Here is a 72,089-nt window from a genome sequence, read left to right as displayed (position 1 = left end):
GTTTTGCTATAATTAAGGGAGAGAATACTATGCTTCATTTCAAATCTAAAGGTTTAGGTTGTGAAATGTTAATAACTTAGTCAAAGAAACATAGTGTGTTCTTAAAATTTCGATTATGATTACGGCATTCCTCTTCACAATTCGAATTTTGAGAACATAGCAAATAAAACATTATGCGTCGTGTCCCATACGCTTCGGGTATAGGATCGATTGCAAATGCTCTACTATTTGACCATTCTAAAATTTTCCAAATGTCTAGCGCATTTAGAGGAAAAAGGGACTAGAATCGGTTTTGACTAAAATAATTAAACAACTATCAAAGGACAATCCAAAGTTCGACGAGGATTGGTTGCTTGTGAGTAGTTGGAAGCATGGTATTAAATGGACCATATCGACATTATTATGAATAGAAAAGATTCTATTAAGAATGAGTTGTCATATGGAAAATATGGAAATGTTTCCATATTGGATGGACCATATCAACTTCATTACGAATAGATAAGATTCTATTAAGAATGAGTTGTCATATGGAAAATATGGAAGCGTGTCCATATTGGGAATTGAATATTGAAAATCTATGTCTAGATTAGAAACTTTTATGCAAAAGGATGTTCAAAGAATGTACTTTGAGTGAGAGACATCATATCTAAGGAATTGTCTTGTAACAATCTCCGTTAGAGGACTTTGTAATATCATTGGCAATAGTCTTTGTGACTTTGGTGTAGTGGATCATTGCATAGGATGTTAGAATCTAGCATATTTTATAAGTAAGAAGAATTTGATATTCTTACACTTATGAAAAAGGATTTGGAGTTGTGAAATGAGAATGATTGGAAATGTGTTCAATTTTATCTATTTCACAAAGTAAGAACCATAGATAAACATTGTGTGCATGCTAAGAGCATGGGACAAGTGTAATAATTCAAGTAAGAAGTTGATTACCCGAAACGACGAATAATGAGTAATCGATATGGTGATAAATAAAAGGAGTTTTATTTATACTCAAAGGTTTGAGGCCATATGGGATTAGTATTATTCTTGTGTTTCACTTTGCATGTTTTGACTTCCTGAATAATTTAATTGGTTAAGAACAGTCAAATTATTCAAACGGGCCACAGTCGTTCATATGTTGGAAGTAGATATGAATGAAGACTGTCGTGAATTGGTGTGTGGATTGTCTAAAAGAGTATTAGACATAAGCAAATGTTTGCTGCAACGTTCATGAGTGCTTATGAATATGATTTGAGCATTGGATTAAACCCACGCTCACTTAGATCACTCCATGGATTGTATCACGAGTGATTGGTGAGACGATAACATCTTATATTCTTGAAACCGAGATGTGTGAGTTGTATCTTGCAAATCGGTTGCACATTGATAATATGTAAACGCACTAGTAACTTGGTGTTATAAAACATATTGTTGTGTGTGGTTCGGTGAGTGAGTGCAAGCGAGCATTGAATCAAAGTTTATCCGTTCCTTTTATTCAAAGTAGGATAAAAGCGATATCTTTGGGCCCCTCGATGGTTTAGTGATGACAATCGTAAATGCTCGGCCGGGCTAGGGCTAATTTGATTTGTTCAATTAGTCAGTTGTCATAAATCGGAAATCGAGAAATAGTACAAAGAGAATGATTTGAAATCATATCTCATATGATATCTAGAATGGAGGAATATATGATCCCTTATCTAAAGACACGCGTATCTGATAGGATCAGAGTTGACAGCAGGCTTTGGAAAGCTATGATTGCAGATCAGGATCTGAAGTCATATGCATAATAGTTATTAGACTTATCCAAGTGGGAGACTGTTGGATTAGTGTCTAAGTCCATAACTATTTTGGTATGTGCTTGACCCGATGGTGCATGGTCCTTTTGGGTTGCCTTCACCAAAGCAACTTGATAGGATGAATAATGGAGAGAAAGGATTAAATATGATTTATTAATATATTATGGGAATAATATATTAAAGGAGAAATCATATTGTTTAATTAATATTAGTTAATAATTAATTGGTAATTAGTTTTGTGACTAAAAGAGATTAATTAAACTTAAGGGTCTGGAATTGTAATTATAAGATAATTGCAATTTGGGCCATGGATTGCCTTATATTATGGAGTGGACGAATTCTATGGGGAAACCCATGAGAAATCGTCCAAGCCCTTAAGGAAAAGGATCCATGGGTTGCTTAGGGCTTAAGCATCCAAATTAGGGTTTCCTTATTAGATAACCCTAATAGCCTCCTATATATAGATCCCTTAAGGACCAAAAACGTGGCTAAACTTTGTTCTAGGGTTTCACACGTTTTTGGGCAGCCTCCATCCTCTCTCCTCTTCATCCTCTTGCTTATGGTGTTTGTGAACCATTAGAGGAGTGACATTTGTGACTCTAAGCTTTCTAAAGTCAATACAAGGAGATTTGGGATTGTTATTGCTACATAACAATCAAGGTAACATCTTAAATCTATTCTCATGTTAATATGATTACTTGAATGCTAGAATTAGGATTTATCGTCTTGGATAACTTGCATGTACAATAGAGAAACCTAGATCCAAGCATTAGGGTTTGTATGAGCACATAGGATGTTCTTATGACCAAAACCCATCAGTTCCAACGAAGCATTATCAATGACATATTAGCTGCAACATATCACCAATAAAAGGTAATTACGGTAACTCTTGATACCTTCAAAGCGACATATGTCGCCCGTTATGACCTTAAATCTTGTAGTGAAAGCAAATATACTTTTTAAATCTTAAAAATTAAACCCTACACCCATATAAAATAATATAATAAAATTTATTAAGAAGTCATGAAATGGAGAACATAACAGTGTGATTTACCAAGGTAAAAGAATTCATTATGGGTAATGACTTGAAAAGGTAAGGAAGTTTCAATTTTGTTCGGATTTAATCATTGAACTTTTTTCATGCTTGATTTAGCCTTGAATTACAGGAAATTGATCATTGTAACACCCGGTTCCCGGTACATATTTTAAATTTAAATAATTGCATGTTTTACATTGGGACTCAACGAGTTGGAGGACCAACTCGTCGAGTATACTAGACTTTGGATGTGGGTTTTAAGTAACCTACTCGACGAGTCGGGAGCCTGACTCGACGAGTAGGTATGTATGGATGAAACCCTAATATTTATGGTTTGCACCCAATTTAAACGCCTTATCTTGTCCCCATCCAGTCTTCATCGTCTCTCATAGTCCAGAAAAGCCCTAGCTTGAAACCCTAAAGCATTTGGAGTGTTCTTGAGCCATTTTTATGTGTTTTTGGCGGTTTGAAGCTTGAAGAAAGAAATGGAAGCTTGGGGGTTCCAGAAGAAGCAAGTATATCCAGAGGTTTTGCTTCATAACCAGCTCATTCAAGGTAAAAAGCTTCAACCTTGACCATCTATCTCTTAGATCTCTAGTTGGGGTTCATTTCTACCTTTTCTAAGCTTTAGTAGAACCAACTTCGGGGTTTAGTGGTTCTAAAGGGGTAGAACTTCAGATCTGGAACCATTGAGGATTCCCATGGCATAAAGGTGCCAACTTTATGGCCATGGGAGTTTCATGCATCATATAACCTCATTTTAGGGCCATTTAAGCCAAATACCCCCATGCATGAACGTCAAGTTTGTAACTTTACATGTAATAGGGACCCTAGGAGGTCAAATCTATGTTCTGGATGCGTTGAGCCGGACTAAAATCGACTATATGGACATGGACTTTAGGGGGACTCAGCGAGTCGGGGTGTGGTTCCCCAAACTTTTTGGCTTCTGATCGAACTGGTTGATTCTAGAAGAGGACTCAACAAGATGGATGTGAATATGGATCAGAAGATAATGGAACTCGACGAGTTGAAGAACAGAACTCGACGAGTTCAAGGCTACGTCCTAACTGCATGAAGACGAACTCGATGAGTTCATGGAGAACTCGGCAAGTCCAGGACTAGATGTGTCATCTTGCATGATGAAGGACTCGATGAGTTCAAGGATGAACTCGGCGAGTCAGTTGTAGAAGGTCCCGACCTTTTTTAAAGGATAACTCGACGAACTCTTGAAAGACTCGACGAGTAGGGTCGAAATTTTAGCGTTCTAATGATTATGGAACCCGGCGAGTTGAGTCAACCAGATGTTGACTTTGACTAAGGTGTTGACTTTGACTTTGACTTTAACTTGAGTTGACCCTTGAAAGGGGTATGAGTATGAAATGGTGATTAAGGAAGGTTGTTATGTGTAGGAGTTTGAGGGGAGTCGGTTCCAACGCCGAGGACAGTTCAGTTACTATAGGACATTGAGGCGAGTTACCTTCCAGTAGAAGTGGGTCTAAGGTACCAAGGTCGACCCACTAGTAAGAGTTATAGTAGAGATAATTGTATTCATGATAATTATCTGATATGTTTGTCTCTATATGATTATGTGCTAGCATGATATGATGTTATGTGATAGCAGATAGTAAGGGGAATAGTCCTCGTGATACGGTCGTAAGGACCGAAGGGTAGGTCGAGCACCCTAGATATGTCTGACAATATGTTTATGCTATGTTATTATGTGGTAGTAGTAGGGGTGAAATAGTCCCCGTAGCCGGTTGAGATCAAACGAAGGGTAGGTCGGCGCCCCATAATTGCCAGACAGGGTAGGTCGGGCACCCCAGAATGGCCTGACAGGGTAGGTCAAGCACCCTAGAAATGCATGACATAGGTCGGGCACCCCAGAATTGTCATGGCAGTATGTGGTATAATGGGGGAACTCACTAAACTTTGTGCTTACAGTTTTCAGTTTTGTTTCAGGTACCTCTTCAGTGAAGGGGAAGGAACCGACGTGGTAGCAGCGTATCACACACACACATGACTTCCACATTATGATGTTCTTGGGGTTGTACTTTGACACTATTATTATTCCCGACATGTTTTATGACATTTGAATTATGGAATGTTATGATATCAATGATGTTTTTCAGAAAAAAAAAATTATAAGCTACTTAATTAAAAATGAAATTTTTGGTCTTAAAAATTGGGATGTTACAATATTTTACCCTTATAACCGGTTAAAATGTAAAAATTTCAAATAATTCAAGGTAATCAAGCACCAAAATAAATTCGCTAACTAAATATGAACAAAATTGAAAGTTTGTTACCTTGTCGAATCATTATCTCTAGAAATATTTGTTAACCAAAATAGAAAAATTAAAAGTTTGTTATTTTAAAGTGGATATCTTGAAAGAGAATATGATCGAATTTGATTATTATTATTATTATTATTATTATTATTATTATTATATATATATATATATATATATATATATATATATATATATATAAATTCTTCTACCTTAGCTCCAGTAACTTTGCTAAGAATTTGACAAAAATGGTCCTTCCTTTATATATACATGTTTTTTTTTTTATCAATTTTGTCCTTATTCTTTAGTCATTTTGATACCTTTTGTCCTTCCAATCAAAATTTTTATATTTTTTAGAAACCTTTTAACATTTTTAACATTCAACGTGTGGCCACAAAACTTTAAGGAATTGACAATTTTGGCCGCTTTTCTAAAAACTTTCTAATTTCAACCCTTTAAATTTTTAGTCATTTTGACATTTTTGGTCCTTACAGTCTAAACTTTTATATTTTTTCATAAAAAACACAAAAAGACGGCCCGGGGCAAAGTCCGGGTTTGTCCTCATATTTAACTTTTATTGTCTTTTCCTGTCCGTTGCACTTTCTGCCGGCTCTCATTTTGTTCTTTTGATATATTTTTTTATATATTGGTGTAACATCCCAAAATTCAAGACCAAAAATTTCTTTTTAATAAAACATTACTTTAAACAAAGACATCATTCCAAAACATAATCTGAGTATAATTTTTGAAAACACATGTTTATTATCAGAGTAAACATTCCCAGGCTGACTAATCTATGGTGTGTGCCATGCGATCACCCCGAGCTCCTCCATCCGCTACCGGAAGTACCTGAAAACAAAACTAAAAACCGTAAGCACAAAGCTTAGGAGTTCCCTACCTTACCACATACTATGCAAAACCACATACTGCACATACTGGGCCACGCCTGTTATCCTGGGCCTCGCCCCTACCCCGGGCCTCGCCCGATACAACGGCCCCGCCGCTCCAGGCCCCGCCTGGCTTCGAGCCCCGCTCGGATACATATCTGTTTCACTTAGGCCTCGCCTGTCACAGGGCCTCGCCCACTAACACATAATAGCACATAAACATATCACATAACATCACATAAACTAAACATATACTAACAACTCTTTCTCTAAGGCCTCGCCTATCTCTGGGCCCCGCCCGTGTCCTGCTACTGATGAGTCATGGAACCTCGTCCATACTCCTGCTGATAGTGAGATACAGGCCCAGGCCACCCTCACTCCTTTCCTAACTCGGGCCTCGCCCCTGCTCTGCTGTTACTGAGATGTGGAACACCATCCACACTCTGCTATTGGTGAGATACGGGACCTCGCCCAGACTCGCCTCCCTACCAGGCACATACAAGTATCACACAGACAACAAGTATAAACTACCACATAAACCGCTCCTTGGGCACCCGCCCTCTATCATTAGACCTCGTCCGAATATCATACTAGCATACTGTGCCTAGGGCTAACCCCCGGGTCTTCTACTCATAACTACATGGGCCGGCATTGTGGCCGTAGACCCATTCATACAAAGGGAAACTCACCTGATACTGCTGAACTGCTGCTGCTAACCCCTTTGACCGCTACCTGACCACTGACTCCGAACTGCTGCTCCGCTAGCTCCCCGAGCTACCAATATCAACATAACACTTAGTCTAACTGACTTTCAAAGGTCAACCAAGTCAACTCTGGTCAAAGTCAACATCCTGGTCAAAGTCAACCTTCCAGGTCAACCCTACTCGTCGAGTCACCCTACTGACTCGCCGAGTTCATAAGTCCATAGTCCTTCCACTCGCGACTCTACTCGTCGAGTCTACTGATTCCCGATTCCTGTCCTGTCCAACTCACCGAGTCCTGGCTCGACTCGCTGACTCGAGACTTAACTCGAAGGGTTTGGGACCATGCGACCTGACTCGCCGAGTCTAAGAACAGACTCGCCGAGCACACGACAATCTTCATCCAACTCGCCGAGTTGTTCATCCAACTCGCCGAGTTCATGCCTATCTTCATCCGACTCGACGAGCTGTTCATCCCACTCGTCGAGTTCCTCCTCGTCTTCAAGCTACTCGCCGAGTCCACTCGAAGGACTCGCCGAGTCCATTAAGATCCACTTACATGCAGAGGACTTCCGAGTCATGCATGAACTCCAAACTGTAGATCTACCCTTCCCAAGCCTATTCCCCACATAAAGTTGCAAACTTTACGTGTAGAAAGGGAGATCTAGGCAAAATGCATCAATAACTAGGGTTTAAGACCAAGAGGCTCTAAAATCCACCCAATGGCTGATACTTTACGGGATTCTAAACCAAAAAAAGCATGGATCTGAGGTAGCAACCTCAGATCTGGACCTCAAGCTCAAGATTGATCTTAGGCATGGCTTAAAAGCCCCAAAACTCCTAACCAAAGAAGATCTAAAGGAGGGAAACGAATTGATACCTTCCAATGCTCTGAAATGCTCCCCAAACTTCAGATCCAAAGCCACTCCTTGATGCTTCAAAGATTCCCACTTCTTCTTCTTCTTCTAAATCACTCAAAAATGGCCAAAAGAATAAATCATCACAATGGAGGCTTAGGGTGCGGCGTTCTGGGTGTGAGAGACAGTAAAGGAGCCCTAGGAAGAAGATTGAGACGTTTAAATAGGCTCCAAGCCCCGGATTTAGGGTTTTCCTCGCACAGACCAGACTCGCCGAGTCCACTTGGCCGACTCGCCAAGTTGGTCACTTACTCCTCGACCCGGATCCCGCTCCGACTCGCCGAGTCCTTCCTTGGACTCGTCGAGTCCCTCCTAAATTTAGGGTTTCCTTTACTTTCTTGGCTTTCAAAATCTTGGGTGTTACAATTGGTCCGCATATTTATTTTTTTGTTTTTTTCCCGCCTCTATCTATTCGTCTCCGTCTGTGAAAAATTAGGGGTCGAATTATCGCACCTGCATCTTTTAACAAAAACAACACTCAAATCAGCACACGGCCCATGCGGAGCATGGGCAACATATCTAGTTATTATTATTATTATTATTATTATTATTCCGCATGGGCAATATATCTAGTTATTATTATTATTATTATTATTATTATTATTATTATTATTATTATATTATTATTTTGCAATTAGCTAGGTTAAAGATACACTAAATGCATGTTCTTCAAAAGAAGAAAAAAGCAAAGACCTCACCTGATTGTCGCTCATGTGATGGCTTTGGTTAAACAATTCTCGTTTTTAAGATAAACTACAAAAGTAGAATCCTATCCCAAAGACTTTTGTTGTGGTGTAATGATTTCTTATTAGTTAATAGTTATTCAAGATTGGTAAAGTGATTTGTGTACCAAAACAGGTGAAGGGTGAGTGGATTTGGTAGGCTTATGAGTTTATCCTTTCAAACCTCACCAACTTTTCCTAATATTATCATTGTTTTGTGATTTGATTCTTCTTTCTCTCGTACTTCTTGACTTGATCATATGACCAACTTTGACCTCTTTCTAATGATATCCCACCTCTTAGGATACAAATATTGTACCATATGATGAAATAGTTGTACCCATATCAATTGTAATTTGTGATGGAACATAAAAATAAAAATGAAATAAAATATCAGTTACTATAATATACAAGCAAGGTAAAAAAATGCTCTTTTTTGTTGATGCATGAATAAATGATTCATTTATTTCTTACAAAAATATGAACCGAAAAGAGAAAATTCTAGCAAAACGAATATACTCGAAATTACATCGGTTGCAATAAAATTGTTATCATTTGAGAAATGAATAGTCAAACCGGAATTAGACCGAGGGTGTGGGAGGGAAGCTTCCCTCATTTTTTGTGGACCAACCCTCATTTCCCTTGTTTTTTTTCCCTCACCTAAAACCCAAAGAATTGGTGGGAAACCATTCCCTCACTTTTTTTTTATTAAATGAAATTAATTTTTTTTTTATGATTTATAATTTTTAAATTAATACTAAACATAAAATTTAATTAAAAATAAAAAGCATTTCATTAATTAAAATAAAACTTACATTAAACCTAAAATTTAAAAAACTAGAAAATTGAAAAAAAAAACTAACTAAAAATCAAACAAACCAACAACGACCTATGAAAAATATTTTTTCAGAATTTTTTTCCCTCTTATTCATCACGAGCTCGAGACCGGCCCCGAGAGATGATCGACCTTTTCCATCAAAAACTTCATATCCTCCATTTCTTGTCTCTCCGACCGCTCATTTTTCCTTGTTTCTTCTTTTTCTTTGTCGAAAGTCAAACGTTCGGAAAAATTAAGATTATATCGATCAAACGACGATGTTATTTTCCGCATTTCGTCAATGTCCCCGCTGAAATCGGATGTACCCGAAGAAGTCCCTTTTCCCTTTCTCTTCGCTTTGTCTCTACCCATTGGGCGGACAATTTCTTCTAGCTCAAGTTCGTCATCCTGATTTAAATCTAGACCGACCTGAGCATCGGAGGAGGTTGTGTAACCACTAGAGCCCGTTTTCGTTCGCTTTGATTGTTGGACTCCAAAAATAAAATCTTGCTCGTATTTTTTCCACCTAGGACTTCGAACAAAAATTTTCCAACAATCGTGCCACTTGAATGGTTTTCCGACTTCTTCAAGGTAAAACTGCAAAGCTTCTTGAAGTATTTGTTCGTCCCCTTGGCCGCTTTTCCGTTGGGTTTTTGGTTGTTGTACAACCCGTTTATTTTTAAAACCCCCTTTGCTATTTCTCGAAACTTCGAATTTAGTTGATGTTCCGTACGGTAGTCGTCACCTTTTTCTAGCTCATCTCGAAACCGTTCTAAAATGCGAAACCAAAAATAGTCTCCCGGTTGTGTGTTTCCTTGAATCGAATCTTCAGAAATGTTAGCCCAAGATTTAACCAAAACTAGCTCTTCGTATAGAAGCCATCCAGTCAACTTTTGTCTTCCCGGTTGTACGACACCCTCGCGTGCTTGTTTTTTCCCTTTACGTCTTTGTGGGGGTGGTGTGGGTTGAGTTTCGAGAACCATCTCTTCTTCTTCCGAGTCATCCAACTCGTCGACAAGTTGGCATTGTTGGTGGGTTTGGGTTTGGGTTTGAGTTTGAGTTTGAGGTTGAGGTTAATTTAGCGAGTGTTGATCCGGAAACACAACAAAGTTTGAAAACATTTGCGGTGAAACATTTGGAACTTGCATCGGGTAATATTGTCCAACATTTTGGTATTAAAATTATAGTGAAGATTGAATGAGAGCATCGAGTTGGGGGTGATAAACTCCTTGTGGTGATGAATCGATAACAAAAATGTTTCGAGAAGGGATGTTTATACTCAAACCATGGGTTTTTTTCCTTCGATCGGAAGGTGGGGTTTGATTGTCGGAATTTTTTTTTTTTTTTTTTTTTTTTTGAGAAGAAAGTGGAGAGAGTAGAGGAGTTGTGTGAATTTTGTTTGATGGTAAATAGTTGTGTATTTATAGGTGTGTAAAAAGGTTAAAAAAAAATGGGTTTAAATCCATTTAGCCGTTTCAGCCCAAAAAAAATAATTATTATTTTTTTTACCGTTGAATAACGGTTGAATTTATTAAAAAAAAATCATCGAATCACAGCAGGAGAGAGAACGCGAGAGAGGTTTCTCTCACCCATTCCCGCACCACCGTTCCCCACGCCGACGGTTCGGTGTTCCATCGGGTGGGAACCTCCCCGCGACAGTTTCCTGCTCCCACTCCGTCCGGCCTTATCGATATCAACTCGCTTGGACTCCTATATTTCAACTTTCCCCTAATTTGAATGATTTTTATGTTTACATTATTAACTTATTATATTGTCTTCATTGTTATTGGAGAAATATACGATAAGTATTTATAATTACAAATATTACAAAGAATAAGATAGCAAATGATTTTTCACTCTAGAAATTAAATATCCTCCAACATTTTATTTTCTATTTATCCTTTTACCATATGAAATTTTCTATTTATCCTTTTACCATATGAAATGTTGACATGTGTCACATTTAATAACATATTTAATGAAATTGATAATGTTTTAATCCATTTATCACCATTTAATGTGGGTAGGAGGATAGTAGGAAGAAAATATAAAATGATATTTAATTTCTCTTTTCACTATTAAAATATGATTTTATAAGGAGTTTAAAAATTCTACCAAATATAGCAACATTCTTTATAAGTAGATTATCTTATTTGTAAAACCTATTTTCTCCTCGTATTATTTGATTATTGTTGCTTTTGCTAAAATGTATATGCTTGTTTCCATCAAAGTACAACTTTTTATGTAGGATGTACAATTAGACATGACGATTTTTAGCCATAGGTATGGATTTCATATAGCTATGATGTTAACCAAAGTGTTTGTTTTTGGTGGAAAAGACAAAATTGCCCATTGGTTTAACAAGAGAGGACAAATGAATCAAGAGGCACCTTACCTGGGATTCAGTATCTAAGTTTAGGTGAAAAATGGTCCCAAACAATCTTAATTTAATTTAATTATGAAAGGATTTTTATTTGATTTTCCAATAAGGGAGGGACAATTTTGCCCAGCTGTTATAAGCTAAGGCCATTGGGACATTTTTGTCATTTTTCAAAATTAAGGCATCTTGTTTCCTTCTTTATGTTTGGTCAATGTCATTCTGTTTTTGTTAGATTCTTTCTCAATTGTCTCTTGGGACCTTTGAGTTATTCAACTTGATTAGAAATTCTTAAACCTCATGATATATGGTGTGCTTTAATTACTTGTACATCATGTATTGAAATTTATACTATTGAAAAGCCTCCCTAATGTTAAAACAAATATACAATGTCATGATTTGGTATATTACTAGTTAAATGCATGTATATGTTAATTCATGTTGTATCATATGAACTTAATTTAAAATCTTTTACTTATACTAATGTTTCTGTTTGAAGTATAAAAGATCGTTTCTGTAAATGACATTCATGTGAAAAAAAAAACTAAAATTAAAAATAAAAATATCGTAGGCGTATGCACTCTACATGATCGATGCATAGACACTATTTAAAATAAGCTTGACTAAAATGTATTTTGATGTGTACATTTAACCAAATATTAAAGAATTCAAGGGACTAAATTGTGTTTTCATTAGATTCTGAGGGACTAGAAAAGAAAAGTTGAAGTTCTAGTGGGTTACAACAGTAAAACCAAGTATTTTGGTCATGACTGTGTGTCTGTGACATAACCCTGTGTTTATGACATCCACTACCACTGCAATTGTACAACTCGTACAACGCCAGGGTACAAACTACAAAGCTTACTTTTTCCCAGACAATTTTGTCTATATATCTGTGTATGCTTTAAAGAGTTTGCACTTTGAACCCTCTATAATTTTGGATCAATCTATTTGGTCTTTTTACACAATCCCACCTACTCCATAAATGAGAAATCCTTAAGCTATTCATTCGTTTAAAAATCCTTTTATCTTTTATTCCTTTTTGCTAAAGATATAAATATTAATGTATATTGTTGTGTATTGCTTTTGTATTGTATGTAGCCCATGTTTGTACATGGTTTAATTAAGCCCAATGCAATTTCTTCTTTGATTAATGAAATTATTATGGGAAAATATTGGGTCCAACTATAGACGATTTGATTTTCTCATCTTGATCATTGGTAACGTAGGACCCTTTCCTTTGAGGGTGTTTGGATAAGAAAAAAAAAGAGTTTATAGCTTATTGTTTATCCATATTGCTATAAGCTAAGTTTAAATGTTTGGATAGAAAACACTAACTAAAAATCAGCTTATTACGGTGGAAATAAACTAAATAAGCTAATTTTAATAAGCATTTCCCTCTTGTTTATAAGATTATTGCTTATTTCTAATCCAAACACTTTGCAAAAACTGTTTTCTCTCACTACTAATAACCTAATAAGCAATAAGCTAATAAGTTAAAAGTTAATTTATCGAAACACCCTCTTCTTTCCATTCAATTCACCGTCATATCAGCTCCACGTTAGATTCTTTTTTCTCCTCTCTCTCTTTTCCATCTTTCCGAACTCACAACACATGAAAATCCTATTTTTTTCAATCTACTCAACCCACTAATTAAACAAATACAAAACAACTAAAGTAAAAGCCTTAAATCATGTGTGGAGAGAGAGAGAGAGAGAGAGAGAGAGAGAGAGAGAGAGAGAGGGTTAGTGAAACCACAAAAACAACCCATCACTCTGAACCCTCCCAACCCACTGAGAAGGGAGTAGTCTCTTGGAGTTACCACAGGTAACTCCCCCTCTTTTTGTCAAGACTCTGTCCCCTTTTATTGCTGACAACAACCTTCCTTTTTCGACCCTTCTTCTTCATCTTTTCATTTTTTTTCTTCCTTTAACGGACAACAAATACTACCAACCCTACTTCTAATAAAACCCCTATGGTATCACCAATATTAAAGCCTATATACCCCTCATATTCGATGTCAATGAATTGAATTATGATGCGTGGTATGAGTTTTTAAAACCATATATATATATATATATATATATATATATATATATATATATATATATATATATATATATATATATATATAGAGAGAGAGAGAGAGAGAGAGAGAGAGAGAGAGGGAAAAGTGAATATACCCTTAAGCGTATATAAGCTTAAGTAACCAAACTCACCATACTACGTTGTTTTGTATCATATATATACATTGTAATTGTCTAATGTTCTTGTAATTCAACTTCTAACTTGATTTCATTCAAAGATTTTTATAAATTTCACATTTATTTTCCTCTTACATAATTTTTATTTTCAACTATAATATATATAGCCTAGTAGATGTTCGTTAAAAGAGGTGATGTAAGAAGAAGATAATAATTAAATTTTAAAAAATCTTAAAAGTAAATCAAGTTAAGGATTGAAGTTGAAGAACATTATAATAAATATATCAAACAAAACGAAGTATTATTGTGAGTTTGAGTACCTAAGCTTATATACCCTTAAAGGTATATTCACTTTTCCCGTGTATATATATATATATATATATATATATATATATATATATATATATATATATATAGAGAGAGAGAGAGAGAGAGAGAGCTTAATGAATATATTTAAAGATAAATGATAGTTAATATGCTTTGAATTCATATTTTATAGATAAATTTGTAGTTGAGAAGCATTGAGAAGAATATGGAAGAAGTTGATAAAGACCAAAAAAAGATCAGGACAAAATCCCGAGAACACAACGCGTACAGAAGCAATACACGACGCATCGAAACTTATTGAAGTCGATTACAACATGAACACTTAGTGGAAAGCGGCATGTCCAAACACCTTACATGTAGCGTTGCCACAAAAATCTATAAATATGTGTCTCCTCAACCCTAAAATGTATGCAACAAATCCCAAACTTGTTCAACAAGTCAGAAGTCAGTACCCATGACCCAAAACGAGATAGATGAAGGTGAAAATTTAGGGTTCTTGACGAATGAGTGTAATAGATCATGGGAGAGAGATGAGATGTAGAATGACCAAAATTCTCTCACATGAAGGGCACACATGATGAGTTAACAATCGAGAGATGATGCGATTTAATACCAAGGACCAAAACGATATTAAAACTTGATGATAAGGACCAAATTTATAATTTTAAACCATTACGATCAAAACCACAAAAAGGAAAAATGACAAATTATAGGGACCAAATTTAGAGTTTTCTCTATTAATCTATGGCTATTACAATGGTTAATGCCACATTCACTTCCGGTTTGTTGTTATTATATACATATTTAGACTTAAATATGTTTCATTGAAGGCAATATAGTTCTAATTTGTTGACATTTACTTCATTTAATTAGAACCGATTTTTGTAAATAATAACCAACTTGAATATATTTTCTGAGTGAAACTTTTTACGAAGTTAGTATTTTCTTGATGATTTCATACTTTTGTGATTATATATTAATGTTTAAACAAAGTTGCAGCCTTTCTTGATGATATCATTTTGAGATACGTATTCGAAGTGTTATAAAATGTTTTATTTGTCAAATCTCTTAAAAATCATTCATGTAAAAAGGGTGGTTGAACTTGTTCAAATCGCTAAAATATCCCTCATATAACCTATAGTCCTATAAGCTTTAAAAGAAGCTTAACAATATTTCTTCCATTTTTATAATTAATATAAGCTTCTTCAAAAATTCTAATATAAAATTAGATTTTTTATATCATGCCATTCTTAAATATGTTAGAAATGTACACTATGAAATTCTAGTCGGGGAACTACATTTTTTTTGATTTTGTCAATCTTAAATATGTTAGAATGTAGGTGTGGATTTAAAGAAAAAAGTATTTTTCGTTTTAAATAAAAGTATATTTGAAAATGTATTTTGTTAGTGGATCATGGAATTACTAGACAATGATATCAAAGGATGGTTAACAAGTACAAATGTACAATCGTTTTTTCTATTTCTATAATTAATTGACATGTATAATTTTATCAAGTCATATTCAATGTATGAATGGAAAGAAAAAAAAAATCTTTATATTAAAAGTATATTTCTCTAGTGGATCATGGAATCATCAAATCAATAAATGTCACAAAATCTAACCATCACCCCACCCACCTCTAGCACACCCCCACCCCCTACCCCCTACCCCTACCTTTACCCCCCTCAAAAAAATAAAAAATAAAGTAAAAATAAAATTAGCAACTTCAAGGTGTTAAGCTACTTTGAGATTCTCAAATTCTATGTATTTTTTCCTTAAACAAAGATGGTCTTTGTGAGTATATTGAATGGCCAAACTCAGGGAATGTTTGATTCCTCATTGTCTACATATTATAAACAAATGAAGAATCCATCAACAAACTATAAAAACACAAGAACACATATCTAGACTATAACATGACTAGTGATCATAAAACACATAAATTTAACATTTTGTTATTTGTCCTCTTGATTATTTTAGTTTTCCCAAAAAAAATTACTACTCTTGGAGATATCATCAAATAAATTTATCTTTATCCTATTGTCGTTTTGTTTCATGTGGAGTAGTTCATCAATTAACTATTTATCTTGCAGAAATATTAACAAAAGGATTGTAATTTGAAGAGTTTGTCATTTTCATCCAAAATCTTTTGTTCTCATAAAACTAATGCATGTTAATTACGAAAAATAAATAAAAAAAATCAACATATTATCATTTTAGCAATAGCAAATTCTAAAAACCATTATCTTTTAGATAATAGTATGGTATAACCACTTGAATATTATTATGTATTCAATAAAACAATAAAAAAAATTAATATTTTGTAAGTTTAACATTATTGACTTATTGACCGGTTAATTTGGACAATTACCGGTGAAATTTAATAGTATAACTATATTTCACAACGAGTTTTTAGGTTCTAACTTTTAAGAAAAAAATTGAGTTAATAAAACATCGTTGGGAAATAAAAACTTAAACTTTTTTTAAACAAAAATATTTGAATCACAAAGTTATTTCAAACAATAGTTTTTAGCTTTTTAGATTTATTTTATATGTACGTTTACATATTTCAAAAAATTATATCTATTTTTTTCCAAATATTTTCATAATAATAAAAATTATATATTTGAACTTTGTGTTACCAAATAATTTTGCTAAACATACAGATATATCAAATTGGTTAATTTAGAAAAAAATTAAAGACATTCTAAAGGTTTAATTGAAAAAAAATAAACTACTAATGTTTAAACCACATAAAATATCTAAAAATATAACTAATTTGTTTTTTTCTTAATTTTTTTTTATTAATTCATACAACAACACGATATTTACAATTCTAATATAACAAACCCAAATTATGTAAAACTTTATATTAAAAAATAGCTTTATGAATTGATCAAACAAAAAGAACCCTTAAAATAGTAAAATTTGAACTTGTTTATATTTTTCTTTTTCCCTTAATTCATGCCCCATGAGACATGAGGCAAAGACAGGCGTGCCAATTCTCTTTATGCTACAAAAAAACAACACCAAACGCCTCAGTCTGCTTTTTCTTGGTTCTTTCAGATTCTTGTGGAAATTGTTTATCATCATCATCAAATTTCAAAACCCAAAACCATAAAGCTCAAAAATCACACAACAATCACAAATCCCACTCAATTAATCCTCCAAAGTCCAAACATCGATCTTCTATTCAATCGATTCATTCAAACTTTGATTGAAATGAGAGTACAACGAGTAAAAACACCTTCCTTCTTTCTTCTCTTTCTATCGTTTTGGGGTTGTTCATACGCCTTACTTTCGCCAAAAGGCGTCAACTTCGAAGGTATATAAACGATAAATCCACTTCGTTTCAATGAAATCTCGTTCGTAAATGGTTAAAAATGGAGTTTTTTCATCTGGGTATTGCGATTTTTGATTTTTTTTTCAGTTCAAGCTTTAATGGGTATAAAAGCTTCATTGTTGGATCCTCATGATGTTCTTGAAAATTGGGATGCTGATGCTGTTGATCCATGTAGCTGGACTATGATCACGTGTTCTTCCGAAAGTTTAGTCATCGGCTTGTAAGTTTCACACACTAAATGTGTATTCGTGTGTGTATAATAATATATAAAGTATAATAAACATAAATAGTATAAAATATCTCAAAAATTTATCTTGTTTTTCATTATTGATAATACGATTGTTTTTCAGAGGGACACCTAGTCAAAATTTATCTGGCACACTTTCTCCAAGCATTGGCAACTTAACCAATCTTCAGATTGTGTAAGTAATATAAGTATTAATTATTAACTTTTGGTTTTATTTTTTTATTTTATGGTTTAATACTTTAATTAAAATGGTTGATTTTTTGTGTAGATTGTTGCAAAATAACAACATCACAGGGGCAATCCCGGAAGAAATTGGTAAATTGAAGAAGCTTCAAACACTTGATCTTTCGGATAATCATTTCACCAATGAAATCCCATCTTCTTTAGGTCATTTAACAACCCTTCAATACATGTAAGCTTATTTAAATAATATAATATATTAATACCTTTTATATTATCATTGTTCTTGAATTAATTTCAAATTTTGATATTTTTAGGAGGCTAAACAACAATTCTCTTTCTGGGTCAATCCCAGAATCGGTAGCAAACATGACGCAACTTGCATTTGTGTAAAGATTTAATTTCCCAATCTTTTTTTACAATAATTTATAATTCAAATAAATATATAAATACATATTTGTGTATCTATATATAATGTAATTATGTTCATTCACAATAATTTATAAGGAGTCTTTTTGGTGTTATGTAATTATGTTCATTCATTGCAGAGACTTGTCCTTCAATAACTTGAGTGGCCCTGTTCCTAGATTTCCTTCCAAGACCTTTAAGTAAGTCTCTAGATAATTTATAACATAAGGGTATATAAGTAATTTTATTATACACCCTAAATAGACATCTTCATTGCTTTCTTTCTAAATCGATGTTTATTTATTGTAGCATCATTGGGAACCCAATGATGTGCAAAACAGGATCCGACCAACAATGTTATGGAATGACACTTATGCCCATTTCTATGCCATTAAACAACACACAATGTACGATTATAAATTTATAATTAAATTGAATATTTTTTATATATCAATTTAAAGGGTATTACTAATTTTTTTTATGGTGTTTTATTTATTTATTTTTTAATTTGTAGCCGAAAACAACTTGGAAAAACGTAAAACTCATAAAATCGCTATTGCTATTGGTACAAGTGTTGGATGCATCTTGTCACTCTTATTTGGAATTGTGTTGATTTGGTGGAGGAAAACTCGTAATTGTGAACTCTCATTTGACGCAGAAGGTTAGTGATTTACAAAATTAAATTTATGATGAAACACAACATATTTCGATCACGTGATTTAACCACTTATTTACTTTCTACATTTATTCATATTTTTAACATTTCAAAAAACCAATGTTTTTGGTTACCTGGTTTTGAAAAAAAAAACGCACAGTTGTGTTGTGTGGACAACTGATATAAAAATAGTTAAGTAGCTAAATAGTATAAAACTGGAAAATAACTCTATGATTTAGGAATTTTTGTTTTGATAGCAAAATCGGGTAAACACGAAAAATAGACTTTGAAAAATGGTAAGATAATAGTTTAATCATAATAATTAATTGACTATATCAATAAAATCATATAAATACTAGTGATTTTCTGTATTTTTCCTTAAATGTTACTATTTTGATTCATGTTTCATTACAAGAAAATGAAGATGCTTGACTTTTCATGTCAAACTTTTTACGTTTTTAATAATTTTAAACATCGATCTACAATTTGTGATGAATTTTACTTTTGTATTCAAAACATAGCAAACTGTTGTATAAAGTTTAATGTAGTTATAAAAATTCTTCAAATTTAAATACTTTATTCCATTTTTCTGGAACAGTAGTAATCGGTTTTGACTTTTAAGGTCAAACCAATCATTTTTCAAAATCAAGATCAACGAGATTTTTGTGATCGAATTCAACAACCACGATCATATGTTTGTAATTGTTGTATGACTTTGATGTAATTCTGAAAAATTCCTCAAAAAGGCAAAAAAATTGGCTCCAATTTCAAAGTTGAAAATTGTTTACTTTGACTTCAAGGGTAACGTCTAGATCGTAATTTTTCTTTAATCAAATCGGCAATGCAGATAAACATCCGGAAGAAGTTTCACTCGGAAACTTGCGGAAATTTCAACTCCGGGAACTTCAAATCGCAACACACAACTTCAGCAACAAGAACATATTAGGAAAAGGGGGTTTTGGGCATGTCTACAAAGGGATCCTCCACGATGGAACATCGGTGGCTGTCAAGCGGCTGAAAGATGGCGGAGCCGCCGGCGGAGAACGGCAGTTCCAAACAGAAGTCGAAATGATTAGCCTAGCAGTTCACCGGAATCTCCTCCGGTTATACGGATTCTGTATGACTCCGACTGAAAAGCTCTTAGTCTACCCATATATGTCCAACGGCAGTGTCGCTTCTCGCCTCAAGGGTAAACAAACAATCTTCCATGCATTACATGATTGTACACTCTGCATAAATATATGTACTTATTTCTTATGGGTAAAGGGTAATCCTGTCTTTTCAAAATTTCATTGTTTTTGTTCAGTTTCAAGAAATCTTGAAAATTAGAGCAAAAATCAAGACTGATGCACATTTTGCATGGACGCATGTATTTTTCTTCATTGGTAATCTTGTCTTTTCAAAATTTCATCACCGGTAGAATGGTGTACATTTTGCATAGATTATAGATACATGCACTTTTCTTCATGGGTAATCATGTCTTTTCAGTTTTAACGAGTAGTAGTGTTTAATTTCAAGAATTCTTGAAAACTAAGGCAAAAATCAAGACTGGTGTACATTTTGCATGCATAGAGGTCCTGTCTTTTCAATTTTCATCTGTTAAAACCAGGGGGAAAATAAGATTGATGTTCATTTTGCATGGATACATGTACTTTTATTCATGGGTAATCTTGTCTTTTTGCATTTTTTTCATCACTTGTGTTACTTTCATGAAATCTTGAAAATTAGGGCAAAAATCAAGACTCATGCTTTATGGTGTTGTACCTTTACAGCAAAACCAGTGTTGGATTGGGGCCTTAGGAAGAAAATTGCATTAGGGGCAGGAAGGGGATTGTTGTACCTTCATGAACAATGTGACCCTAAAATCATTCATAGAGATGTCAAGGCTGCAAATATATTACTCGATGACTGTTGTGAGGCGGTTGTTGGTGATTTTGGGCTCGCAAAGCTTTTAGACCATCAAGATTCTCATGTCACCACTGCGGTTCGAGGCACCGTGGGCCATATTGCTCCCGAGTATCTTTCAACGGGCCAATCGTCTGAGAAGACAGATGTTTTTGGATTTGGGATCCTTCTGCTTGAACTCATCACGGGTCAACGGGCTCTAGAATTTGGGAAAGCCGCAAATCAGAAAGGAGCAATGCTTGATTGGGTAAGCTCCTGATCTGATACATTGCGGGATTGTATATTTGTACTGTACAATCCCACAATGTATATTTGTAGATTTTCTAACGACGTTTTTGGGGTACCATGGAACTAGAAAATATTCAAAAATATATTTTGGACATTTTCTGGTTGAAAACTCGGTGTTTAAAATTTAATTTTGTAAGTTTTGTTTTGAGTTTATATTATAAATAAGTAACAAATTATTTGATTTTAAACAAAACATTATTGTTACAAAAACTAATATCAAAAGGCAAACAATCGAAAATTTATATAATAAATAGTTAATAATTATGTGTCATTTCATATAAAACAATTTTTTTACCCACATCAACCCTTTGTATTTTGATGCAAAAGGGGATTATGGGCCCTTTTTCTCTGCACAAAATGACAATAAATTCACAAATTAATTTATTGGGCCAAAGATATAAGTTTTTTCTAACTTGGACCTTATGCAATAAGAGTTGTAGAATTTGCCCTAAAAGTTGATTTTGATTCTTGGCTAGTTATACCGAAAAGTTCCCAACAAGACATAATGGACACTTGTTGAATCAGTCTTTGAATGTCTAAAGGAGAGCAACATTATTTTATGGATTCTTAGCTTATCTATTAAGAGTTGTACTTTATGCATTAAGAGTTGTTTTTAGCTCGTTGCACAAAAGTTTTTCCTAAGAAATGTCCAAAATTGCATTATGGATTTTATACAAGAGTTGTACCACATTCACTCTATTTTTCTGGCCCAATCAATAGTGCTTTACAGACTTGTACCAAATGTACATCGTTTATTTGACACAGAAGTTTGTGTCAAAGATGCCATGCATTAGTGACTTGTACCTTTTGCATTATGAGTTGTACTACACGCAGTAACAGTTGTACTTCTTGTTTTCAGGTGAAAAAGATCCATCAAGAGAAGAAACTAGACATATTAGTAGACAAAGATTTAAAGAATAATTACGATCGAATGGAGTTGGAAGAGCTTGTAAAAGTGGCTTTGTTGTGTACACAGTATCTTCCCGGCCACCGGCCAAAGATGTCGGAAGTTGTACGGATGCTGGAAGGCGATGGGTTGGCAGAGAGATGGGAAGCTTCACAGGGGATAGAGTCCACCGGAAAGTTCAGAACGCCGGAGCTGTCTTCGTCGGAAAGATATTCTGACCTCACAGACGACTCTTCGTTACTTGGACAAGCCATAGAACTCTCTGGCCCAAGATGAGTTAGTTATGTATTATCAAGTGTATCTATTTTTTTATTATCAAGTTTTAGTTTTAAATTAATTTTTTTAGTTCTTAAGTCGTTTATTTGTACAAAGTTTTGTCGAGAAAAGCGTGAATTAAATAATATAATTTCTATTTTTTTTTCTAATTCTAAAAGTTGACTCAATCCTTAACTTAAAATTTTAACAAAAATAAGTAAATTATGTTCATAAATGAATCGATTGGAAACATATACCTTATCTCAAAATTTGATTAATGTGTAATTAAAAATTTGAGTAAATTATATGGTTTGGGTAATTTATGTGTTTTATTTTTTACTTTTATTTACTTGGACGGTTCTATAATGTATTTATGTTGCGCGTTGGGTCCCTATTGAATTAAAAAGACTAGTATATCGTTATAAATTTTTTAAAATTTTTTTAGGTAAATTATACCAATCATCCATCGTGCATATGTCAAAACACATGTTTAGTCCGTATTTTTAAAAATTAACTCGAACCATCCCTGATTTGTCTTAAGTTTGAATGCTTCATACCTCATTAGTTTAAATTTTCACAATTCATCATTTACCCTTCATAAAATGACTATATTACCCTTCATGCTTTATTTTGTATTTATAAAAAAATAGAAAATAAATCTAAACCTTTATTTTAACATTTATTAATAAATTTTAAATAAATAAAATCTTTCAACCCTACCCACCCCACCCATTTATCTACCTTACCCCATTTTCCATCTTCTTGACGAACTTAATTCCCAAAAAATCAAATCTGGCTATCGGACCAACATCTAACACCACCTTGAAATACCTACTGGACCACCATCGTATCTTTCTCACTGCATCTTTCACATCTCCCTTCTTCTCTACAACATCATCTTCAACAGAATGGATTACCCTGTCACTTCAACATCGTGGAGGATTACACTAGCTCATTGTCGGAAAAACAACATCGTTGGTTACTTATATGGGGGAGCATGAGCATCAAAATCTTCTTATGTGGCTTATAGATGCGACATCTTCTTCTGTCGCCACCACCCACCAACCTTATAACCTCACCTCACCCCACAACTTTTCAAGTTGGAATCGATCATCTTTCTCTCATCTTTTATCTGTGTAGAACTCGTCGGTAGTTTTAGGTGGTTGACAAAATGCAGATCGGTGGTGGTGGTTTTGGGTAGGTTTTTCGGGAGTTGATTGATGGGTTAGCTGTTGATCGTAAAATATAGCGGGAGAAAGAAAAAGGAGTGGTTGTGTGTTTGGTTTCATTAACTGTGACATCCTCAAATGCACAGTCATTTTAAAATTTTATATATGCTTATTTAAAAATCAGAGTATCCTTTTTGAAGAACAATAATGTTGAATTTGTTCCCAGAAAAACATGATAAATATATCATCAAAACATTTCTGAAGAAATGTATTTTATTTATATTAAAACATTGAGATGTCATTGTCAATATATAAACATAAGCATAAATAGACCTTACATTCATTTACACTAATGATTTACATATCCTTTTTTTGGGGTTTTAAACACTATAACACTTCCTAAGTGCACATGCAACCCTAGATGCTTTGGATCTATGTTTTCTCTAATTATACATGCAATTTAATTTTCCAAAGCATACATTCTAACTAGCATACAATTTGACAATCGAACAATACAACTAGTTAGATAACTTACCTCTTAGTAGGACTTGTAGTTCTTAGCCTTCAAAAAACTTTAACACCTCAAGTGTGATGCCTCTAATGGTTCACAAACACCAAATGCAAGAGGAGACTTGAGAGAATAAGTTAGTTGGCTCAAAATCGATTATCACTCTCTTAAAATGATGGGGCCACCGATTTTGGCCATGAGGGGTTCCTTTTATAGTGTTGCAAATGCTAAGGTTACATCCATATATGCAAACCCTAATGCATCATGACATTCCATATTCCTTAGGCTCCATGGGTTAAACCTCCATGGACTATCCATGAATTATCTAATTGGTTTAGCCTATCCTAAATAACCATAGATCATTGGCCAACACTATAAGAATCATTGATTTAAACAATCAATCCCCATATATTTAATTAGTCTCTTTTGATCACAAAATTAATTCCAAATTAATTCTTGATCAACACTAATTAAATAATATGATTTCTCAATTAATATATTATACTTATAATATATTAATAAATCACAAATAAACTTATTCTCAAAAGTCCATCCTATTAAATTGCACTGATGAAGGCAACCAAAAAGGACCATGCTACAATCGGGTCAAGTACATCCCAATTATAGTTATGGGCTTAGATACCTAATCCAACAGTCTCCCACTTGGATAAGTCTAATAACTATAACTGCCAATGCAACTTCAAGATCAAATTAGCAACCGTAAGCTTTCAAAAGTCGTTGTCGAACTCTGAACCAGTCAGTGAAGCGTCCTTTAGATAAGGGATCATATATTCCTCTGTTCTCAAGATATCTATGTGGAAAAATACATGGAACATAGTCATACTTATTGTATCTGGCCCAGCTCTGTTCCCAAGATATCTATGTGGAAAAATACATCGGCTATACACTTCCTTAACTAAGACACATGGAAGGTATCACGTATCTGGCCCAACTCTACAGGTAGCTCTAAACGATACGCTACCCTGCCCACCCTCGCGGTCACCCTGAAAGGACCAATGTACCGGGGCCCAAGCTTGCTCCTTTTCCTGAATCGGATTACTTTTTTCCAAGGAGACACCTTCAGGAGAACGAAGTCTCCAACCTGAAACTCAAGCTCGGATCGTCGCCTATATGCATAACTCTTCTGGCGACTTTGGGCTGTTAGCAATCTTTTCCTGATCTGCTGTATATGCTCATTCGTCTGAAGCACTATCTCAGTGTTACCCATCACTCGCTGTCCTACCTCTCCCCATCAGATGGGAGTCTGACACCTCCTCCCATACAACAACTCGAAGGGAGGCATACCAATGCTCGAATGGTGGCTGTTGTTATAGGAAAACTCAGCAAATGGTAGGTAAGTGTCCTAACTTCCTCCGAAGTCTAACACACATGCTCGAAGCATGTCCTTGAGCGTCTGAATCGTCCGTTCACTCTGTTCGTCTGTCTGTGGGTGGTATGCGGTGCTGAAATGCAACCTCGTACCCAACTCCTCATGTAATTTCTTCCAGAACCTAGAAGTGAAACGTACATCTCGATATGACACAATCGAGATCGGTACTCCATGCCGCGATACTGTAACGCCCGTAGATCCGGGCTAGTCAATTAGAGGCAATAAGAGTCGAAAACGACTTTTCAACAAAATATTATTTAGAATAAATAATCTTAACCAAGTTTTGGTATATGTCACAAGGTTTCCGTACATATAAAGAATGCCGAAATCCGAGTTATAACGAAGAAGTTATGACCCGTCGAAGTTTCGCGACAGAACCGGCACGACACCGGGAAGCGTAAATAGTGAATTTACGATAGAACGAGATTTAGCCTTAGCGATCTAAACGAAAGTCGTAGAATATGTTAAACTAAGAACATCGATAAAAAGAATGCCCAAATTTGACTTCGTATGAAGAAGTTATGATTTTTCGAAGTTTCGAGTTAACAGTGTACAGCCCGAAATTCGAATATTAGATTGAGCGGTTTTTAGCCGACACGACCTAAACGAGAATCGAAGATCTCATTGAGAGTAGCGTAACGAGAAAAAGATGGGCGAAAACGGATGTCGGATGAAGAAGTTATGAGGATTTAACGGACCAATCCTGTCTCGGCCTGTTAATAATATAAAATTTAAAATCGAGCCAAAATTAGCCGACGAAGTCTAAATGAAAGTTGTAGAGTACGTTCCCACCTTCGCGTGGATATAAAGAACGTCGAAAACGGAGCTCATATGCGAAAGTTATGATTTTTAGAAGTCGAGAATGCAATTTGCGAAGGCTGATAAGGAATTGATGACGTGGCGCATTGTGGGCCATCCATCGCTGATCAGATCTCGCTTCGGATGAAGAACACGTCGCCCTCGCTTACGCCCTGTGTCCGAAGCCAGTACGCCCTGCGTACCCTCGCCCTTATCTCTTCCGGAGTGCAAGCCAGCTGGTCCGAGGTGGCGCCCTTATCCGATGGTTACGCCCCGCGTAGGTCCGAGGTACGCCCAACGTACCGAGGCCTCGCAAGGCTATAAAAAGGGGCCGAGATTTCTTCATTTTTCACACCTTTTTCACTTCTCTCTCTAACTTCTTTCTCTCTCTAAGTGCTATAAACCTCCCCTAAGCCCTAGTTAAACCCCTAGCACCCTAAGGAAGCCCCGAGGCTCCCGGAGTCCCGAGAAAAAGGAGTTTTTCGGTTTCGAAACGCTGCTCCAATTAAGTCCTGGTTTTCGATAAAATTCGCTGTAAGTGTGCTACGCTTACGCAATTTTTAATATAGCTTTCATATAATTATAGGAATGTTATTAGGTCCTTAAAATAATTATTTGGGTTATTAAAATGAGTTATATCGAGTATTATTAACACTTAATAATACTCGGACTAATGAATTTGTCGCGGTTATCGTTAAACTAAACCCTAGTGGTATCGATACTAGGTTTTATCGAAGGAATATCGTTTTGAGAGTATCGAAGCGCTGTCCGAGTGTTGAGTCACCACCTAATCAAGTGAGTGCATAGTCCTTTTCATCTTACACATAGATATGAAGTATTTTAATATAAATTACGTGCTATGTGTGCATATTGTTTGAATACTTGTTGTCTATGCTGGATGAATGATTTATACATGTTTTAAATGATTTAAACTGTATATTTATTTTATATCTACAAATTTGTTGGGATAAAACATGGGTAGATGAAATAGTTAGTGAGTGATGAAATAAAATAATGAGAGATAGGTGATGATAGGAAGGTGATGATAGATAGGTGATTATGAATCGGTGATGTAGGATACTACAACCTTGTCGGACAATTTGGAGATGTAGTCATCTACCAGAGTATAGATGGCGACCACAGACTATTATAGACAACCCCGTGGAAACACCAGCAGGCTAGTAACCTGTAGGTGATGAATTACGAGTTCAGGCGATGTTGTAACTACGTATTCATGAGATGATAGTCTAACCCTTATTATGAATTACGAGTCCAGGCGATGTTGTGGCTACGTATTCATGCGATGATAGACTAACCCTTATCATGATTTACAAGTCCAGGTGATGTTGTGGCTGCGTAATCATGCTATGATACCCTAACTCTTGCTAGACACATATTAAGGGAGTAATCCCCGGATTAGTATTGTCTATGCAATGTAGGCGATGATCCTTAGATAAAGTTCGTAGGAACAATCATATAAGGAAATACGATGTAAGGAGATGAGAAGTAAATATGATATAGGAGATGACCCTTGAGATAATATCTTTAGGGAAGACTAAAAGAAGATAATGGGGATGGGTAATTGGGTTGATTATTTGATTGTATAAACATAATAACTATATTATTGTGGGTTGAAAACCATATGTACTCACCAGGTTTCCCAACCTGACCCACTCAGTTTATTTATATCACAGGTGTTGATATGAAGTGACATTACACTGAGAGATTTGAAGAGATGTAGACCACTAGTGTGAATAATTGTAAGTTCTGTTTATGCTTATGTTCCTGTATTAGCGATGACATCCCAAACGTTTTAAAATGAAATAAATACGTTTCTTCGAAAATGTTTTAATAACGTATTTACCATGTTTTTCTGGGAACAAATTCCGCAACATTTTTATGAAATGAAGTACTCTGATTTTTATAAAGCATAAACAAAATCGGTCTTTTCTAGCCGTGATTTTGGGGATGTCACAGATACCACCTCCCTCACATATATCTCCCCTAGCCTCTCCGCAAAAGAGCTCTCACTGATAGCAAGGAAATGAGCGCTCTTCGTTAGCCGATCAACGATCACCCAAATTGCATCGACACTCCTCGCGGTCCTTGGCAATTTGGTGATGAAATCCATAGAAATTTGTTTCCACTTCCACTTGGGAACCTCAAGTGGCTGCAACTTGACATGTGGACGCTTGTGGTCGGCTTTAACCCTGCGACAGGTCAAGCACCTCTCAACGAACCATGCACCATCCCTCTTCATGCAGGGCCACCAATAATCTCCTTTCAGGTCTAAATACATCTTAGTGGCCCTGGGACGGATCGAGAACCTCAATCTGTGTGCCTCCTCCATCAGGATGACACGTGCCCCACCCGTGAACGGCACCCAAATCCGACCCTGAAAGGTCATAAGCCCTCGACTATCGGTAACAAACTCTGATACCTTCCTAATCACTCACTCTTTCTTGCGGTTTTCCGGTCTCACAGCCTTTGCCTGAGCCTCTCGGATGGTATCCAACACCGGAGTCATCACCGTCATCCTCATACAAATATCTTGTATCGGGGCACTCTCCGCCCTACGGCTCAGAGCATCGGCTACAACATTAGCCTTGCCCGGGTGGTATAGGATCTCACAGTCATAATCCTTTACCACATCCAACCATCTCCTCTGGCGCATGTTCAAGTTGGGCTGATCCATCAAGTACTTCAAACTCTTGTGGCTTGTATATATGATACACCGAACTCCATACAAATAATGACGTCATATCTTGAGGGCGAACTGTTGGGCTTTGAGCAATCTAACACTTCCTAAGTGTGCATGCAACCCTAATAAACCTTGGATCTATGTTTTCTTCTAAAATACATGCAAATAATAACTTCCAAGGTTTCTTCCTAACTAGCATAGCATAAGGATTATGAATCATAAAAGTACTAGTAGAAATACATACCTTTTGATGATGGTTGATTGTTTGGAGTTTGAGAGCCAAGCACCAATAGTGTGAATGCCTCAAATGGAATCACAAATCTCCACAAACACTTGGAAAACTTTGAGAGAGTAGTATACTTTCTTGTGGAATCGGCCACCACTAAGTCTCACACTACTAGTGTCTACCCATAGGCCCTATTTCTTGCATCATATGCTTCTTTATATAGTGTTCATGGTTAGGGTGAAACCCTAATAACCCATGTCTTTTCCTTTCCAAGGATCCATGGGTTAAAAGCTCCATGGATCATCCATGGACTTCCATATTAGCTTAGCCCATTAACAAATGAGTATTAGCCCACACTATATAAAATATAATAGCCCATAATTTAATCAGTCTTCTATTTAATCTCTAAATTAATTCATAATTAACTTAAGACTAAAACTAATTAAATAACATGACTTCATATTAATATATTATAACTTATAATATATTAATAAATCGTAAGTATATAATTCTCATAAAATTATCCATAAATCGTTTGGGTGAAGTGCAACCCAAATGGACCATGCCGGACGGGGTCAAGTATGTACCAAATAAGTTATGGACTTAGACACCTTATCCAACAGACTCCCACTTGGATAAGTCTAATAACTATATTTGCGTATGTTACTTCAGGAACCAACCAGCAATCGTAGCTCTCGAAAACTCTGTTGAACTATGAAGCGCCATTTTAGATAAGTGATCATATAATCCTCTGTTCTCATGATATCAGCCGGACAAATACATGGAACAACGTCGTACTTATTGTCCAGCAGTTTGTTTCCCGATTTTCGATTTGTCTGACAAAGAACTTAATCGAACACATCAATTTAGTTCTGACCGGCCGGTACATAGGTCACAACAAAATCATCGAGGGGCCCATATATCGCTTCTATTTCTAGAAGGAACAGATAAACTTCGACTCATATGCTTGTTCTACTACTTGTTGAATTGTACACAAAGGCACGTTTTATAACATCAAGTTACTGATGCATTTACGTGCAATCAATGCACAACCAACTCATAGGTAACAACTCATATCTCTAGGTTCGAAGATTTATATGATATTACCGTCTCACGATTACTCGAGATAAATTCCATGAAGTGATACAAGTGAGCATGGGTTTATTCCAATACTCATAACTTATGAGCACTCATGAATGTTGTAACAACCATTGCTATGACCAAACCCATTTAGCCATCTACAAACTCGATTCATGACAGTCTTGATTCATACCTACTTCCAACATATGAACGACTGTGGAGTGTTTGAATAACTTAGTCATTCGGAAAGAATAACCTAGCTATTTTGGAAGTCAAAACATGCAAAGTGAAACACAATAATAATCGAATCCAATATGGTCTCAGAACCCTTTTGAATATAAATAGAACCACCTTTTATTTATCACCATATTGATTACACATTATTCATTGTATAATGTTTCAAACAATCAACTTAAGACTTGAATAAAAACAATAGTCGTCCCATGCTCCTAGCATGTACACTTTGTTTTTCTAAACAATAGTTATGCCATACTCCAAGTATGCACACTATGTTTGTCTATGATCCTTACATTGTGATGTAGATCAACTGAACATGATTCCAATGATACTCATTTCACAATCCCAAATCCTTATTGTAAATGTGAGAATCCCCGATTCCTATCATTTACCAAAAAATATGTTAGATTTTAAACTTTTATGCAATGTTCCTCTTGTAATGATTATTCACAAAGTCACCAAAACCTTGTCACCAGTCATTACAGAGTATTCCAAAGAAGGTCAACTTCTATGGAACGGAAGTCTCATATTCAAAGTACATTGCTTTGAACATCCTTCTTGCATTAAGGTTTTCTAATCTTACATAGATTGAATAACTTCCACCTATGGAGACATTTCCATAGTCCCATTTTGACTATCACTTCCGAACAAGAGTTACTTCTTTTCAGAACATGTCAATACGGTCCTTTCCGACAACTTACATCATACTTCCAACTTTCCCTGAGCAACCAATCTTTGGCGAACCTCAGATTTGTCCTTGACAATTGCTTAATTACTTTAGTCATGTCCAGTTCTAGACTTTTCCCTTCTCAATGCCTTAAGCATTTGGAAAATTTAGAAAAGATGAATATTATAGCACATGCAATCGATCCTATATCCAAAGCATATGGGACACGATTCATGATGTTTGACATAAAGACATGATACTAGACAAGTCTTTTGCTACAATTTTTTTTATTTGCCATGTTTTCAAAATTTAACTATGAAGAGGGATGCCGTAGTCATAATTGAATTTTGAGAACGCAATATATATAAAATTTCCTTAAGTCGAACCATTCAGACATAAAATTCATATATATGTCCTTGACTAAAGATGATTAAAATCTCAATCTAAGCTTCTAGAATTGAAATGAAGTATAATTTCCTCTCCCTTAATTATAGCAAAACGACTTTTTCAACCCCTGCCACTTCATGAATTGAAACTTTGTTTTCTATAATTAACATTGCTAACTTGCAACACTAAACGTAATAATCATGCTCCCACTAACATGATGATTATCAACATAACACTTATGCTCCCACTAGCTCTGACAAATTTCCAGAAATCTGATGGACTTCTGAAATTTAGATTCATACACCCTTTCTTAGATAGCTCACATGTGTGTCTAAGCAATTTCAAGAACTATGAAAAGGGATGCCGTAATCATAGTCTCAATTTAGTAGACCTTTGCCATTTCTCACAAGTCCATGTTAGTGTGCAGGTTAACCACACACGCTTCACTAACGACTTTTGAAAATGCAAATAACACAATTGATATCTACGTAAAATCTACTTAGTGAAAGCGTTTCCTTACCATCATTTTCATGAATCGGAGAGAAACCTTATGACACTTAGATTTTATATTGTATGAGTTCCTATCCATGTGAATTTGTCAAAACCATAATCACAAGATAAGGTTAGTGACAAATTCAGCCTTACATGGATTAAACTTGTTCAATCTTAGTTTCTTGTCACCTTGGTAGCACAAGGCCCACCAATGCTTCCAAGTTGAACTCTGATAACTCACATGCAAATTCAACTTATTTGAAGTAGGTATAGAAATAAGAATTATGTCAACACGATAGGTTGCAAACCTTAAGTCGTGTGCTAGTGATAAATTACAGGTTTTACTCTTGATTAAATCTTGAAACTCTTTCAGGATCTTTAAGGCTCCCACTGTCCCCTTGACATATAAGTTTCCCCAGTCAAGAACCATTCTTTGACAAAACAAATATTCATGGGATAATGTGGATTCTTATCAAGACTAACACTTCACACAATTGGTCTTAGTTGGTCTTTGTCTCATCCAAGACATCACAATTTACCAATCTCAAATGTACAAGAGTAGAAAACATTTTACTCTTACATTTGACTAGTGTTAATAAATCTTCCTTTATGTCACTCAAAGTTACAATCTTGGAGTATGAATCTAAGAATTGTTTTGGAACGCAGTATGGCTCATCTTCTCGATCTTAACCAATCCAACAATTCATGACCTCTCTTCTTAGCCATAACAATGCACTAAGACGTCCTTAGTGTATGAATTTGTGATATGGTTTCATAATCATTAAGATGATCATGAAATACGATACTAAAGTACTCTCCCATCCTTTCAGATTTGAGAAACTTTTATCTTTCTGCCTAATTTGATTCTTCTCATTTGTTTTGTCATACACTGTAACCTTTCCAATGTTACAGAATTATACTTAACCTTATAAGTATAATCACATTTACTAATCTTTAGTAAATCATGACAAATCAATCTTTGTGGCGGACCTTGACCAGCGCACACCCGGTGTACCTAATTCCTTAGTCCTTCAACTGACTCACATATACATGTGATCAAAGAATTAGTCTTAATTTTCAAAGATGAAAATTCTCATTCATCATACAATACAACTTGTATGATTCTAAGTTTCTGTCTAATTGAAACTTGGGTGATGAAAAACTTTCTTCATTTGGTAAATTCAGACACTACCACAAATGAAAGAATCAAATCCACTTTCCAATATTGCTATTACTGGAAACATATAAGCAACAATTTTCCACAGATGCCATTGTAAGGATATTTTCAAAATAAATAAAATTAAAACCCTTTTTTTTCTTTTATTTTAAAACTTTGCGGAAAAACTTATCCTTACAATCCACATGAAAACCTTGTTGTTATCTATTCATAAGCAATATATTATAACTCTTAAGCAACAACTCAAAATTCTGATTGCCGAACCATGCGATCGAAACCCACCTTCGCAATCAGAATCAACATATACTTACTTTAAGCTTCCTATCTTTTCTTTGATTCTTAAAACATCAGCATGTGACCCATTCACATTATGTAATAAGAATCTCCAAATAGAAACTTAATAGAGTTAGTCAGTGGACTTTAACTGAAGTAGAGTCAAACCTCTTGACTTGATCAACCTTATGACCTTTCAGGTGAATAGGGCAGCTTCGTAACCAATGCCCCTTCCTTTGGCAACAAAACACATGGACCCTTTGGTAATGGCACATGAGACTATCTCAGACTTAACCTTTCTCTTTACCATTTGGTCAACCGAGTTGACTATGGCCGATCCCTTTCCATTCGAAAGAGAAATCTTTTTCTAGATATCTAATGCTACCATTGTCAATGTCCATTTAAGACTTGGGAAGTTGTTCTTTTAATCAAATTTGCTTTACTGGTGTTCCAAATCATTGTTGATTCCACAACACCAAGCAAATAGATAACATCATTAAGGGTCATGTCATAGTCTGTCTCATAGTAGTCCCAAAAAGACTCACTATGTTACTAAGAAAGTGATTGAACATCCAACTTTCACGAGACTTTGACACCCAACTCTCCCGACTTGTCAATATGTGACTTTATCTCCAAGATGTGAGCACACATAGACTATGCTTGCCAATAGGGATTGAGTGACTTTAAACTTTTCAAGAACTTGTGGGTGAGGGAGAATAATTGGAGGAGGTGGAGGAAGTGAAGCATGATGTTGAAGGACACCATCTTCAAGAGATTTGGGAAGATCATAGTTGTCTGAACCAGACATCTATAATGGGAGAAAATCAAGTTAGTTGATTCAAAGTCCTTAATATAACACCCTATATGAAATATTAAGGCTAGGACCCAACACAATATTTTATAATTTGGAAGAGGGATGCCGTAATCCAAGCTATAAAATATTTGAAGGTAGGCGAATGACGATTCGCCAATTTCCACCATGAAAAACGAAATAATTTATTAGGTTTTAATTGGATTTGAAATTCCTAGATCTTTTGAGATTCATTGAACTTTTCAATGGCATGTTTCAATCTCGAGTGTGCCCTCTCAAATTTTGTGACTGGGATGCCGAGGATCACAAAACAAGGTGTGAATAACCATACCAATTCACTTGGTACCCTTAATATTATCACCCAATCAATGTGCCGGTTAACCACACACGCTCCATTGATCTATGACAAACATTAAGTCACCCTTCGTGATCCTTACTAGTCCAAGTTAGTGTGCCGGTTAACCACACACGCTCCACCAACGACTTGGTAAGGTACAAAGTGTGAATTCCATGGGCTAGCACCAAATTCACATTTTTCCTAAAGTAACTAAGATTGGGAATTAAATAAAACATTTAGTTACTTTATAATATTCATCATACTTAATGATAATTTATAAGTCCTTGTCTTACCCGTTCGGCTAACGACCCTCCACCAGTCAAGCAAGCGGTGGGTGAGAGTGGACACCCATTAAGTTGTCATTTTATAGGCAACAGCCTTATACCCACCTTATAGACCGGCTTCGTGAATGAGGCCTACTAACGGTAAAATGACTTGTTCTTATACATATATATAATAATTAACCATTAATCTTATAATAGTATAAGGGTAGAATTTTAACTTTTAAAACTTCTAGGGTATGGAATTAAAGTTTGTGTGAGACTTTACAAATTCCAAAACTTGAGGGAAAGTTTTGAACAATTCATAAACTTTTGGATATTCATAACTTATGAGTTTTAATTAAGTGTTTAAAACTTTTAATGAAGAGTCTCTTGTAAATCCATAACTTGAGGACAAGTTATGAAGTCCATAAAAGCATTTATGGGAAAAACTCTTCAAGAAAATGTAACCTACAACTTCTTAAAAAACATTTAAAAGAAAAAACTTTTGGAATTCCATAACTTGAGGACAAATTAAGAATTCCATTAAAACACATTAAGATCAAGAATTAACTAACAAACAATTTGCAAATAATTCCTATGATCTAACAAAACTCATATGAACATGAACATCCACATCAACAATTTCAAGAATCATATGAACACATATAAACTTGAAATTTTGATTATAACTTTGAAATTGGTCCACCATCATCATTACCACATCAAAAACAGGTTTTATAAGATCAAAACAGTTTAAGGTAATGATTCTAGACCAATTCCAACACCAAAACTCGAAAATCTGCACTTAGGCCTGCCAACTCGTCGAGTGCATGAACTGACTCGGCGAGTTGGTTGAATATACACATGGACTCGGCGAGTACCATGAATGGACTCAGCGAGTCTGCTGTGCAGAATGCAGTTTTTCGACATTTTTCAGCAATTTGCATCAAGTATTCAAGAAAACAAGCCTAGGCTGTGATGCCACTCGGCTTTGAGCAATCTAACACTTCCTAAGTGTGCATGCAACCCTAATAAACCTTGGATTTATGTTTTCTTCTAAAATACATGCAAATAATAACTTCCAAGGTTTCTTCCTAACTAGCATAGCATAAGGATTATGAATCATAAAAGTACTAGTAGAAATACATACCTTTTGATGATGGTTGATTGTTTGGAGTTTGAGAGCCAAGCACCAATAGTGTGAATGCCTCAAATGGAATCACAAATCACCACAAACACTTGGAAAACTTTGAGAGAGTAGTATACTTTCTTGTGGAATCGGCCACCACTAAGTCTCACACTACTAGTGTCTACCCATAGGCCCTATTTCTTGCATCATATGCTTCTTTATATAGTGTGCATGGTTAGGGTGAAACCCAATAACGCATGTCTTTTCCTTTCCAAGGATCCATGGGTTAAAAGCTCCATGGATCATCCATGGACTTCCATATTAGCTTAGCCCATTAACAAATGAGTATTATCCCACACTATATAAAATATAATAGCCCATAATTTAATCAGTCTTCTTTTTAATCTCTAAATTAATTCATAATTAATTTAAGACTAAAACTAATTAAATAACATGACTTCATATTAATATATTATAACTTATAATATATTAACAAATCGTAAGTATACAATTCTCATAAAATTATCCATAAATCGTTTGGGTGAAGTGCAACCCAAATGGACCATGCCGGACCGGGTCAAGTATGTACCAAATAAGTTATGGATTTAGACACCTTATCCAACACGAACACCACGGCCCCAAACTCCAAATCGTGGGTGGGATACCTCACCTCGGGAGGCTTCAGCTGCCTCGATGTGTATGCTATCATGTTCCCTCTCTGCATAAGCACCGCACCCAAACCCGATGTCGATGCGTCACAATATACCACAAAATCTTCCATCCCTTCCGGGAGGGCTAACACCGGGGCTTCGCATAATCTCTGGTGAAGCATCTCGAATGAGGTCTGCTGCTCTGGACCCCAACTAAAAGTCACACCCTTCCAAATCAACCTGGTGAGAGGAACGACAATCTTGGAGAAATCCCTGATAAATCTCCGATAGTAGTCGGCCAATCCCAGAAAACTTCTAATCTTGGTGGGGGATTTCGGCACCTCCCATCTCATAAATGCCTCAATCTTGGCCCAATCAACCAATATCCCATTCTGGTTAACGAGGTGTCCCAAGAACCGGACCTATCGTAACTAGAAATCACACTTGGAGAATTTGGCGAAAAGCCTCTCAGACCTCAATACTACGAGAATCTCTCTCAGATGCTCCTCATGTTGCTCTCGAGATCTCGAATATACCAGAATATCGTCGATGAACACAATCACCGACCGATCCAACATTGGCTTGCACACCCTGTTCATAAGATCCATGAATGCTGCCGGTGCATTGGTGAGCCCAAAAGGCAACACCACGAACTCGTAATGCCCATAACGAGTCCTAAATGTCGTCTTCTGGATATCTTCATTCCGCACTCTCATCTGATGATATCCAGACCTCAAATCTATCTTGGAGAACCAAGACGCTCCTTGCAATTGATCGAACAGATCATCGATCCTCGATAATGGATAACGATTCTTGATCATCAACTTGTTCAACTCCCGGTAATCAATGCAAATCTAGTGTGAACCATCCTTTTTCTTGACAAAAAGGATTGGCGCTCCCCACGGCAAGCTACTCGGGAGGCACCCTGGCAATAGGCGCTGCCCCCAGAACCAAATCGATGCGGAACTGCACCTGCCTCTCGGGAGGCACACCCGACAACTTCTCGGGAAAAACATTCAGGAACTCACGCACTATTTGAACATCATCAATCAAATTCGGTCTCTCCGCAGCCACTCGTTTATCCATCACATAAGCTACAAACCCGCTGCAGCCCTACTGTAAACTCTGTCTCGCTCTAGCAGCCGAACAAAATGCTGACCCACATCGGGTAACCTCGCCATATACCGTCAGCACTCCCCCACTAGGGTCCCGTATCGTCACTATCTGCCGCTCGCAGTCTATAATCGCCCCAAATCGGCTTAACCAATCCACACCCACTATAACACAGATGTCCCCCATCGCAATCGGGACCAAATCTATTAGAAACTCAACACCGAAGATCTCAAGTATACATCCTCGAATCACGTCGGTAGCATACACCACTCGCTCGTCAGCTATGGAAACTCGTAGAGGTCGACTCAACGCCTCTCGTCGAATACTGATGTGCTGACTAAACGCTAACGACACAAATGATTGACTCGCACCCGAGTCAAATAACACCAAAGCAGGTACATAATTCACAAGAAACGTACCTACGCATATCATAAAATAAGCACACTATCTCAACTCATCATAAATAAATGAAAGGATACATACCAGCTACGACATCGTTTTATATTTTTTTTCTTAAAAACGCGCGTCCATTCCTGAAGATCACAAAATGGCAACCAAAAACTAGGGCTTTTATTTCCCCCTTACATATAATCGTGATTTTCTGAGTTTCAAAAACACTTCCCTCGCGTATGATTTTCTTCTTCAATCTTACAACCATTTAGGGTTTTGGCATACAAGAACTCTATTCGACTCATCACACACCAGCTATTAAGGGAAGACATCAAACAAGTCTCATGTGACACCTTCAATGGTGCCATCAAGTGGAAGGACATGGATGCGCTTTCCATACTTGACATCTAGACATTGGTGAATAGACACAACATCGCTAAGGCAAATCCTTGGGTTTGTCCTTATGATCTTGTTCATTCTAATTTTTGGCTCATCACATGTTTTCGCACCTCTACGGGTGAAATTTTGTTCTGATATGATGATTAGGTCAACATAAGGTCTCGAAGATGAAGGTTGTCTTCCCAGTCTAATTAATTGATTATCAACGACTCCTTTGTCTCCTGTCGGTGATTTCCAGCTTCGGTCTTCACCCACATCTGGTACGTCGACTCCCACAACCACCGTCTTTAGTGCTAGTTGAAAAAGAAGATGAAAATGGCTTCTTCAAGATCCATTGTAAAGGTACTTACATCATGGTTTCAACCATTGATACATTCAATCCCTCAACCACTGTGTTTGAGAAGTGATTTTTGCAATTAGATTTGCTTTTCAGAATACCCAGAACTGATTAGCAAGGGCTATGCAGACTACGTCTCTCCTTTTCCATCCCTGTAAACAAAAACTTAAAATTAGGAAGAAAAAAACTAGCTGAAATAATGGATAGTGAGGATTAGATGAAGAGTACTTAACTATTTTGATGACGACAACTAAAGACTTTGCTTCCTTGTGATGTCATATATCAGGTATATATATGTTTATATCTCATGATACATGTTACATTTGCTAACTTTCTGTATGAATTCAGTTCCATTCATGATTATTGAACCCTAATTCAGTTTGCTCCAGTTAATACACCTGCTGTTGTGAATGCTTTTCTTGAATACTGGAAGCCATATGCACTTGTGCTAGTAGAAAGTGAACTATGGAAAAATCTTGTTCTTATTGCCTTAGCAAATGGTGTTAGTATAAATATAATTTACCTTTACCTTTTCATTCACTTTTTTTTTTCAAATCTATGAATTTAACTTAACCTATTTTCTTTAATCTCCTTGAGCAGGTTATGCTAACATTGTCAAAACTAGTAATTTGTTGGATTAGTGTCTAAGCCCGTAACTATATTTGGTATGTACTTGGCCTGGTTGTGCATGGTCCTTTTGGTTTGCCTTCACCAAAGCAACTTGATAGGATGATTTATGGAGAAAGATGATTAATTATGATTTATTAATATATTATATGAATAATATATTAAAGGAGAAATCATATTGTTTAATTAATATTAGTCAAGAATTAATTAAGAGTTAGTTTTGTGACTAAAAGACATTAATTAAACTTAGGGGACTGGAATTGTAATTATAAGATAGTTGCAATTGGCCTATGGATCACCTTGGAACATATGTTGGACGAATTTTATGGGAAGCCCATAAGGAATTCGTCCAAGGGCTGTTCTAAAGGGAGTCCATGGGCTGCTTAGGGCCTAAGCAGTCAAATTAGGGTTTCCTAGTTGATAACCCTAATGGCCTCACTATATAAAGATCCTTATCACCCCAAAAGGCATGGAACTCTTTTGGAAAAACCCTAGGACGGTTTTGGTGCTTCTCCTCTTTCTCTTTAGTCATCCTCTTGCTTGTGGTGTTTGTAAGCCATTAGAGAAGTGATATTTGTGACTCTATGCTCCAAGGAAAGAATATTGAAGAGATTTAAGCCATTCTACAAGAGGTAAACATCTAGATCTGTTCTTACATGTCAATTTCAAAATTAATATGCTAGATCTAGGGTTTGTAAGTCTTGGATGAATTGTATGTACAATAGAGAAACCTAGCTCCAAGCTTTAGGGTTTGCATGAGCACATAGGATGTTCTTTTGTATAAAACCCATCATAATTGCTGCTATCCAAATTTTCACTCATAGTTTCATTGGTATGATCTCCTTTAGTTCATTCTTGAATTCACATCTCTGTTATAAAATCTTTATCCTTTTGTTCTATTCAAGAGCTATATTCAGGCAATTAGTTTTCAACTGAATACTAAAACTTTCAACATTCTTTTAACAGAAGTGGTAATACATTTAGATAATTTTTTATAGTAATGGTATCAGTTCATAGAGCCTTAATGCAAAAGCACATCAATATTCTTGCCATAATTGCTCCTAGGCATCCAGATCTAGGCAGGAGATTGCTCTTATATGATTCCATGATTCCATCTGTGACAACCCGAAATTTCTATTTTGTACAACATTTCCATTCAATAGAAGTCAGAACACTTTCTGGAAACTTTCAAGCTTTTTGGAATAAGTTTGAGTATTTTAGGATTAACAACTTAGGAGATATCAGGAGAGAGGATGCCATAGGGTTTATTGTGCAACAATAAAGTCCCGACACATCAAAAATTTAGAGTTTACGGCCTAAAAAAGGAGTTTACGGTCGTAAACCCTAAAGGGAAGTGGTATAAAAGTGACACTTAGTCATTTTTACCATTTTCCATCTTTCAAGATCCAAATCTCAAACTCTCTCAAGTATCATCCAAAGATTTCTTCAAGATCTTCATATAGTAAGTGTTTCTAGCCCTTTTAAGTTAGTATATCACTTAATCTAGTGATTTAACACACTTCTATCCATGAAATCTTTCCAAAAGGTTGAATCTTCAAGTTTCACCAAGAACACCAAGAACACACACTAGTGTTCTTGGACTTTTGGATCTTTTCAAGCTTCCATATTGTAAGTACTTCTATCCTAGAGTATTTTAAGGCTTGATACACTTATTCACATCAAGAAAACACAAAGAAACACCAAGATCAAAGGTGTTTACGGTCCAAGAATATCTTGGACCGTAAACGCTAATATAGGGGCCAAAGTGACCCTAGTCCCTTCTTATGCCTTGGTAACTATCATGGATCCCTTCATTGATATGTTAAGGACTTGAAAACATCAAAATACCATATTTCATAAGGGTTTACGGTAGTAAACCCAAAAAGAAATGGTCTTAGGGCCGTAAACTCCTCAAAGGAGGGAAATGGTTCCCTAATCTCTTCCAAAGGCTTAACCATCAACTAGAAATGCTTCTAATGGACTTGTAGGGCTTTAAAACAAAACATGGTCATAGGAGTATGAGTTTACGACCGTAAACTCAATGAGTGATGGTCACAAAACCGTAAACTCATTTAAGGGTGTTTCCTTGAACCCTAAACTCAATAGCAATGTCCTACAACACTTAGATGCAATCTTTGGGACTTATAACACTTATATAAGGTGTTTATCATGTCCTAGGGTGACTTAACTTTGTTAATTAGTTGTTTAAAGACTAGTTGGATACATATATGTGGTATTATATGTTAACTAGGATCCTTGTGTGTGCTCAAGTCTTCACTTGACACCTAGCAATCTTGTTTCATCAGTTCATCCATACAACTCACTACTGGTGAGTTCATACCCCCTTAAATTGACCTTTTAAATGTTTATACATGATTTCTTGGAGAGTTCAAAACATCTTACAAATACTTTCATACAAATAAAGACACTAATATACTTATGATCTCACCTGCTTTAAAGCTGATGCTCGCTTTCAAAATAACTTGTATTCTCATGTCACCAGTAGACAGGTACAGGTGCCAGGTTTTGAGAAGATGGAGTTCGTTCAAGACTCGTCTTTTATTTTGATATGTATTTTTGGTGTCTATATAAGTTGACAGGACACACTTGTATAAAATTTTATTATTAATGCAATGGATGATGTTGTTGCTTGTTTACTACTATTCATTGTTATGATACTGCACATGACGTCCTCCGCCCCAGAACATTTCCGCCGTTCATAGTTTTAGAGTGTGACAGATTGGTATCAGAGCATTGTTTATAGTGAATTGAGTATATCAACCCATAAAAGATATACTAACTATAAATACAATGGGATAAAAATACTCTGACCAAGAGTTTATACTTTAAATATTAAAATATTTAATTAAGTATACATACATGCATTCATACTAAAATCAGTGTCACTAAGACAGTACAAAAGTATTACGATTGTTGAGCAGCACAAGTAGACTTAGAGACATATAGTCAAAACTGGGAAGATATAGCCTGATCAACTATATTATCCGGGGGTTGACTAGCATGTGCCTAAGTGTGGTTGTGAGGTTGCAACAAGTCTAAAAACTTACCCACAATACCACAATGAGAACAATAGAACCTAAACTTAAAATACTATAGGAGTATTTTGTGTTACTTCAAGCTACTTATGTACTAGATTCTTATACCTCTCTTCTCGCGTAGATTAAATGGTTGGATTCCACCTTCCCGGAGACCCATACTACCCCAACCACGGCAATGCAGGATGGATGGAAGAAGAACCAGAAGATGATTACCCAATCCCTTTGGATGATCATGAAGTTGAAGGCTTTTCTGATGGTTTTGACTCAGAGCCAGAAGTCAACAACCTACCCCCAGCTGTTCAAAACCCAAACCCTCGTCCAACATTTCAAGGACCCACACCCCTGTGGGCCACGAACTTGAATAGATGGAGTCAGGAACAAGGTCAACCCATTCCCTACAATAGAGGCAGAAGCTTCTACAACCTCACTGAGGGAGGTTCCACTGACAGAGTCCTACCTATCATAGTTCGTTGGATTGCTCGGAACACAGAGCAGGGTCGACCGGCTATCGGCCGAGTCGTGGAGATTGACGCCAACTATGGTGTTAACACAGTCCACATTCGCCAGCTAGAGTCTGATCATGAAAGGACTCTGGTCCACAATGCAGCTCTTCGGAGGGAACTCATTGAAACCCAAGCTGAAGTCAGGGAACTTCGAGCTCAGCAAGCAAGATCTGATAGGCGCGTGAGGGACATAGAACGTCTTCTTTCGGATGAAGAACTCACTCTGGTAGTTCTCGTCACCGATAGATTCTCATCAACTTCTCTCTTTTGGGTATAACCTAGTTATGTAAAACTCTGGTCTAATTTCCTATCTTTGTAAATCACAGGCCTGTTAGGTCTTGGTTAGGTTGTAATTCTGTCAAAATTTTCCCATTTTGGTTGATGTAAGGGCTACTTCTAGGCCATTTTCCCCAAACTTGTTACATCTGTAATTCCAGTAATATTGACAGGTACCTATTCTCATGGGAATTATTATCCAAATGTGATCATCTATTAGCTCTAGATCTATATTCAATCGTACTGTTGGGATATGAAGAGTTAGTCCATGAGTCATTCTCACCAATTCTTCCATTAAATTCTTATCAATGTTTTTGTCTTTGTAAATTTATAGATCAAAGATGCCGCCTCGCAGAAATCCAAGGCGTACCCCTAGTAACGAAACACCACCACCTCCTCCACCGCCTAAACCACCTACTCCTCAGTTCGACACGACAACCCTAAATGTTGTTGTAGATACAGCTGTGGCTACATCCATGGCTCAATATCATTCATCCGGTTCCACTAGAGGAGGAACCCCTGTCCTATCTACTCATGGTGAAATCCCTGTGCGCTTGAAAGTGTGCTCCTACAAGGACTTCACCAACTGCAAGCCATTGTCCTTCAAAGGGACTGGCGGAGTCATTGCCCTCTCGCAATGGTTCGAGAAAACTGAATCGGTTTTCAAAATCTGCTCCTGTCCGGAGGAGAGCAAGGTCAAGTTTGCTGCTTGCATCTTTGAGACAAAAGCCCTAACATGGTGGAATAGCCATGTTAAGTCAGTATCTCTCATAGTGGCAAATTCTATGGGTTGGGAAACTTTGAAAGGCCTCATGATTGAGGAGTACTGCCCGAGGGGCGAGATCCAGAAGCTAGAGGAAGAACTGTGGAGCCTAACCATGAAGGGCTCCAATGTAGTCGCCTACTCCGCCAGATTCTGTAAACTGGTGGCCCTTTGTCCCAACATGGTTCATACAGAGGGAAAGAAAATCGAGAGGTATATATGGGGGCTGATGCCACCATACCAGGGAAATGTATTGGCATCACACCCCACTACATCTGATAGTGCCAAACGATTGGCACAGTGGCTCATAGACCATGGGGTTCGTACCCCGGCCTCAACAACAACCTTGGCCATCTCAGAACCTTCAAAAACCGCTAACCCCAAGCGGAAGTTCTGGGAGGACAAAAAGAAGGCGAAGGCTGCCAAGAAGCAGCAGATCGTGGCAACTCATGCTGCGATAGCACCTGGCGCTGCTGCTCCGGTAAAGCAGTACGCTGGAAGTTTGCCCAAGTGCAACAAATGCAACTTCCATCACGTTGGTGCCTGCCGAGAAATGCAGTGTTTGAACTGCAACGGGAAGGGGCACACTGCCCTTTTCTGTAAAGCTCCGGCGAAGCCAATCAACCAAGCCCCCGGTGCTGGAGTGGGCCAAACTTGCTACGGATGTGGCGAGGTAGGCCACTTCAAAAGAAACTGCCCGAAGGCAGGGTTTGCCGATGGAGTGGCAAGAGTTCTGGCCATAGGCCATGAGGAAGCGGTTGCCGACCCCACAGTGGTCACTGGTACAGTTCTCCTCGATAACTCTTATGCATGCATTCTATTTGATAGTGGAGCGGAGAGGAGTTTCGTGAACCAAAAATTTGCTCATTTACTTAAGCAAAAATCACAAGCACTTAAAGAACCGTTCACTGTAGAAATAACTAATGGAAAGACAGAGTGCACTAGCAGTATATGTTGGAATAGTGTCTAAGCCCGTAACTATATTTGGTATTTACTTGACCCAGTTGTGCATGGTCCTTTTGGGTTGCCTTCTCCAAAGCAACTTGACAAGGTAATTTAAGGAGAAAGAGAGAGTATTGTGATTTATTAATATATTAAGAATAATATATTAAAGGAGAAATCATATTTATTTAATTAGTATTTTTCATAAATTAATTAGGAATTAATTTGGTGATCAAAAGAGATTAATTGAATAAAAGGGTATAAACTGTCAAATGTATGATAGTTGAGTTTTGGGTTAAGGAAACCTAATGGGCTTAAGGAGGAACGAAATTATGATGGGTATCCATCATATTTTCGTTCAAGGCCTTATTCCAGAAGGTTCCTTGGGCTGCTTAGTGGCTAAGCTGTCCATTAGGGTTTAGACTGAAACCCTAGTAACCTGTAAGTATAAATATGACCCCTAGGGCATTGAATTCGGCTACCACTTGATTCTAAGAGATCCCTAGGCCGATTTCTAGCCTCTCTCTCCCTCTCTCATATTTCCTTCTTGCTTGTGGGGTTTGTGAACCATTAGAGGAGTTGCATTTGTGACTCTAAGCTCAAGAGAAGAAGAAAGAGAAGATCTAAGCCATCAATTGAAGAAGTAAACATCTAGATCTGATTCTATATGCTATTTTTGTTATTTGTATACTAGATTAGGGTTTGTAAGTCTTGGAATCAAAGCATGTTCAATAGAGAAACCTAGATCCAAGCATTAGGGTTTGTATGAGCACATAGGAATGTTTCTTATGCATAAAACCCATCAGTGGTATCAGAGCCTTGATTGGTTTCAGTTGTATTTGATGCTTAACTGTTTTGTTTGCTAAAAATCGAGTTTTTGGCCTCTGCCCGACTCAACTCGGCAAGTCAGTATCTGGACTCGGCGAGTTGGCCCCTACTCGGCGAGTCAGTGTGTCAGGCAAAGGGTATTTCGGGATTTAGCTGCTGTTTTGACTTGGATTTGATGCTTAAATTGTTTTATGAAGTTAAAATCCGAATTTTATCTTAATTAAGTGATTATCCTTGCCAAAAGAATAGATAATTTCAAATCTTTTAAATATTGGTTGTTTATATGATAAATATGGATTATTTAAAGTTATTTGGTAATTATCTAATGACTAAAAAAAGATTAGGTCAAATATAGATAATTATGAAATTAATTGGTTAATTTGAATTATTTGTTATTTGATCCCTTGTGTTTTGAAAAGTTCAATACTTGCCCTCAAGTTTTGAAATTTGAATTTATGATTAAAAGTTTAATTTTGAGTAATTTAAATTTCAAACCCTTAGAATTTTACAAGTTTAAAATTCAACCCTATACTATTATATATTATTACAAGTTTAAGTAATATATATATATATATATATATATATATATATATATGTATATATATATATATATATATATATATATATATATATGTATGTATAACTTAAAATGTTAGTCTTACTGTTAGTAGGCCTCATTCACAAAGCCGGTCTATAAGGTGGGTATAAGGTTGCTGCCTATAAAATGGCGCTTAATGGGTGTACACTCACACCTACCGCTTGCTTGACTGGTGGAGGGTCGTTAGCCGAACGGGTACGATAGGGCAACCCTCTCCTCATTAAAAGTATAATGTTAAATATAAAGTAACTACATGTTTTATAAATTCCCATTCCTAGTTACTTTAGGGTAAAATGTGAAAATGATGCTGATCCATGAAATTATACTTCGTACCCTTGTCAAACGTTGATGGAGCGCATGTGGTTAACCGGCACATCAATTTGGGGATGACATTGGTAGCGAAGGGTGACTCGATGTTTGTCATAGATCAATACCACGTGTGTGGTTTACCGGCACATTGATTAGGTGATAGAGACATTAAGTGCGCCACGTTGATTCGCATGGTTATTCAAAAATTTGTTTGCGATCCTCGGTATCCCAGTCGCAAATTTGAAATGCATATCGAGATTTAAACATGCCATTGAAAAGTTCAATGAATCTCAAATATCTAGGAGTTTTCAATACATTTAAACCTAAATTGCCTTTTTCGTTTTTCATGGTGAGAATTAGTATATCGTCATTCACTTACCTTCAAATTATTTACTTTTAGAGTACGACATCCTTTCTAAGTTGTAAATAATGTTGTTGGATCCTAGCCCTAATTTCTCATTTGGGTGTTTAATTAGGGATTCATTTCTAATCAAACTTTGTTCCTTTCCTTTTTCAGATGTCTGCAAACAACAACAACAACAACGCTTCTGGGTCATTCTCGTTGATGAACTTGTGTCAGAAAGTGACATTTGATGGTTCAAACTTCAACGAGTGGATGAGGTATATTCGCATGATCACACGCTACGAGGACAAAGAATATGTCCTCGATGAAAAGCTTGAGAAGATCATCCCAGATGTTGCTACTCCTGATGAATTGGCCGTCTTTGAGGCCCATGAGCGTGATGCCACCAAATTTCACTGCATCATGCTGGCCACCATGAACCTCGAACTCCAAAAGTCCTATGAGGACATGTATCCGTATGAAATGCATCAGGATTTGCTGGACAGGTATCACCAGAGCACGAGGCAAGAGCGCTATGAGATTATTACTAACATGATCACCGCTAAGATGGGGAGTGGAGAATCCCTAACCTCTCATTTGCAGAAAATGCAGAGGTATGTTGATCGTCTTCTCAAACTTAATGTTAAGTTTGATGAGGATTTGGCTATCGACATAATCCTCCACTCCTTGCCCTCCTGCTACAATCAGTTTATGATGACCTACCACATGAACAAAGAGGAGGTCTCCTTGAGCAAGCTCCAAGGACTCTTGAGGACTGCTGAGAGCAACCTCAAAGACAAATCCGTTACACCGTCCCCTGCTGTGGCCGCTCCTGTGATGGCAATAGGTCAAGGAAAGGGCAAAAAGAGGAAGGCTCCATGTAAGAGCCACCATAAGGGGAAACCCCAAGATGGTTCGTCCTCAAGTGGGACCAAAGCTGGCCCTGCTAAGCCCTCTTCCGATCCCAAAGAAGCAGAGTGCTTCTATTGCCACCAAAAGGGCCACTGGAAGCAAAGCTGCCCACAATATCTGCAGGACATAAGAGATGGGAAGGTTAAGCCCACCTTTGCAGGTATGTATTCTATTAAATCTAATAACTCATCATTTGCTACTTCATGAGTTCTTGATACAGGGTGTGGTTACCACATTTGTTCTGATATGCAGGGCCTAAAAGAAGTAGGGAGATGGAACATGGGAAGATGAACCTGATTATGGGAAACAGAAGATCGTCGCCTGTGACCAAAGTCGGTGTTTATTCTTTAGTGTTAAGTAATGGGTTAGGGATAGATTTAGACAATTGCTGTTATTCGCCAGATATGGCAAGAAACATTATTTCATTTCACGGGTTGTTTAGACAAGGTTTCAGATATTCTTTTGATAATAGTAATGGTTCTATTAACGTTCATTTGAATGATGTCTTTTATTTCAATGCATTACCTTGTAATGGGATTTATGAATCTGTGATGATTGTTGATAATTTAGGAAATAATGTTTTGAATATTGATTCGTCTACTAGTTTAGACAAAGCATGCTTGTGGCATTGTCGCCTTGGCCATGTCAACAAGAAACGCATAGCCCAACTCCAAAAGGATGGAGTGTTGGAGTCATTCGACCTTAGGGACAATGAAACGTGTGAATCTTGTTTACTTGGGAAGATGACCAAGTCACCCTTTACTGGCACTTGTGAAAGGGGTGAGGGTTTATTGGATCTCATACACCAGATCCTCTTTTCGTATACCAAAGCATACACCGGCGACACGCACAACGGAAGCCGATGCCCAGCGTACTCCGTCGACACGTGAAGTATTAAACGCAAGTTGATATGTGAAGTCTATCCTTTGTTGGTACATTCTTGTTTCTGAGTTTAAGATCGTTTTCTTTTCTAGCTATAACATGATTTCTGACATTTGATCTCGGAAGTCGAAAATTAGATGTATGTGTGAAAGGATAATGTATCTGAATTCTTATTTGGATAATTTAAGGAATATTATCTGTTATGAGAGTAATTTGTCCCGAATTTTGTAATTGGTCGTGTGGAGCTGTAACATTGTGAATATTTCTGGTTCCAGTTCCATCTCTATTTTGCAACATTATGTTTGTTAATTTTGTGTGATTTCATTCCCCAACTGAGAGAGAAATAGAGATATAGAAAGCAAAAGATGGTTGTAATAATCTTGTTTAACCTTGTTCTCTCTCAAGTTGGAGGGAACAAAGTATTCTGTTTTAGGTATTAGTTCGTCTACAGGATCAACTGCAGTACAAGAGAATCTTAATCGCAAACAGCTCACAAATTTATGTTTTAAAAAACAGACAAGATTAGATGAAAAGAGGATTTATAAAATATGTTAAGATCGATAAGGGTAGATGTGTAATTGTTGTGTTTTTGTTGCAGGTCTAACACAATCGGTGTCTTTAAAACGATCAACTTCTCAAGTAACAAGTGAAGGATTGCAGCATCTAAAGCCATTCAAGAAGTTAAAATCTCTGAGATTAGTGTCCATTAAAGTGACTGCAAATGATATAAAACAACTCCAAGAATTTGACCTTCAAATCTGGTAACCCTTTGTCTTAAGTAAGCATTCATGGATTTACTTGATTACTTTATTATTATCTCTTTATGGTAAATTCTCTTTTGCAGTCATAGTTCTCATGTTCTTGTAGAATTATAAAGACCTCAAGGTTTCTAATATTGTTAAAAATGATGAGTTTTCCAGTTTATAAATTTCCAAAAAAAAAGGTAAAATACAAAGAGATGAAACGCACGTCACCTTTTTAGCAAGCAAATGAGTTTTATTTCATCTCAAGTTTGGATTTCGGGTGGTTTTTTTGGTATTTTAATCTCTTGCTTCGTATTTACATCTTTCAAAGAATATTTCTGTCAGTTACTATTAAATTTAGTTAAGTATTGGTTGATGAAAAACAAGTTGCACATAATAAAAATAAAAGTAAATTGTTATTTATTGCATTTAGCCAAATCTTGAGCTATAAATAAATTCATTTTTATGGTTTGTAACCATATTATAATTAAAAATATTAAAAATTGTAAACAGTGTTTAATATAAAGACAACGTAGATAACAACAAAATATATTATATTGTTTTTTTTTTCATTTTAAATGTTCTAATTAAGAAAAAGAAAAAAAAAAGGTACTGATGACCAAATTGATCAAACCAATGCAAAAATGGTCAAAATGATCAAATTGAAAATAGTCATTTTCACTAAAATATTCTACTTTGTGTTTTCAGTTTTCGTATCACCGTCCAAAATCACAATTTCAAGCTCAATGTCGATTCCAAGTTGTGTTAACTGTAGAATTTATCTTAATTGCTAAACGGTCAGGGTTAACATTCTCTTTACAGTCAAAATCCCTAAATCCCTGGTATCTGCAAGTTTTTCCACCCATAAGATCGCGTTGAAAAAATATATTAATAACATTTTATATAAAAGAAAAAAAAATATACCTATAAAAGAACGTTAAAAAACATATTGGCCAAAATCAATATCCTTTGTTTTATCTTTGATGGGTTTTCTATTGTCCCTTGACTCGTTATGAGAATTAGATCCTTTGCAACTAAAAAAATTATGATATATTATAAACAAAACCTTTACATATTATTTGTTAACAAAAATACTTACTTCCCGTCATTGACAATAGCACGAGCACCAACTTTTTTATTATAATTGTATTTTCCGTTTGCTGATAGTGTAGGTCACCACTAAGAGTTGAAGTTGTGTCTGAAATCTCATTTCTACATAAATTAAATATTAGACAAATTTAAATACAAAAATATCAAATAAATTAAAAAAATAAAAAAAAAATGGAATTACTTGCATGATCCTAAATAGTTCAAACCTGTCTCTATAAAATAGCTTTGCAGTGATTTTTTTTTTGCTACATATAAAAAGAATGTATGAGAAATGACAGCAAGACGGTTAGACAAATTAGGATGAAGCTATGAGAAAAGTGCAAGATGAACAAGGAATCAACAAGTAGCAAGGGCACAGGAAGAGATGAGGGTCATGCAAAAAGATGCTAGAGATGAAAACAAAGATGCTAGAGATGTTGAAGAAGTTGGACCAACTCTGTATTGAAATTGAATCTTATCGACTAACTTTCATCCATGTTGCTAACCCTAGATGAGATTCAATACAGAGTTAGTTCATTCAACATCTCTAGCATCTTTGTTTTCGTCTCTAGCATCTCTTTGCATGACCCTCATCTTTTCCTGTGCTGTTGTTGCTTGTTGATTCCTTGTTCATCTTGTACCTTTCTTATAGTTTCCTCCTAAGTTGTCTAACCGTCTAGCTGTATACATTCTTTTTGTTTGCAGCAAAAAAAATCTCTACGAAGCTATTTGATAGAGACAATTTTGAACTATTTAGGATCGCCTAAAGTAAATTCTGTTTTTTATTTGTTTTTTATTTGTTTTTTAATTTTTTTGATATTTTTGTATTTAAATTTGTCTAATGTTTAATTTATGTAGAAATGAGATTTCGGACACAACTTCAACTCTTACTAGTGTAGGGGTGACCTACACTGTCAGAAGACGGAAAATGCAATTATAATAACAAAGTTGTTGCTGGTGCTATTGTCAACCACGGGAAGTAAGTATTTTTGTTAATAAATAATATGTAAAAGTTTTGTTTATATCATAATTTTTTTTAGTTGCAAATGATCTCATTTTCATAACGGGTCATGAGACAACATAAAATCCAAGGTTCTAAAAAGCTCGCCATGGCTCCGCCATTGTGACAACCCGATATTTCAACTCTTTGTAATGACCAAAAAGGGTCAAGTATTGTAACCACTTTTGAGTAATAAAATTTACTTTCATAATAAAATGTACAAATAGTTCTATTTAATTTCCTTCTATGTTTAAATGTCTTTGAACCATGATCGTACGTGAAAAGAACGCCCAAATCCGACTTCATATAGCGAAGTTATGATTTCTCCAAGTTCGGCTTAGCAACAGACAGCTAAAAACTCGAATCGGAGATCGAGCGACTTTTGGCCGGAATGACCTAAATGAGAATCGAAGGTCTCGACAATGGTATTCCAGCGGTAAAAAGTCTGGCAAAAACCGACATCAGATAAAGAAGTTATGAATTTTCAAAGAAATTCCTTAAACACGATGAGTTTAATATAAATAATAAAAAAAATAATTTCGGAATTTGCCGACGGAGTCTAAACGAAAGTTGTAGAGCGTAGTCTCACCTACGCGTGGATATAAAGACCATCGAAAACGGAGTTCGTATGAAGAAGATATGAATTTTTGAAGTTTATTAAATAAATTATATATTTATTTAATTCAAAATTCGGACCTTATCCGAAGAGGAGTCAGCGTCCTCATCCGGGTACGCGCTGCGTACCCGAGAGACTTGGCCTCTGATCGTCCACGTCGCCCTATCCGACCCGTCCGACCCGTCCGAAGTATCCGACCCGCTGTCCCGTCCGACCCGCCGTCCTATCCGACCCGTCTCCCCAGCAACCCGTCCCATCCGACCCGCGTACCCAGCATCCCGTCCCATCCGAAGCCGAGGCAGTCGAGGCTTCGGTCATGCATGACGTACGCGTACACGCTGCGTACGAGCGTACGCCCCGCGTACCGAGGCAGTCCAGCCTTCCTATAAATAGGATGCGAGGGCTTCCGAGAAAAGGGCTCATTTCTCTCCTCTCTCTCACAACCTTGCCTCGTTTTCCGTGCCCGTTCAAACCCGAAGCTCTGGTCTTTTTGCTCAAGTCCCGAGGGTCGATTTTGCTCCCGAGATTTCCGAGAATCCCGAGGAAAATCCGTTTCCCGAGACGAAACTCTGCCCGGTTTTCCATCTCGTTATCTTCAAACTTTCAAGTGAGTTCATACCCCTTAATCTACCTTTTAAATATTCTTTAAATTCTTTTATATGCTTTCAAGGGGGGGGGGGGGGGGGATTACAAGTAAAACACACGAGTATTATCGTGTGTTACATAAAGAAACTCTTTTATATGCTTTTATATATCCAAATCACATGCGATTTACAAACTTTATAAGGAACTTTCATATATATAAAATATGTTAAAATAACATTCTATCTTTTGAAATATACATTGTTGTAATGCATGTATAAACTAAACTTTTCTTAGATTATTCTTGTCTATCTTAGACTCTACACCAAAAATCTATGCTTTCATAAATAAGTGATTTCTTTTCTGGGTATTTCTAAACAAACAAGACACACTTTTAGAAAACTATAATAGGTATAGTTTTACGAACAAATTTCTAACCCTTATGTACTAGAAACATGAATTTCAAGAAGTTTACTTTCGTATACAAGAACAAACGTAACATTTTAACAAGTAGATATGTTTTTATACCACGGTTTTGTGAGACACTAACTTCATGTACGTTCGGGTACACATTTCAAGTCCTGTATTATATACCAGAATCCCTTGGAGGGGGAGCGTGGTGTTTGTATATAGATCTATACGGGCTTGACCACCCGCGCCCTGACTGTTAGCTGCAGTCCACCGTTTGGGGTGACAAACGTCATAACATTCCAACGCCTGAAGAACGTTGCGTATAGGCATTCCGAGTCAATAGTATGGTTATAAAACTCACAAGGGGTATTAAAAATGCATTGATTTACAAGGTTTTCAAACTCATTGGTTATTTTACACTTACATACATTTTAGAAACAAAAATTGGTCTTGAGTGAAGGCTACTATTATACTAGTAGAAAATATAGGATTTTCTAAACACAAACAAACAAAGACAAAACATTTCATTTCATTCAAACATTGTCATTTAAATACTTATGAAACTCACCAGCTTAAATGCTGATCTACTCTTTCAAAATTTACTTATATGTCCTAGGAATTCAGTAAATTTCAGGTATTCATTTTGCTTTTGATGAAGGGATGCTGCGGCGCCAGTTTAATCTCGTATTTTGACATCATATTGTAATTGGTTTTGAACATGTAACTTTTGACAAATGTAAACTTTCAATTATATATATGATGGTTGTATTGCTTTCTTTACTATGTATTCATTTGTTACGTTACCACATGAAGTCATCCGCCCCCGAACGTTTCCGCCGTTCAGGTTTGGGGGTGCGACAGCCATGGCGCGCCACGACTCCGCCATGGCGCGCCACGACTCCAAGGCTTGTACATGCCGCCAAGCTTAGCCAAAACGCCGCCTTAACTAATATATGTGTATAAAAATGAATAATAGTTGAAAATACATATAAAAATATTAATTATATAGAAAATTGCCGCCTTAAGTCACGCCTTACAAACGTCGTGACTCGCCAAGGCTCGGAAAAGCTTGAGGCTTGACATTGCCGCCAAGTCACGCCTTACGTTATTTAGAACCTTGATAAAATCCATCAAAGATAAAACAAAGGGCATTGCTTTTGGCCAATATGTTTTTTAAATGTATTTTTGTAGGTATAGTTTTTTTATATAAAATGTTATTAATAAGTTTTTTCAATGTGATCTTGTAGGTGGAAAATTTGCATATACTAGGGGTTTTGATTGTAAAGTGGATGCTAACGCTGTCCGTTCAGCAATTAAGATAAATTTTGCAGTTGAGACAACTTGGAATCGAAATTGAGCTTGAAGTTGTTATTTTGGACAGTGATACGAAAATTGAAGACACAAAGTAGAAGATTTTAATGAAAATGACTATCGTGGTCAATTTGATCATTTTGACCTTTTTTGTATTGTTTTAGTCATCCGTATCTTTTTTTGTTTTCCTTAATTTGGACCATTTAAAATGAAAGAAAAAAAACAATATGATATGTTTTTGTTGTTATTTATGCTGTCTTTATATTAAACATTATTTACTCTTTTTTATATTTTTAAGTATAATATACTTATAAACCATAAAAATGGAAGTATGTTGTTATTTATTGCATATAGCTTAAGATTTGGCTAAAGGTAATAAATAACAATTTTATTGGTAGGGTCTTCTCCTTGATTGTTTTTTTATGAGGTATGAATGTACAATTCTTCTCATATATAATCTTATTGTTACATTTTACTAAAAACGACCTTTTGCATTTACCCATGTCATGTATATGCAATTACATTCATCTAGAGATTATATGATGAGAGGAACTATCCAAATAAATGGTCAGGTAGGGTCATGTTTTGGACCATTTTGCTTTTGTTTTTTTATTTTTTAAATTTTATCTTAAATCTGCCATTTCTTCTCCAGTTAGCTTTATTTTATTTGCTTGTGGATTTATATATGCTTTCTCTTTTGTGTTGTTTACATTTACAGGTTATGTGATGGGTTCTGGGGGAATATGAAACTACACATTTTTAATATTCAGCCTCTTACATTGGTGGGAAGTTATTTGATGTGGCAAAAAACACATCCAAATGATGATGTTGTTAAGGTATTTTGTGTTGACAAGGTGCTTTGTTTTCTTTTATTGGCATCTTTTTGCTGCAATTTATATGCTTCGGTTTAGCATATTAAGAGCATATGAATACTTCCCTACATATTTATTTCTTATGTCTGTTTTAATTTTGTTGTCCTAATTATGATAATTATTTCCATATCCCCATGATGAAATATTTAGTAATCTGAATATGTACATGTTATTGCAAATGTGGTGCTCCCTTCTGCTTCTTATAAGCATAAGGTAGAGGAATCACAATTTCACAACTACATGTCAGGCTGATAATAGGCATGCTGAGGGATAATACATTTATCTATCATATCGTATGGAAGTCTGCCTTTTATTGTATTTAAAATCAGGATTCTTATAATTGTAGTTGTTTATCCATTCATTGTTGTTGCAAAGCTGGATTTGCAAAATCTAACGATGGGTTCTTTTTCATAAATAAGTTTGTATATTGCAGCCTTTTCCTAGATTCTAGGCTATGGTTAAACTTTATACAAGTTGCCTAGCATAACTAACATTTAAGTGATATGCTAAAAAAGCATATCATTTTTGTGTGTATGAAAAAAAATGTTGTGTTGAATTAACTTCGTTTCTCTATTTTCTCTTTAGGGATCTATTAACCTATTTGTGTGCATTCCCTATATCACTAAAACAAAAACAAACAAGGTTGAAGTTGATGAAAATATAAAATCAACACATAATATTCAATTAGTGGATGGTAGTTATTTTGGGAGCTAAGATAAACATGCTCTAGCTCAGTTAGTTTTGATTGGTTTAATCATCTGATCATGTAAAAAAGATTGTCTTAAAAGTTATTAAGTAAAGCTTCTTAACGATTGATTACAGAGATTAATTGAATATGTATTTAACAATTTGCTTGGATGCAGGCGGTATCTGGTGACATTCTTCATCACCAGCTCTTTCTTTTGTTAATAACTAAGTGTGAAACCGTGTAATACACCGGTATTTTCTAAAAAAAATTAATATATTTTGTTAAACATTACATGTTTAATACTCCATCCGTCCTAAAATTATTGTCCACAGATAAAAAACACATATTAAGAAAACATTAATTACCATTAACTTTATACAATAAAATGACAATTTTGTCTTTACTTTGCATTTAATGTTTTATTAAATGCTTAGTTGGTCAAGTAATAATGGAGTATTTTGGTAAAAATGTTATTTATTTTTAGAATTAGACTATTATTTTAAGACAAACCAAAAAGGAAAGATGGACTATAATTTTGGGACAGAGGGAGTGATATACAAAACTGAATTTTGAAAGAATATCAATATTGGTTGTGAATGAACCAATTTTTGCAAAGACAAAATTCACGATAATTTGCTGAAACCTTGCAAGTCTAGGGTGACAAATGTCTTCTCAGAAACCGACGTCTGACGAACGTCAAGACGGACGTTCTCGTCATATTAGTATGGTTATAACGACTTACATAGAGAACACCAACACAATAAATTTACAAACACACATACTCTACTCATGATACGAAGTACGAACTATATAGTCACTATTTTACGATTAATTTTCACCACTCAGGTCTTAAGGTTAAGACCACACTTTTTCATTTAACAGAAAATACATGATTTTCTGGGAATCTCTCTTTATACACTATCAACAAGAACACACATGCTTTAATACGATATTTGAAACAAAACTCGTAAATTATTTTTACAGAAAATATCGGATTTTCTGGAGTTACAAACTAATAAAAAGTTTTTTATATAAACTTGCTTATGAACTCACCAACATTTTATATGTTAACGCTTTCCAAAATAACTTGTAATCTCAGGAGCTCGTTAAAACAGGTTGGCAGCTAAGGAATGTGGATATTTGCTGTATTTTTGTTCTCACCATACTTGATATTTTTGCACAAACACAATGATGTAAACTATGTTGGTTGTTATATTTTATGTATGGTGATGATGATGTCTGTGTTTCATTTATATACACTTGTTATGATATTATAAAATGAAGTCACCCTCCCTCGGATGTTTCGCTGTCGGGTTCGGGGGTGTGACAACCTTCCTCAGAAGATTCTTAATGGTCATCTTCCACATCTTTTCCTTGATGAGTTTTAAGCATAACAACATTCCTATGGCGCACATGCAACCCTAATGATTTGGATCTAGGTTTTTCTCAAATTATACCTACAAATAATTAATCCAAAGCATAAACCCTAAAACTAGCATGTTATAATCGAAATTCTCAAACATAATAAAGATTAGAAGAATACCTTTTCCTTGTAGCTAGTATATCTTGACCTTCAAGAGCTTAGTGTTTTAATTGTTGCACCTCTAATGAGTCACAAACACCAGGTAGCAATTAAGGTAGCAATTGAGGAATATGGGAGAGAGATAAGAGGCTCCAAATTTCGGCTAGGGTTCTCTAAGAAAGCATAGGACTCGAATTTGGGAGCAAGAGGGTTCCTTTTATAGTTGAGGCTCCTAGGGTTATCAAATTGGAAACCCTAATTCCCTTGCTTAGGCCGTAAGCAACATATGGATCCCTATATGGAAGCCTTGGACGAAAATTCTACAGGCTCACCATAGATTTTCGTCTATCCTATACCAATAGGATTCATTAGCCCAAACTACAACTATTACTGATTTACATAATCAGTCCCCATTAATTTAATCTCTCTTTTGATCATTAAATTAATTTCAAATTAATTCTTGATCAATACTAATTAAATAATATGATTTCTCAATTAATATATTATTCTTATAATATATTAATAAATCATAATTAACCTCTTTCTCTATTATTCATCATATCAAATTGTTATGGTGAAGGTAACCCAAAAGGATCATGCTATTATCGGGTCAAGTACATACCAATTATAGTTATCGGTTTAGACACCTAACCCAACAGTCTCCTATTTGGATAAGTCTACTAAATTGAACACATCAATTTAGTCCAGGCTTGACCAAGCGTTTCAGTGGTCATCACTAAATTATCGAGGGGCCCACAAATATCGCTTTTATCCCTCTTAGGGTAAAAGAAACGGATAAAATTCGACTCATATTCTTGCTCAATTTACTCGTCAAATCACACACAACAATACGTTTTATAACACCAATAATGTGCCATTGGAGAGAGGCATGCATAACATCAAAAGGGGCTGAATCGGAAAAGAGATCTGAAGAAGTGGCCAGCTGAGGAGGAGGCGGAAGGTGAGGAGGCATAAGTAGACGAGATAGTGGAAGAAGCTGGTGAATGGGCTCTAGTTTAGTGCCATCCGACTGTTTTATTATTTAGGCGGCGAAGAGAATAAACGGAAAAATAAGGAACATAATAACGGCACCTCCGACGACTATTAGAGAAGGTCGTCAGAGGTGGAGGGTGGCGGCTACATGTTGTGGTCAGAAGTAAAGTTTTAACCTAGACTCTGATACGATATAAGATAATAGTTTGTTTTTATTGATAAATACTGAGGTTAAACCTCATATAAATATGGTTACATAAGAGACTTAATCTAAACTCTAAAGACTTGGGCCTAAACCCTAATCACTAACACTCTTCTTATTTTTCTCTTTGTAGTCTTGTAGACGATTGCCTAACCACATGTGTTTCTCTCTCTACTCATGTACCAGACTGAGATGTAGAATAATCCATGCCATGATTTGTTGGTTCCGAGTGTGAGGGCTCGCTTAATTTGAAATGGACCTGTACCAAGATTAAGGCAGGGCTGAACTCACACAACTTCTCGGCATGTTAAAGTACATCTAGCTATCTACTTTGTCCATGTATTTACTGACAACCCCCTCGAATTTTATTAGTTTCAATTCATGGATCTGCAACGCTTTCGCTCCACCTTTTGGTAATCTACGTTCCACTACTTATCACATTTTATTGTTGAAGTGCTACTTCAATTTTATTTAGGAACCCCGATTATATTCTTGGGTTATTTTGGTTTCATAGTGACATAGTGTTATTTCTAAAAGAACATATTGAATGTTTTGTTGACTAACATTTGGAAAGAAGAGTCTCACTAGATGACGCAACACTAAAAGTAAGTTTAAGATGGTGTCTGTTAAAATTAATTAAACTTAATTTTAGTTATAAACATTTGATTAGGATCTTGACATGTCAAAGGTTTTAAACAATATGCATTTGCAGTTATACCTGCCTAAAAGTAGAATATGAGCTTTCTTTCATTTGATAAAAGAGAAAAATGGAAATGGAAATCGCAACAGAGATGATGGATATGAAGAAGAATAGATGATATGCTTGCAATTTGCAAGTTACAAGTAGTAGTCGAGGTTTATGCATAATTACCTGTTTAACTATTACACAGGTGGATAGTGCTTCGACAAAGCTAGAGAGCACAACGTGAACAAAAAAACTAGAACTTGAGGACACCTTGAATCTTGCTCTCAATAAAAGAAAGGTAACATATTTTAGATGATGATCATATGAAACTGTGTAACAAACAAAATATGTTTATATCAAACATGACATGTTATTAGTGGTGAGGAAAGTAAATTGGTATATTACCATCTTTGACACAAATTTCATTTCCCACCATTTACATGTGTAATTTGGACACATCATTTTATCTCATGAATAAAATTGTTTTTTTCTCTTAAGGTTTCTGCTGTTGGAACTTGCTTCGGTTACTTGTTCCTTAGGACATCATTTTTCTACAGGTTTGTTTATTAAACAAAGATTTAATCACCACTTCCATTTTATTTTCTGGCCCAAAAATTACGAAAAAAAAATTCTAATTTATATCTATCGGACCACCTTCAACAGAATAAAGGGTTAACACCTATTTTAGCACTTGTTTGAGTATTGGTATTCTACATTGATCAATTCTTAACTTGATGTGGCTTCATACTTTAGTTTCCAACTTTTGTATTTAAATTTTGAGATGAATTGCAGGCAGTTTTTTGAAGGATTCAATTAATTGGGTATGAGAGGGATTTGTGGGTGATTAAGAAGTACACTGTGTTCACTTGAGTCAAAAGGATAGAAAAGTAAGAAAGAAAGTTATTATCTTATTTGGGTTCTTGAGTTCAAGAGAAAGTAAAGAAAAATTAACAAATTTTCATCATCTTCTCTAGAATTTTGTACTTTCTATTACGGCCATGTACTTTATTTTTTCTTATCAAGTCACCGTAGCTTTAAAAGCCTATCTGGTTATAGCATTGTACTTTTGTTTTATTCTTAGTAAATGAAGTTTTAATTACGTATTCATAAACAACTAGCCATTCCTAAATGGGTCTATCAACTGAATCATTCATTAGATTACATTAATGGATCCTAATCTTTTTTTATATGTTGAGTTACAAATATATGAATATGGTCTAGAATAAGTGACAACCCATTCATAGGCATAAAATGAACCTATATCATAAGTTGCTTTACATGTAAATTTCAAACAAAATATATTTTGTTATTTTCCATTTCGGTTTTTTTAGTTGTGGTTTTCTCACCGATCTTTACATTTTAGGGTTTTTTTTATTTTTTTATTTTTATTTTTTATTTTATTTTTATTTTTTATTTTATTTTATTTTATGAACCATGCTAACAAATTCTATAGAAAATAAGTAATAATGTTTTACAAGGCATTACAAAATAGAAAATTTGCAAGTTTCATATTAGTCCCTTATAGAGTATGCAATGATTGTCTGCCCTTATCTGTGTTGGAGGTATTTATAAGTTAATAAAAGTGATTGGAAAGATTCTAGACACCTTTATTTAGTATCTTTTATTACATTTCAAGACCATTTTAACATAATTTCTTTGGATGGTAATTTTTCTAGTTTTTAATCGGGAAAATGACTTATGAGAGTAATCATCTTTATCGTTTTGTTCAAATTTAGGTAATTTTTTTTTTGTTTTTGTATATATTTGACCATTTAACTTGTTATATATGTTCACATATTGCCAATGTCACCGGCTATAGCAGGTGACAATGCTAACATGTGAACAAAATAACAAGTTAAATGGTTAAATGTGTACGAAAAAAAGAAAGTTGCATAAATGTGAACAAAACGAAAAGTTAATTACCCTGATAAATGATTTTTCTCACTTTTAATAGCGATTTTATTTTTCATATTTGTTTTTATTATTTTTTTTCAAACGTTATTTTTAAAATATTCATAATTTCCTAAATATTAATTAAATATTGATCAATTTTAAACTTTAATTTTTAATTAATAAATACCTTGATAAGTCATTATAAACTTTTAAATATTGATCAATTCTTTTCAAACAAAAAGTTATTATCCTGATAAGTCATTATAAATTTTTTTTAATACAACGTTCTAAACTAGTATTTAATAAAAATATTTTAAAATGTTATAAAAATATTAAACTATCATACAAAATCTATGAAACACTTTAAAAATATTGTAAAAGAAAGTTTAAAAATATATGTATGAAAGTTATAAAAACAATTGTATGAAAATGTAAAAAAAAAAAAGTTAAATACTTGTAAGAAAATTTTAAAACATTTATAGAATATTTGGTTTAAAGAAATGTGTATTAAAAATTATATGAAAAAACAAAGAAGTAAAAAAAAAGTTTTAAACAAAGATTTAAAACATTGTATTAGAAAATTCGTAGAAAAAAAATATCATAAAAATGTATAAATTAAAAAAAAAAAAAACTATTCACATATAAACAACTTTCTTTTTTGTATACATTTGACCATTTAACTTATTAAATGTATTCATATATTACCATTGTCACATGCTATAGTAGGTGACAATGTTAACATGTGAACACATTTAACAAGGTAAATGGTCAGTTATGTACAAAAAAATATAAAATTACCTAAACATGAACAAGACGAAAATATAATTACCCTCGTAAGTTATTTTCCTTTTTTAATTTATAGTGCACTATTTAATATATATATATATATATATATATATATATATATATATATATATATATATATATATATATATATATATATATATATATATATATATATATATATATATATAAGTATTTGGATTCACAATTTGAACACCAAAGTTTTACACTTTCTCTTTTCTTCCCTATGACATCGGCTTCTTTAGCCAATCAAAACGCCACCGCCATTCACCCACGTCCTCTTCTTCAACAAAAAACCCCGATGTTACATTCTTCCACTTTTTCTGATACCACATGCTTCCTCTGCTGCTTCTCGAGCGGTCGTCGTCTCCGGCGGAACTAAATTCCAGTCCTCCTCTGATAGTATATTAGATGATAAGTCATGTGAGCAGCACATAGTAGTTAACTAGTTAGATATGTTGTTAGAGTTTGTTACCAGTTTCCTTGTATATATTAGTTTGTTGATTGTATTGCAACAACTAATTAGGAACGAATGAATTCTTTATTCTTTCCTATTCTCAATTCTACACAAATCATGATGGTATCAGAGCCAAGATCTCGTTCCGATCATATTTCCGGTTCAATTTTCCGATCTTGTTATGATTCCGGTTGTCTTCTCCAATCAACCTGAATTCAGTTTTTACTTCCGATTGATCGTTTGATTTTAATTTCCGCATTTTCTTCTTCGTTCATCTTTGATCTTCAACAATGGGAGACCAAACTCAAACAAATGTTCCCCGTGTCATTTTTTCCGATCCTCTGTATCTTCACCCCTCAACAACGGCTGATTCATCCTCTGTCCAAGATCAAACCGCTTCATTATCTCTCCTCACAATCAAGCCCAACCAGAATCTAATTATCGACTTGGATCCATTCAAATATGATGTGTACATGCTCCAGATCGTGGAATGTCTGAAATACTCACCACTGGTGATTGCTTTCTCGAAGGCCGATGTTGTTCCAATGTCGCTTCTTTCTCATGTTTACTCGTCAGCGAAGTACGTAAAGGCTGAGGAGCGGACTCCTTGATGTTTGCTGTTGCCACCAGGGGCGGAACACGAGTTATAAAAGAAGGGGGGCCGAAAATATTTTTATTGGTATCAATGTGTATCTATATATATATATATATATATATATATATATATATATATATATGTATGTATATTTAGAGGGAAAAGTGATTTTAACTGATAGTAATTATAAATCATAAGATAATATTTTCTTTTGAACTAAAAACAAAATTTGTTTTTCAGAAAACCTTAGAAGAATTAAACATATAAAACAAGTAATAACTATAACTGCATAAAAAGAAGAACTTGATTTTTAGAAAACCTTAAAGAACTAAGAAGCAATTAAAATATAAAACAACTAATAATTATTAACTTATCAAGATATAAAAATAATAATAAAAGAGTGATAATACTTTATCTTTTATCGGAGAAAACGCCTACCCACTGTTGTTAGACAAAAAGACACTCCATCCAATTTCCAGCTATAATTTTGTAACAGCCCGGATTCCCAGGTATTATTCATTTATTTATTTTTGGTAAATTGTGAGGAGACTCGTCGAGTTGGAGCCTAGACTCGCCGAGTAGGATCGCGGATTTGGACGCGGGTTCGCATCCGGACTCGACGAGTCCAAGAGTGGACTCGGCGAGTCCACGCTGTTTAATGAAACCCTAATTTCCCGGCCCTGAGCCCTATTTAAAGGGCCTTATAACCCTTCATTGCGACTACCTTCGACCTTGAGAGCACTAGAGCACCTGTGAGTCCTTGTGAGTGAGAAAAGAGGCCATTATTCTTCATCTTTGTGTGTGTTAGCAAGAAGGGAAGAGGAAGGCTAACTTGGAGGGTTGGGGAGCTTGGATCTACTTCCATTTTGGGCAGAGGAAGCTATTTGAGGTATTATTCAGAGCTTATTCTCGTGTTTTTATGTATATGGTCAAATCTAGGGTTTCTTCATGCCTTGTATGCCTTGTAATTTGAGTGTGAGAGGTCCCTTTGAGAATTGGTACCTAGATCTGGATCTTAGTAGGTCCAGAGAGTCCCAAATGCCCTGCTTTATGCCTATCCTTTTGAGTTGGGGACTTAGGTTACCATTTTAGATGTCATTTCACCAAAAGAAGCCTTGTAAGCGTTGCATGGTAGCCAAGATTGTATCTTTACGTGATAAATGTGCTTGGAAGGACTAGATCTATGAGTTATTGGAGCGGATCTGGCCTCAGGAGTGAGTTTGAGTTCATGCATGGCTTAGACTCGCCGAGTCCGAAGAACAGACTCGGCGAGTAGCTTGAAGATTGCCTTTAACCACTCAGCGAGTGGTCTTACCGAGTTATGGGTTGACTCAGTGAGTCAGGGAGAGTCAGAGAGGGTTGACAGGTGGACTGAGTCAAGCTGGAACTCGCCGAGTTGTTCTTGAGACTCGGCGAGTTGATTCGTGGTGGCCCCGCGATTCATGCCAGGTGGAACTCGTCGAGTCAGGGAAGTACTCGACGTGTCAAGAGAGGATCCTAGGGAGTCAGTGAACACGTATAGACTCGCCGAGTCGCCCTAGTGCACTCGCCGAGTCCGGTCGAAGTTGACCGTTGACTGTTGACCAGAGTTGACCAGTGTTGACTTGATAGGGGTAGTCAACTTTAGTTGTGAAAGTGTTAACTAGAGGTATATGATGTTATAGGAGGATTCTAGCTCGGAGGATCGAGCGCAAGTGATTTCCGGGATTCGCGAGTTATCGAGATACACGAGGTGAGTCTTCTCACTATACTTTACCTTGAGTAGGTAACCAGAGTTATGTGACAGAGTATTTGTATGCTATATGTATGTTATGTGTTGTACTGCATTATTTCTATGTGATTTATGCTGTGCATGTTTACAGAGTTAGAACCGGAAGGTTCACAGAGTAGGGTCCATGGACCCACAGAGTTATAGCCTTGAGTGGCTAATATGTGTTATGTGTGGTATTTTGGGGAACTCACTAAGCTTCGTGCTTATAGTGTTTTGTGTTATGTGTTTCAGGTTTCTCTCAGGATCACGGGACGGCACCGACTCGATTATACACACCAGAGAAATAGTCATGTTTTGAGGATCCTGGTTTATTATGCAAGTGAAAATGGAGTTAAGTTTTGTAATTCGATTATGAATGAGATTTTAAGCAAAGTGTTTTTGTAAGAATTAAACGATTATTATGCAAGAGAAAGAGTCATGTTTTGAGGATCCTGGTTTATTGTGACTGGGATACCGAGGATCACAAAGCGGGTGTGAATTACCATGCAAATTCACATGGTGCCTTCATTGTAACGATCACCTATTCGATGTGCCGGTAAACCACACACGCTCCATCGAACTATGATAAACAATGAATCACCCTTTGCCACCTTTGCTTAGAACCAATTAGTGTGCCGGTAAATCACACACGTTCCATTAACTTCTTAGCAAGGGTGCAAAGTGTAATTTCATGGGATTGCATCAATTCACTTTTCCTAAAGTAACTAAGATTGGGAATTTTAAAATGTGTAGTTACTTTGTATTTCCTATTATACTTTTAATGAGAGGATGAGGTTGCGCTATCCTACCCGTTCGGCTAACGACCCTCCACCGATCAAGCAAGCGGTGGGTGTGAGTGTACACCCATTAAGCGCCATTTTATAGGCCGCAACCTTATACCCACCTTATAGATCGGCTTTGTGAATGAGGCCTACTAACGGTAAGACTAGCATTTTAGTCATACATACATATATATATATATATATATATATATATATATATATATATATATATATATATTAATCTTGTAATATTATATTATTATAGGGTTGTATTTTAAACATTTTAAAATCTAGGGTTTGAAATTTAAATTGTCTAAATTAAAACTTTTAATTACAAAATATAAATTTCAAAACTTGAGGACAAGTTTTAAACATTTAAAACATGGAGGATCAAATAACAAATAATTTCAATTAACAATTAATTTCCTAATTATCTATATTTGATTTATTCAAGATTTCTTGCAAGATAATTACCAAAATAATCAAAATAATTAATTAATTATCATATAAGGAAATTAAATATTTTATTAGTTGATAAATATCTTTAATTAGATCAAGATTATAGTCATATATATCAAAAAATCGGATTAGGGTTGATCTAATATGATTAAGGTAAGTTTCCATAAGATAATCATGAAGAAATCCCGAATCTGGCCATTCCTGACGCTTGGACTCGCCGAGTGCACCAAGGGACTCGCCGAGTCAGGCCAACTCGCCGAGTCCACTATGGAACTCGCCGAGTCCATGACTCAGAAACACAAAAATTGAATTTTGCAGTTTAGTTTCAGACAATTAAGCAACAATTTAATGAAAACCAAGCTAGGCTCTAATACCACTGATGGGTTTTAGCCATAGGAACTTTCCTATGTGCGCATGCAAAACCCTAATGCTTGGATCTAGGCTTTCTAATCAAACATGCTTTGAATCCAAGACTTCTAACGAATATTTAGGTGTAATAACAATATTGAAACAGATCTAAAATCATACCTTTGAATTCCTTGTTGATCTTGTTGTCTTGGAGCTTCTAGAGTCACAATTGTCACTCTTCTAATGGCTTACAAACACCAACTAGCAAGGAGGATGATTTGGAAGAGAGGAGAGGGGAGGAAATCGGCCAGGGTTCTCTTACTTTAGATGAAGTGTCGATTTCCTAATGCCATAGGGTCTATTTATAGTTGTAGACTCCTTAAGGTTTACAACCTAAACCCTAATTGGATAATCTTCTCTTAAGGCTATCCAAATCCTTTCCTTAGATAAGCAATGGACGATTTGAGCTATCCTTTAGCTTCTAGAATCCGTCCAATCCATATCTATATGGATTTACAGTCTAAAGTTTAACTATCAAACAATTGACAGTTTATATCCTCTTATTTAATTAATCTCTTTAAGTCACCAAACTAATTCCAATTAATTCTATGACTTATATTAATCAAATAACAATATATTATTGTTTATATTATTCTCATAATATATTAATAATATTTACTCTCTCTTAATAAATCATCCTATCAAGTTGCTATGGTGAAGGCAACCCAAAAGGACCATGCACAACCGGGTCAAATACTTGCCTAATATAGTTGCAGCCTTAGACACTATTCCAACAGTTATATGCGATGTGCTTTTGAGTATGTGATGAGTGAGAATATTTAGTTGGAATCCTTTAGGGGATTTGAGTAGAGGAGTAATCTAGGGGAGATACCTAGATAAGTACCGTGGTACTTAGAGAAAGAATAGTCAGAACCCGCGAGGGGAAGAGTTGCAGAGTTTGGTGGTACTTTCGAGGATGAGCAGAGCAAGCGGAGTTATCACCCAGAGTGAGTCATATATATTCTTCGATGCTCGAATGCTGCTTGCTTCGTGCTTTGTGGAACTCTCGATGATAGGAGTCAGCTACCAAGCGAATATGACGATATTCAGGAGGTAGATGGCTGGCATCATTAGGAGCTCTTCAGCAGCTGATGGCAGAGAAGTGTGGGAATATAGGAAGAGCCTAGGGAGTAACCTTAGCCAGATGAGTGCGCTGGCAGAGTAGAGAATTTCACTGGGGAGCGAGTGCTCGACGGAATTGGTGAACGAGAAGGTCGAGCAGCTACTTAGAAGCTCCGGGATAGTCCGTGTGGAAAGTATGGGTAGATGTGGCAGGTAGTATGGGCCCGTACTACTGAAAGCAGAGGACCCATACTTGATACAGGGAGTATTTTGAAGGTTCTAATGAGCGGATGGAGGAGTGATGTTATGGTTCGAGTACCATACATCGAAGCGTATTGAGGAGTGATGTTATGGTTTGAGTACCATACATCGAAGTGTATTAAGGAGTGATGTTATGGTTCGAGTACCATACATCGAAGCGTATTGAGGAGTGATGTTATGGTTCGAGTACCATACATCGAAGCAGATTGAGGAGTGATGTTATGGTTCGAGTACCATACATCGGAGCGGATTGAGGAGTGATGTTATGGTTCGAGTACCATACATCAGAGCGGATTGAGAAGTGATGTTATGGTTCGAGTACCATACATCGGAGCGGATTGAGGAGTGATGTTATGGTTCAAGTACCATACATCGGAGCAGATTGAGGATTGATGTTATGGTTCGAGTACCATACATCGGAGCGGATTGAGGAGTGATGTTATGGTTCGAGTATCATACATCGGAGCGGATTGAGAAGTGAAGTTATGGTTCGAGTACCATAAATCGGAGCGGATGAAGGAATGATGTTATGGTTCGAGTACCATACATCGGAGAAGATGGAGGAGTGATGCTATGGTTCGGGTACCATACACCGGAGCATATTGAGAAGAGATGTCATGGGATGAGTACCATGGTTCGTAGTGAATGATGCTTGTGGTTCTCCGGTTATCCGGTCACGATTGATGAGGTAGAGATTGGACGCTATGGGTTTTAGGCCTGTGGGCCATGATTGAGTTCGAAGAGGCGTCCCTTGAGAGGGAGGTCGAGAGCCTTCCAGAGTATTTTGGTAAGGAGTCAGAGGGAGGGGAGAATTTTGGTCTGAGTTGAGCAATCAGTCGATAGAGGAGATGTCACCTTCTATGACTTGGGTGGTGCTATTTATGTTCGTGAGCGGAACATGAGAGGCATGATGTTTAATTTTTGGGTTTGGGGGTAAACCCTGCAGGTTGTCATTGATGATGATTTTCCATCAGAGGATCAGGTAGCATGTGTGCCGCAAGGCTGTGATTTACCATGAACAGATAGTTAGTTGGGACTGAGATAGTCGAGGACCACGTTACACCTATTTGAGTATAGTAGGGCGTATTGTAGAGGTATCAGTGGGGAGTCCAGTCGAGTTAATCAGGGAAGTGGTTTTTCTATCTATGTTGGGTATTGAATATGGGAGTGGGTCCCTGTTCTTGGGATGATCCATGTGTTGGAACGTCGGTTGATGAGTCGAGGTGGGGGAGTATGATGATTTTGTGGTCCAGTCTATGAGTCAGTGATGTTATTGGACAGGTGAGTTGTTTGGTATTGGATTGGTACGAGACTTGGAACGACTAGAGGCAGTCGTGACGAGAAGTTCTTGAGGATTTCATCTGAGGTTCAGAGTTATGAGATCGATTGATTTCCTTAAAGGGGATTATCGGGCGTTGCGTAGCACTTTCTAGGGGCAGGTGCGATATTGCTGGTGAAAATAGTTCGTGAGGTTGTTGATGTGTCAGATAGTGATGGTTCGAACCCTAAGTGGGGGAGAACCGGGTGGTTTATTGAGAGAACCAGAGATTTGTGCAAGAGCGGTTAGGGGTTGGATACAGAAACCTGCGTCTTGAATTCATGAGGTCAGGGTCATTGGTGATCAAGGAAAGGTGCAGGGCGAGATAATGCATGTGGTATATGTCTGAGAGAAGGATGGGTGTCCCCACGGCGGGTGGTCAATGGTCAGGAATCTGGTGGTGGTCAGAGACGTTTCAAGTGGAAGACTCGTAATGATGGTATGGGCAGTTGAGAACTTCTGGGTTGAAATATGGGTAGAAGATTGTCGAGTAGCCAACTCCCGGGCTGGGATGTGTATTCTTGCTTGGATTTTGAGTAGTAGTGGAAAGGGTTTCGGAGGATCATCAGTGTGTTCTGAAGGGTTAGCGCCTTCCTTGTATTCCAATTGAGTGTTTGGATGCACTGAAGTTGCGCATTGAGTGAAACAGGAAATTATTATGGGATTCAGAGGAAATGTATTGTTGTATGTGTATGGTGCTGGGAGTAAGGGAATCAGTGGTAGAGGCAGGACATTGTGATGCTCTGTTAGGGTGTTCCGTGGTTTCCGCATATAGCGTCTCGATTCCAGAATTATTTAGAGTCTTGGGTTTAACATGACTAGTGATGTATCATGTATCCACGGTTCCAGTGGGAGCCGTAGTACTCACAAGTCAGAGAAAGAGAGAGTCGTGATGCTATGGGGAGCTGTATTATTCGCCAGTCAGAGGGTGTTGTGATGTTACGGGGAGCCGTAGTACTCACAAGTCAGAGAGAGAGAGAGTCGTGATGCTACAGGGAGCCGTAGTATTTGCCAGTCAGAGGGTGTTGTGATGCTACGGGGAGCTGTAGTACTCACAAGTCAGAGGGAGGGAGTCGTGGTACTACGGGGAGCCGTAGTACTCACTAGTTAGTTGGCGTTGTGATACTACGGGGAGCCATAGTACTCACTAGTCAGAGGCTGTCGTAATGTTGTGGGAAGCCATAGTACCCACTAGACGGCAAGAGAGTGTGATGATGGAGTGTTCTCCGATAAGTGCATGATACAGAAGAGTTTTAGGCTTGAGTAGCCCTAGTGTTGAGTTTTTGGAGCCTAGTGGTTAAACCGGGACGAGACTGGGGTCTCCGTCTCTGTCGGGAGGGTCAGCGAGGCACGCGGGAGAATATGCGTAGCAGACGCCAGAGGTTAGAGCTGAGTCGATATTCGATTGGATTGTATTTTTTTATGAGGAAAAAGGGAATTTTGTGACTTGCGTGTCACTGGGCCGTGATAGTGGTCACGGGGAGGAAGTTAGTGAGATGTTTTGGATCATGTTATGTGTGACCTTTGGGGGTTCAGTTGTGGGGCCAAAAGCTGACCTGGTGCTCGGTATCGAAGATGAATATGAGAAATGAGCTAGAGTTTACCATGGTGATGTCTGCGGACACTTCAGAGCGAGCGAACGATTCAGATGCTCGAAGATATGTTTCAGGCATGTGTATTAGATTTCGGGGGGGGGGGGGGGGGGGGAATTGTGGCCCGTATTTGCCCTTGGCAGAGTTTTCCTACAACAACCGCCATCATTAGTGCATCAGTATGCCTCCCTTTTGAGCTGTTGTATGGGAGGAGGTGTCGGACCCCCATTTGTTGGGGAGAGGTTGGTCAGCATGTGATGGGCAGTACAGAGATCGTGCTTCATACGACAGAGCAGATTCAACAGGTCAGACAGAGGTTGTTGACCGCTCAGCATCGTTAGAAGAGCTATGCAGACAGACGCCGGTCCGAGCTTGAGTTTCAGGTCGGCGACCTTGTGCTCCTAAAGGTCTCTCCTTGGAAAGGAGTGATTCGATTCAGGAAGAGGGGCAAGTTGGGGCCCCAATATATTGGTCCTTTCTGAGTGATCGCGAGGGTAGGCCGGGTAGCCTATCGATTGGATTTGCCAGCAGAGTTGGGGCAGATTCACGACACTTTTCATGTGTCGCAGCTGAGGAAGTGTATAGCCGATGAGTCGGCAGTGGTTCCATTAGAGGATATTCAGGTGGATGCGAGCCTGAATTATGCTGAGAGACCAGTGGCAATCAGAGATCGGAAAATCAAGGTTCTGAGGAACAAGGAGGTACCCCTGGTTTTGGTTCAGTGGCAGCATCGGAAGGGGTCCGAGATGACTTGGGAACCGGAGCGTGAGATGCGTGAGCAGCATCCAGAGTTATTTGCAGAGAGAGACTTTGAGGGAGAAGTCTAGTTCTAGTGGGGGAGAATTGTAACAGCCCGGATTCCCAGGTATTATTCATTTATTTATTTTTGGTAAATTGTGAGGAGACTCGGCGAGTTGGAGCTTAGAATCGCCGAGTTGGATCGCGGATTTGGACGCGGGTTCGCGTCCGGACTCGGCGAGTCCACGCTGTTTAATGAAACCCTAATTTCCCAGTCCTGAGCCCTATTTAAAGGGCCTTATAACCCTTCATTGTGGCTACCTTCGACCTTGAGAGCACTAGAGCACCTGTGAGTCCTTGTGAGTGAGAAAAGAGGCCATTATTCTTCATCTTTGTGTGTGTTAGCAAGAAGGGAAGAGGAACACTAA

The 72,089-nt window shown here is 36.4% G+C and overlaps 1 protein-coding gene across 1 annotated transcript; it reads left to right on the top strand.

Annotated features, from left to right (window-relative positions):
* The first annotated feature begins 17,022 nt into the window (after window positions 1-17,022).
* LOC111896869 (protein NSP-INTERACTING KINASE 1) lies at window positions 17,023-22,422 on the top strand. Its single transcript, XM_023892839.3, has 11 exons — window positions 17,023-17,389; window positions 17,495-17,627; window positions 17,758-17,829; window positions 17,923-18,066; window positions 18,152-18,223; window positions 18,383-18,442; window positions 18,552-18,649; window positions 18,757-18,903; window positions 19,745-20,086; window positions 20,670-21,049; window positions 21,950-22,422. Exons 1-11 carry the CDS (start codon window positions 17,287-17,289, stop codon window positions 22,271-22,273), a joined length of 1,875 nt encoding a protein of 624 aa, XP_023748607.1. The 5' UTR covers window positions 17,023-17,286; the 3' UTR covers window positions 22,274-22,422.
* The last annotated feature ends 49,667 nt before the right edge of the window (window positions 22,423-72,089 follow it).

This window comes from Lactuca sativa, chromosome 4 (assembly GCF_002870075.4).
Source record: "Lactuca sativa cultivar Salinas chromosome 4, Lsat_Salinas_v11, whole genome shotgun sequence".
Classification (NCBI taxonomy): domain Eukaryota; kingdom Viridiplantae; phylum Streptophyta; class Magnoliopsida; order Asterales; family Asteraceae; genus Lactuca; species Lactuca sativa.
Note: the sequence above shows the minus strand (reverse complement) of the source record. Positions and strands in the feature narration are given on the sequence as shown.

Bases quoted from the DNA above. Each gene is read 5' to 3' on its own strand.
- LOC111896869 (XM_023892839.3), top strand. From the start codon at position 17,287: ATGAGAGTACAACGAGTAAAAACACCTTCCTTCTTTCTTCTCTTTCTA. The intron at 18,443-18,551 runs GTAAGTCTCTAG...TATTTATTGTAG, and splicing joins TTTCCTTCCAAGACCTTTAA to CATCATTGGGAACCCAATGA. The intron at 21,050-21,949 runs GTAAGCTCCTGA...TCTTGTTTTCAG, and splicing joins AAGGAGCAATGCTTGATTGG to GTGAAAAAGATCCATCAAGA.